We start from the raw sequence: 72,089 nt of genomic DNA, 5'->3' as shown, positions 1-72,089 counted from the left end.
CATATCTAACTGATTTTGTATCATTGAATGTATTCTGGTAGGCAATAATAACCCCAAATAAATACAAGGGTATGCCTAACGTTACTAATTGTATGTTTTATAACAACTTCACATTTATGCGATAGTAATAACAACTGGAAATTGGGTGATGCCTTTTCAGTGGAGTTCAGTGTAATATTTATTAACGACATCTCAGCACATTTTCAAATACGGTTATTTCGTTATTTAAACACATGGTCTAGAATCAGCCAGACCGAGCGGAGAAACGTCCGGCTGACTGCTTTATGCGCTTCACGGTAAACCAAATGGCCACGTTGGTAACCAATCAAATAGTTCGCGAACATTAGCAAAAAGTTCAGTGGCTGAACTTGGGGCTGCTGCTGCCACGTAGGCTATCCTTATCGAATAGTAGCGAGGGCTCTTTTACATGCACATTCGAATATACAGGTCAGGACAACACATACCACGATTCTTGGGCACTTTGGGATGGTCCCGTCCGAACTAGTGTCCCAAGACTGGTACATCAAAGACCGTGACAGGTGCTGTCCAGTCTTTGGAAAGTACTTACCTTTGTTTGACGCCCAATAGCTGATGTATATTTTTTGTGCTGAGGTAGCGTTAAACATTCATTCATTCATTCATAGACCTAAAAGATCTCTTGCTGCTAAAGGAAAAATGTAGCGGGTTTTCTGTAAGACTTGACATCCAACATGATGATTAATACATCAATGTACTCTAGCTGTATCGCTAAACAAAACGGACTTTTAAAAAACTGTTTGGGACGTGGGTAAATGTGTGGACCATAAGGCGTAAATTCCATTTGTACATAATCCATATGCGTATACGTAACGGTAATCCGTATTCGTATACGTAACGATAATCCGTATACGTAACGGTAATCCATATGTGTATACGTAACGGTAATCCGCAATGCGTATACGTAACGGTAATCCGTATGTGTACACGGATAGGTAATCCGTAACAATCACTTTCTAGGCATATAATATAGGTCGAGTAGTATTTATACATTTCCGTACGCTTCTTTGCTTTATGAAGAACTTTGTTTTGTTTTTACGACAATACTAGAGCACATTGATTTATTAATCATCGGCTATTGGATGTCAAACATTTGGCAATTTCGACATATAGTCTTAGAGAGGAAACCCGCTACATTTTATTTTACTATTAGAGGCAAGGGATGTTTTATATACATCATCCCACAGACAGGATAGCACATACCACGACCTTTGATATACCAGTCGTGGTGCACTGGATGGAGCGAGTGTTACTTATATGTATACGCACAAGTGGATTACGTACAAATGGAATTTGAGTATTACTCTTCAGACAGCCCTCTACAGTTCAAACACATTTGGCATAAATATATTGCTTTCCACAATTTCCATAGACATCGAAAGATGTCACTAACGGTGTGTGTGTGTGTGTGTGTGTGTGTGTGTGTGTGTGTGTGTGTGTGTGTGTGTGTGTATGTATAGTAATTTGCAACAAGATATCTTTTATATGCACTTTCCCACAGACAGGAAAGCACATACCACAACATTTGACCAGTTGTGGTGCACAGATTGGAATGAGAAAAAAACAATCAGTTGAATGGATCCACTGAGGTGGTTCGATCCTGCGATATACATATGTTTAGTGCTTACCTTTGTTTGATACTCAATAGGCCTCTTCGATGTCTTTATCGTTAAGCCTTCATTAATTCATAACGGAGTATTTTGTGTGCGAGTTATTTTCTATGAAAATGTAAGATAATTTGGTATGAGTATTTTCCAGGTCAGGTGTGGTTCCAGGCGGTTCTATGAAAATGTTTTCTCTAAGGTAACTGTGTGTGTATTTTCCAGGTCAGGTGTGGTTCCAGGCGGTTCTATGAAAATGTTTTCTCTAAGGTAACTGTGTGTGTATTTTCTAGGTCAGGTGTGGTTCCAGGCGGTTCTATGAAAATGTTTTCTCTAAGGTAACTGTGTGTGTATTTTCCAGGTCAGGTGTGGTTCCAGGCGGTCCAGATAGTGGAGACCATGGCCGTGCTCACCGCTAGCACCGCCATCATCCTCGTTCTCGTTGTGCTCTTCTCCAGCAAACTGGCCCGGAGCAAGTCTACCCTTGTGGCAGCCACCGTTTTGTCATTCTTAACAGGTACGTTTCGGTCACTAGGGGCATAGCAAACTGTTCGGTCGGTCGGTCGGTCGGTCTCTCTCTCTCTCTCTCTCTCTCTCTCTCTCTCTCTCTCTCTCTCTCTCTCTCTCTCTCTCTCTCTCTCTCTCTCTCTCTCTGTGTGTGCGTGCGCGCGTGTGTGTGTGGGGTGGGGGTGGGGGGGGGGGGGGGAGCATTACAATAGTCCTACTTAAAACAACATTTTTTCTTTCTTTTCTCTTTCATTATTTTCTTTTAATTTCTTTAATGTTTTATAAATGAAGAAGATATTTCATATTCAACGTATATCTTCTCAAATTTAAAAACATTGGAACTATATTCGGGGCCGTTGATCAATTAAGTAAGGCTCTGGGGCATGGGGAGGGGTATCATGGGATGCGTTACTAAACATTCAATGATTGTGGTCTCACTATACAGTTTTCTCGTATAGCCTATGTCAAATGTCAGTCACCAATATAGTGCATATTTCTATGCCGGTCTTTACCTTACGCGTTCAGTTCACTTCTAGAGAGTGGAGCATCAGAAATGACAATATATAGCCACCGGAGGGCCTATAACTGCCATCGGACCTATAGCAAGGTCAATCTAAAAAACACAACAAAAAACCCCAACCATTTAATAGCATAACATTACGTAAATTTAGAGGTAGATATATCGTGTTACAAAATGTTTCAAGACGGATGGTTATTGTTGAAGAATCACTTTGAAGTGGAGGAACACAGCCTATGTTTATTAGGGTGCGGGGAAATGCATGATTCCCCGTGAAATGTTTATGTATTGATGACATTAGCCCGAGTACTCTCCGACAGATCGATCATAACCGTCCAATTGCCAGTCTAGCTCTCGAACGGTGGAGTACTCGGGCTAGGGTGAAACCCGATTTACCCATGATGCTGCCGACGACCCTAAAATGGATCCTACTATTAGAATATTTTGTTTCTCTTTCTCTCTGCAGTGGTGTTCATCCTGATGGGAATTGTCATCTACGCTACCAAAGGCTCTGTGTTTTTCGAAGCTGTGTTCGCCACGGATTTCGCGGTGGGTTTCGCCTACATCCTCATCACCGTGGCCATGGTGGGCTGGCTGCTCGCGGCAGTCCTGCTGGCCGTGGATCTCGACCAGAAACTCGAGACAAGAAGAAAGACCTTACAGCGAGCAGACGACACTGCCGGACCAGTCACGTCCACGTCTGAACCATAACCTGCCAGTCCTTGAAGCGAACCCACCGAAACGCTTTTGGCGCCAAATTTGAAAAGTCATTAACATACGAGATGTGGGTGGGGGTTAGGGGTCAACTGCCCCACCCCCTTACACACACACGTGCTGGAATAAATCTTCGCATTCGGGCAAAAAAAAATGAAGATGTTCAGGCAAAATATCCTTGTTTTAAAACTTTTCACCATGTATTTCCATCATTCTACTCGCAATATTAGTTGCAGTTCATGTGAAAAATGTGTAGCGAGTCGTTTGGAACCGTACATAGCTGTTTGGTAGTAATACAAATATGAATAAACGTTGTTATCTAGATTCGGGCATTTTCGTTTAATTCGGGCAAAAATCAGCCAGTCCACCACACTCAACAACAACAACAACAACAAAAAAAAAAAAAAAAAAAAAAAGAAAGAAAGAAAAAAAGGACCCCATACGCCTAAGCCATGGTGCCAGACCGATTGACATGTTAAATGGCCAAACCCGCTATGTAGTCGCAATATGCTAGTTATTATCAATAGATTGCCATATGCTAGTTATTATCGGTAGATCGGAGCGAGACATATCCAATTGGTCAAGCGCTCGCATAATGCGTTAAATAAAACGTTCGAACTTCTTCCTTCCTTCCTTCCTTATTGATAGAATAAATTAATTATACTCCCCATCAATAATTAAGCAACTTAAGTTTGTTTTATTCATATGATTCGGTTTTCTCCTGTTTCAACCTGTGCTTCAAAATGCCATAGCATAGGCCTTGGTATGTGCTGTCTTTTTTTTAAAAATAGGAAATTGCATATAAAAGATCCCTTGCTGCCAAAAGAAAATAATTGTAAAGTTTCCTTTGAAGATTGCCTGTGAGAATTGCCAAATGTTTGACATCCAGTAGCCAATGATTAATTAATGTATTTTAGTGGCATCGTTAACATGTGAAATAACACACACACACACACGCACGTACGTACGTACGCACGCACTCGCGCTCATCGGTCTTGGAGAAACCACCAGATATGATGACTAGATAAAGTTCTATATTTTCGGTCACTAAGTTAAAATTACTCAAATAGCTTATTTTCGATGAACCTTCTAAAAAGCGCCAAATTATTTCATCAAAACTGCGTAAATCTTTACTGTTTCCAGGGCCGTACCCTCCGGGGGGGGGGGGGGGCAGGGGGGGGGGGCAGCTGCCCCCCCCTGAGAATCTTGTCCTTTTTTTTTTTTTATATATCTCCAGTAATAGCATAGAAATGTTTAATCTTTATAGTATGTTAAAAATTATTTATAAAATTTAGTGCCCCCCCCATGGATTTTGGTCAGGGTACGGCCCTGGTTTCGGACTTAATCCTACGGGACATTCAAAATTCCGTAGTCCCACAAATGTCCCCGCCCGCTACCGACCCTGGTCGGGCTGCCAGTGCTCTCTTGCACTGGACTAGCGCGGACGGTTCCTTCTCCCATCAACCCCAAACCATTCCCTGTCCAGGGCCCCGTTCCACGAAGCGATCTTAGCGCTAACATTACCGTAAGCGCATTTATAAGGCAACTATAGATGCTCTTAGTGTGATCTTAGGGTTAAGATCGCTTTGTGAAACGGGGCCCTGCCCCATGGCAGGTGTGCGCTACAACAGCTTGCTTTAATTAAGCCATGGGTAGGCCCGAATACATGCGAGTCATTCTGCAGTAACAGGGCAAATTGGTAAAACAAAAATGTTCAAGTAATATTTTTATTTGTGTTATCTTAGCAAACAATCATGGGCGTCATTTGGTGGGGGGACAGGGGGGACAGAATATCTGATGTCCCCCCCCCCCACAATATCGTCTGAACCATAACCTGCCAGTCCTTGAAGCGAACCCACCGAAACGCTTTTGGCGCCAAATTTGAAAAGTCATTAACATACGAGATGTGGGTGGGGGTTAGGGGTCAACTGCCCCACCCCCTTACACACACACGTGCTGGAATAAATCTTCGCATTCGGGCAAAAAAAAATGAAGATGTTCAGGCAAAATATCCTTGTTTTAAAACTTTTCACCATGTATTTCCATCATTCTACTCGCAATATTAGTTGCAGTTCATGTGAAAAATGTGTAGCGAGTCGTTTGGAACCGTACATAGCTGTTTGGTAGTAATACAAATATGAATAAACGTTGTTATCTAGATTCGGGCATTTTCGTTTAATTCGGGCAAAAATCAGCCAGTCCACCACACTCAACAACAACAACAACAACAAAAAAAAAACAACAAAAAAAGAAAGAAAGAAAAAAAGGACCCCATACGCCTAAGCCATGGTGCCAGACCGATTGACATGTTAAATGGCCAAACCCGCTATGTAGTCGCAATATGCTAGTTATTATCAATAGATTGCCATATGCTAGTTATTATCGGTAGATCGGAGCGAGACATATCCAATTGGTCAAGCGCTCGCATAATGCGTTAAATAAAACGTTCGAACTTCTTCCTTCCTTCCTTCCTTATTGATAGAATAAATTAATTATACTCCCCATCAATAATTAAGCAACTTAAGTTTGTTTTATTCATATGATTCGGTTTTCTCCTGTTTCAACCTGTGCTTCAAAATGCCATAGCATAGGCCTTGGTATGTGCTGTCTTTTTTTTAAAAATAGGAAATTGCATATAAAAGATCCCTTGCTGCCAAAAGAAAATAATTGTAAAGTTTCCTTTGAAGATTGCCTGTGAGAATTGCCAAATGTTTGACATCCAGTAGCCAATGATTAATTAATGTATTTTAGTGGCATCGTTAACATGTGAAATAACACACACACACACACACGCACGTACGTACGTACGCACGCACTCGCGCTCATCGGTCTTGGAGAAACCACCAGATATGATGACTAGATAAAGTTCTATATTTTCGGTCACTAAGTTAAAATTACTCAAATAGCTTATTTTCGATGAACCTTCTAAAAAGCGCCAAATTATTTCATCAAAACTGCGTAAATCTTTACTGTTTCCAGGGCCGTACCCTCCGGGGGGGGGGGGGGGGGCAGGGGGGGGGCAGCTGCCCCCCCTGAGAATCTTGTCCTTTTTTTTTTTTTATATATCTCCAGTAATAGCATAGAAATGTTTAATCTTTATAGTATGTTAAAAATTATTTATAAAATTTAGTGCCCCCCCCATGGATTTTGGTCAGGGTACGGCCCTGGTTTCGGACTTAATCCTACGGGACATTCAAAATTCCGTAGTCCCACAAATGTCCCCGCCCGCTACCGACCCTGGTCGGGCTGCCAGTGCTCTCTTGCACTGGACTAGCGCGGACGGTTCCTTCTCCCATCAACCCCAAACCATTCCCTGTCCAGGGCCCCGTTCCACGAAGCGATCTTAGCGCTAACATTACCGTAAGCGCATTTATAAGGCAACTATAGATGCTCTTAGTGTGATCTTAGGGTTAAGATCGCTTTGTGAAACGGGGCCCTGCCCCATGGCAGGTGTGCGCTACAACAGCTTGCTTTAATTAAGCCATGGGTAGGCCCGAATACATGCGAGTCATTCTGCAGTAACAGGGCAAATTGGTAAAACAAAAATGTTCAAGTAATATTTTTATTTGTGTTATCTTAGCAAACAATCATGGGCGTCATTTGGTGGGGGGACAGGGGGGACAGAATATCTGATGTCCCCCCCCCCCCCCCCCCACAATTTTACAATGACTCAATGGAAACTATGTGAATGTAAATTGCAGTATATATTTCAGAAAAATATTCAGTGTACATGGTGGTGCACTACTCTAAATAATGTTCTCAGACAGCCACAATGACCTTCATTTTTCGCCTAGGGCGCTCGCGATTAGTCGCACGAAATATTGTTAGAACCCAATTGTCCCCCCCCCCCCCCCCCACTTTTCCCTTGTAAATGACGCCCATGCAAACAATTCACTTTTTTTTATAAACGATTTTAATTGATAGATCAGAAACAACATAACTCGGCCATTCTCTTTATATGAACAAATTTGCTTACTACTAGTATGGACGGCACTTGCTTGAACCGTCCCTACTACTCTTACTAATTAATTGTTGTGTCATCTACGTAACGGTCATCTGCGTCATTTTTATATTGTGTGACGGAGATGACATTGACACCCAATAGTCTATGATTAATAAATCAGTGTGCTCTAATGGTGTCGTTAAACAAAACAAACTTTAACTTTTTGAGTGTGTCATAGATGAAACAATTATTGTCCGTCATATAACAAAGATACATGTATAGGCCCTGATATTAAAATGGAAGGAGGTAAGCACCTCGAACACCCTCCCGCAGTCATTTAGAAAACCCCCAGAAGAGCAATAAAACCAAACAACCCAACATTTTCCTAAAAAAACGGAGCCCTCTCCCCATAAATCAAACACAATTCAGTCAAACATGCCTGCTACCGGCCTCGGTGGCGTCGTGGTTAGGCCATCGGTCTACAGGCTGGTATGTACTGGGTTCGGATCCCAGTCGAGGCATGGGATTTTTAATCCAAATACCGACTCCAAACCCTGAATGAGTGCTCCGCATGGCTCAGTGGGTAGGTGTAAACCACTTGCACCGACCAGTGATCCATAACTGGTTTAACAAAGGCCATGGTTTGTGCTATCCTGCCTGTGGGAAGCGCAAATAAAAGATATCTTGCTGCCTGTCGTAAAAGAGTAGCCTATGTGGCGACAGCGGGATTACTCTAAAAAAACACAGTGTCAGAATGACCATATGTTTGACGTCCAATAGCCGATGATAAGATAAAAAATCAATATGCTCTAGTGGCGTCGTTAAATAAAGCAAACTTTACTTTACTTTCAAACATGCCTGCTATTCATTTTGAACAAATTAATTTTAAAATCTTTACACTAATTTGTCAACATTCCTATGATATGTATTCCCAAAAGTGCATACTTCTAACAATTTATTCACACACACACACACACACACACGCGCACACACACACACACACACTAAGGGGGTAAATAAGTCTTGAGTTGTTTGTGTCTTACATGGTAAACTGTTACATGTTTGGAAAGTCACTTTACCAAGTATCAAAGAAACTATATTTTATGAAAGGAAATACAATATTTTAGCTAAAATCTAATAGTATCAGCTGTCATTAAAATGTAAGTTCAATCCAAATTTAAGTTAAATGAATAGGTTATGCAAATATAATTCGTGTCACGTAACCGAACAATCGGTTATCTAGGTACAAATCATGTGAATCGACTTTTGGTTTTTTAAAGATTTTGCTTAGTATTAAAGGTCTAAGTTGCGGTTCACGCCAAAAACATTTATTAGGTTTTGCTTTGAAACAAAATTTATACCTTCAGCTATATGCCTATAAACAATTACAACCAAATAATTCCATTTACTAGAAGACAATGTATTTTAGGGGGGAATCTTGATTGTCACACACATTAACTAGAGACATCACTGTTTTATACGTACACAATCAACACACTAAGTTTTTTCTATAATTCTTTGCAGACAACTGACAAACGAAGATGGTGACCATGCTATATTTAGCTACAACTTATTCGGAAACCCCCCTCTTATCGTCCAATAGAAGACTTTTACAAATTAATATTATTAAATTAATTATGGAAAGATTATGCGTGGGATCGATTAATTTGTAGTTATTTATTTCTTAAATAAATGTGAAAATAAAAATAAAAATAATAATTGTAGTTTCAACCTTGACATATACGTCACGGTGAGTTATTTACGTCACAACAGCTATTTTTTCCTTACTAATTATAAACTATTGAAAAGTAATATAATTGAGAAATAGCGGTGTTCAGTAGGGAATGCACTTGTTTAACTTCACACAAGTTCCCGCACTCATAAAATTAAAAAGTATCTTGATAGAGCGATTATCTACATGGGATTGCGCTGAATATCTGGCATTGGGTAGATCGTCACAGTCCGAGAACCTGAATACTGTTCAGTTATGTCCAAGATATCAAACAAAATGTGAATATTAGTTTTACAAAGTAATGTAAATACGCTGTGATTCACATTAGCATGTTAAATAATATAGGAAACAAAATAAATTAAAGTTCAAGTAAGGCCACGTGTCGTGACGTAGATAACACTGAGACGGGACACCATGCAGATTTCAATAAATTTTAAATCGAAATCGGCCAGATAGACCACTGCTGCCAAAACGATTATGTACTTATGATAGGCTACTAATCTACCTAACTGATGAAGAAAAAGAGAGACAAAAGGTAGACAAAATTTTATTTTAATTGGACCTGAAATCTGCCAGGTACTGCAGAATGACTCGTGTATCGTTTTGCCCGTATTTGAGGATTTGCTCCAGCAGTGCCCCCCCCCCCCCCCCCCCCCCATGTCGTAAGCCTATGGTTAATACTAACTTCTCGCCAGTTCTGAAAGAAACACCTGAACATGTAATTAACTGTAATCAGTTAAGATTTAATTCCTGAAAGACACTACCCCGAGTCTGTAGCCATTTTAAAAGGTGTTCGAGAAATATATATATATTTTTAATATTATTAAAATTACAATTTACTGATATTTTCTATCTCTATGATCAATACATTTCTGGATATAGTAATATTTTGAAAAATCTTAATATCGATTTTTGTCTAAAACAATTTCTTACGTACAGATTTATTCTTCTTCCAATGACCAAACGAAATTTGAAATTTGGCCAAACGCCATTCCAAATGTATTTATAGGTATAATGTTTTATATTTAAAATTACATTCCCTGGAATATTATTATTATTAAAGCATATAGAACAGAAAATCCAATTACGTTTGGTGCATATATAACGCTGCACTCCGCATTGGTTTCACTACGCTGGCTTATCCAGGTCAAAAACAAAGCCATGATTTTGAAAGTGGAACACTTTTAACGGGCTCGTACCGATCTCGGTTTTCATTGGCTTATCACAAGTATAGAATTCCCAAACAAGAGATCACGTGAGATTTCCCAATTTTTGAACAAATTTAACTGTCTCATATCTCCAAAACATATTTATATCCATAGAGGTATGGTACAACGCCTTTCCAGGGGTCGGCGAGTGGGGGATTTGCCTTGAAATTTTTACAGTGGCCAGCTGTTGGCATACGCGTTACATGTAAAGGGGTGTTACCAATTACGTAACGCTCTAGGCGTAGAGGAAGAGGGTACTGTGTTCGATTTATGTAACATTTTTCAAGACTATATGTTATTTTTATTCATTACTTAGACCTAAAAAGGTGTTTTTTGGAAATGCGCTGTCAGCCTAGGATCGATCCCCATCGGCAGGTATATAAAAAGACCATGGTATGTGATATCCTGTCTGTGGGATGGTACATATAAACAATCCCTTTCTAAAAAAAAATGTAGCGGGTTTCCAAGGCGCGTGTGCAGGGATTTCAGCGGGGTTGGGGTTATAGACTGTGTTAAGCGAAGTTTATATGGGGCCATGCTCCCCCAAAAAATACATTTCATTTTTTTTTAAGCTTGAGCAAGTAAGGGTTTCGACCTCCAATACCCTTCCCCTGCACATGCACCCGATTCCTCTCTAAGATTATGTCAAAATTACCAAATGTTAGACATCCAACAGCAGATGGAAGGAAGGATAGGATATGTTTTATTTAACGACGCACTCAACACATTTTATTTACGGTTGTATGGGGTCGGATGATTATTAAATCAATATGCTTTATCTTTGATGTCGTTAAACACACCCCCCCCCCCCCCCAACTTTACCTTTTCCAAATGAAATAATATTTATTTGAATTTGTCGATTTTAACACGTAAAATTAAGAAGTGAAAACGTTCATTGTCTACTTTAGAATATTTTATTTTAAAAATATATACATGATTAATATGTTACTAGTATACAAACTAAACTTTGAAAGTTCTACTAACACTTTATAAAATATCAATTCTGAAATAGGAAGGTACGACTGTCGATACTACGTTGCCAAGATCAAACCGGTTTCAACTACAGCGCAAGATTTCTCTTTTAATTTTTTGAGACGAACCCTACAATTTGAAATCGGCAAACGCACGTGTTAACTGAAACTGACAACAGGCTGTCGTTTGTGCTTTGCCGAGCTATGGCGGCACAGGCGACGAATCAAGCGTATACGTTTGACGATATCCGTTCATAGCGAACACACACAACTTTTTTTAAAAGTGCATTTGAGCTTGTATTTCACATTTGTAGGTAGTACTAAACCAAATAATTTCCGGCTGGGTCAAAGTGCGAGGTGCACCCAACTTTTGATAGAGAAGTGAACACCACAAGTCCTGTGATTGGTTATAAATGTGAGTGTGTTGGTTGTAAAAAATAATAGTTTCATCTGGGTAAAAAAAAAATTGCAATTTTATTTCATCTAGTACCAATGTGTCAAGTAGCCTTGTGCTTGAAACATGTATGGGGTACCTGTAAAAAAAAGTACTCGAATTTTGTGCGAAACTAGGGTAGTCATAGACGCTACCCGTTATCTCAGAAACGAGCAGCTTGACCCCCATTTTTTTCTGATTCATTTTAAGTGTAAGGGGTGGTAGTATTTATATCCGTGGCGTTTATGTCGGTTGATACGTTGCAGGTAGGAGTTTTAGCCACATATGTTACTATTGTCGTCTATGGGATTTGATTTGGTAGTATACACCCTGTACATGATGTTATAATATGGTAACCAGATAATGTAACTTTAAAACATGTTATGGTAAGATAATGTTTTAAAAAACAGAAAAAGCAGTATGTGTGTTTATTATTAGGGGAACAAATGAAAGTCTTGTTAGGGATGACAACTCAGGGTAATCCGTTTAATGTTGCTACTTTAAGCTTACGATACATTCAACATTGGCAACATATGAACACGATCGCAAACAGCTTTGATCACTATACCTCATATATTCACAATTATTAAGTTATTCCCAAAAAAATATTTTGTAATGGTTGAATTAAGTAAAAATAAATAGTGTGTTCAATTTGTCTTCAATATTTTTATTTGTCATAAAACATTTCCATAAAATAATAACATGTAATATCACAGTAATATGCTAATGAGTAAATTAACATCCTCTACATATTCAGATTGTGAGCATAATTTCATAACATTCACAGTACATTTTTACAAAGGCGAATAAAATATATTCTGTAGAGCTGTCACACGAAGGTAATTATATATCGGATGCACCCCCCCCCCCCCCACCCCCCCGATGACCCTACTGAATATATAATTATTTTAAGGTACATGTATAGGGACTATAATTTTAACATTTCACACCCATTACTATGTGGATATTTGACACTTTCAGTGAAAATTTTAGACCCATGTGTCAAATCTTGTTAAAATAGCAACAGAAACAAAATTGTAAGTAAACAAATGTAACACCTAATCAATGTGGGATTGTCTAAAAGGTAATTTTGACTGTAATTTTAATATTTGACACTCATTAGTAATGAGTCATTACTATAATTATGTATATGGATATTTTTCATCTTCAGTGACAATTTTAGGCCAAATATTGTTAAAATCATAACTGATTTAAAATTGTAAGTAAAAAATGTGATGGCAAAAGCGAAGTGAAATGTTATCTACTTTTGTTTATTTGAAAATGTGGTCAATGTGTCCACCGTCTTGATTTCTTCCAGTGTGATTTCTTCCCATTTCTTACTTATTTTGTCTTTTAGTTCATTTAGTGCCCAGGGCACAATATTTCACAAGAACCGTTGTTCTGTTTGTGTGTCGGTTACGCAACTTTAAAATCACGAGAACTGCCAATCGATTATGTGGTGAACAATTACATTCTAAAATTAAAAGTACCATATATCAGTAATGAAAGTGAAAATCAATTTATGTTTTTAAATACATTAGAACCACCAATGTAGCACAGAACCATAGTTCAAGTGCTTTAGGATTAGGTAAGCCTCACACATTGGTTCTGAGAACTATATTCACCGAACAATCGGTTACCTAAGTAAAACTCACATGAACTGATTTCCAGTTACTTGAGATTTTAAAATATTGTCCCCGGCTGCTGCAGTGCCGTAAATAAACTTAGCTTTTGCCATCACATTTTTGTTTACTTACATACCTTTTAGCCAATTCCATATTCAGGAGGCCACCTGATATAATAAAAAATCATATGTTATTTATATTAAATATGGTACATTAGAATAATAGTGTTGTTAGGAATAACAATGGAATAACAAAAATAAATAGACATGAAAAAAAAGGTAACACATCACACACACACACACACACACACACACACACAATGGAAACACAAAATGGTTTATAAAATGGATCAACAAGGTGCATCATTATAGCTGTAGCATAAACATTTCTACACAAAATTAAAAGTAAATATACTGCAAATAAATAATTCCAAATTAAATTATCTTTATTTGACCAGTGCCTAAAAATAAATACAGGCAGTCTATGTGCATGATACTGACAAATATAACACACTCGGTGATATGGACATTAAAAATCACACCCACAACAACAACAAATTGTTATTAATTATTACATTATAAATGGCCAACAGCATGTCTTGTTTTTGCATTTGAGAATAATTTCAAGGGTATAAAACATGACCTTCATTCCATAAAAAGGTAATTATAATCCACCCATCCAACCAATGGTGAACCATTTGCCTACAAGTGATCCAGCCAGACTTGTAAAATCTGGTATTTCCCTTTGAATCTAAACTTTTCTCCTCTACATTACACACAATTTGTTTGTCAAGATGCCAGGGAAATCACATCTACGGGTATGCCATTGAAAAAATGGATGTACCAATGACCTTCCCACCCACTGTTGTGGGCTATGAACCGATGGCACTCACATGTCCTCCCGATAAGCCATCGCACCAAGCTGATTTGAGAAAGTTGGAAAACACCACACACCCTCTGGATCAGGCTATAGCCCTGGGATATGAACCCAAATTAACACGTAAATATTGATTTATTCGACGACATCACATGTCGATTGATTAATCATTGGCTATTGGATGTCAAACATTTGATAATTTTGAATCCTAGTTGTACCGAAAATCCTCTATATTTTACCCATAGCAGCAAAAATATTTTATAGGCACTTTCTCACAGACAGGACAGAACTCTACGGACTGAGGTAGATCCCGCTCCTGTGACGGCAGTACCAGACATAGACAATGAGTTTACACCTACTCTCTGGGGATTGAGCTAGATGACAGTACCAGACATAGACAGTGGGTTTACACCTATTCTCTGTGGACTGAGCTAGACGACAGTACCAGACATAGACAGTGGGAGTGGGTTTACACCTACTCTCTGCGGACTGAGCTAGACGACAGTACCAGACATAGACAGTGGGTTTACACCTACTCTCTGCGGACTGAGCTAGACGACAGTACCAGACATAGACAGTGGGTTTACACCTACTCTCTGCGGACTGAGCTAGACGACAGTACCAGACATAGACAGTGGGTTTACACCGACTCTCTACGGTGAGAATTACACAAACAGAAGATGCATAATTTTTTCCACTAGCATGCTTTTGTCATTCTTCTTTTCATCCCTTATTTGACCTTTCATTTATTCTGTTGTAAGCTGTTTATCTTCTCTTGCTGTGAGCTCACCAAATTCCACAACTGTCAAAACAATAAAAATAAAAATAATTTACACATAAAATACAGTGAAACCTGTCTAAACTGGATCATGCTGGAGACTTAATATTTATCGGGTTTAAACAGGATTCAGTGTTTAGAGGGTTGCGGTTTAGAATTTAGAACATTTGTGACCATGAAAGTTAGCTGGTTTTGACAGGATTCCAGTTTGTTCTGGGTCCAGTTTAGACAAGTTTCAGTGTACTATGATTAGATAAATGATATTAACCAAGTTAAGAAGCAAACACAGTGTAAAACGAGGCCTGTTAACAACTGGCTGTTTATTACAGGTGATACTAGTTGATCAGAAAGGAAAATAATATTTGTTCAACAACACCTCAGCACATTTTAATACAGTTTGTTTTGTATAACACCACCACTAGAGCACATTGATTAATTAATCACTGGCTATTTGGATGTCAAACATTCAGTAATTCTGACTTGTAGTCATCAGAGGAAACCTGCTACATTTTTCCTAATGCAGCAAGGGATTGTTTATATGCATGTTCCCTCAGGCAAGAAAGCACATACCACAGCCTTTGACCAGTTGTGATGCACTGGTTGGAATGAGAAAACCCCCAATCAGTTGAATGGATCCACCAAAGTGGTTCAATCCTGCGACTCGAGCACCTCAGTTGAGCACTCAACTAACTGAACTAAATCCCACCCCTCCCATTTTAAACTACTGCTATGTGGTTTCTAGCATATTAGTCCAGGTAAAATTATCTAAGCCAGATCGAGTCGGAAATGTTTGAACATTGATTGTTATGTAGAAATATATGCAGATTTAAGATCTACAACTCGTACTTGCCTAAACCTGTATGTTAACTAGATATTTACATACTTTTAATGGTACAAGTAAACATTTTGTTGATCTGCTGATATCCAAAAACAATAGTGTCCATTCCAAACCATTTATTTTACAAATGTATCCAACTAATTTTTGGTCTTTAGATATGCTTTGAAACAATGAGATGGAAGATAAATGATATCTAATGGCCCACTTATGTAGTATTCTCTATTTATTTAACAATAAAATAAAATTAAATCCCTCAAATACAATATCAACTGAGTTATACTGGCATTTGAAAAGAACCTTTTTGTTTTCTTCCTCTAAATGTCTGATCTTAGCTTGCAGCTCTGATATAATCGTCTGTGGATCTTCAGGTTCATCTACAGGTAGCCGCTCTAGTTGAATTTCACTCTCGTTCACAGATGCCTGAAACAGAAGAACAAAATAATACATGATAAAGTGACACACATTTCAGCTCAATATTTTGAGACAATTAAAAACAAATCTGGAAAACACATTTTTGTATCTCCTAAGTTTAAAGGTCATAACTGTTAAAATTGGGTAAATTGCTATGAAAGTCAAACTTGATCTTACATGATAAAGGTATACACAAAATTTCAGCTCAATATCTCGAGGCATTCCGGAAAACTATATGTAGGACTGACGGACATGCAGACAAAAAGATGAAGACTAAACCTATAGTCCCATCCAGTTGGACTGGTAGGGGACATATAACGCTGATCTTTTGGTGTGCTTTTATGGCCTAAAATATCACTTATCTTGCAGTTCAGTAGTTCAGTTTTTCCTCCTTGCACATTATTTTTATTACACGTACCTCTTCCTGAACTGCTACATGGACTGAGGCTTTACCTCCTGAGTGTGTTGAATCACCTGGTGTTATTGGTATTACTTCAGCATTCTGTAATTCCTGGAAAAACAAACAGTACCCAATGAAACATCAAACAAGGGAAAACTCCATAAAATGGATGCCAAACATGTGTAAACATACTATGCTAACCATAAATGTAACCATACAATGTTGTTTTTGTAATTGGCCCTGCAACAAGCAGAATGAGTATCATTAACCCAGCATAAGTCATATAATGTTAAAGAGTCAAACTGTATATGCAGACCACCTTAGGGACACAATGACTGTGACCTTTGCATCTCAAGTGTTCCCTATAGCCAGGTAGTTGTTATACATGGCGTCCTTTACATCAGGATAGATTGTATAACATACTAACCTCTTGTGACCAGAATATTTGCCTCATGCAGCCACATTATTTCTTGTTGCCAGGATACTAGCATTTTGTAGCCCAAGATATTGACCTTTTGTAGCCAAGATCATACTGGCAATTTTTAGTCAGGACAGATAATAGGTTTTAACATGCATTCAGAACAAGCTGTTGTGGCACACGCCTGTCATGGGCACTGGTGTCAACTTAAGCTGGCTCCTCTGTCATTCATTCATTCATTCATTTCAACGTATTTTCGTGCTTATATCCAATTAAGGTTCAAGCACGCTGTCCTGGGCACACACCTCAGCTATCTGGGCTCTCTGTCCAGGACAGTTCGTTAGTTGTTAGTTGGTTAGTGGTTAGTAAGAGAGAAGAGGGTGTAGTGACCTTACACCTACCCATTGAGCCCTTAAGAACTCGCTCTGGGTTGGAGCCGATACCGGGCTGCGAACCCTGTACCTACCAGCCTGTAGGCTTAACCACTACGCCACCAAGGCCGGTGGCTCCTCTGTTCAGGACAGGACCTTTTATAGTCAGGATACTAATTACCTCTTATAGCTGATACGATGCTAACCATTTGTTGTCAGGACACTAATCTCTTGCAGCCAGAATATTAATGTGGTAACCAAAACATTTATGAAGACACTACCCTCTTGATACACTAACCTTTGGTATAGCCAGGATACAAACTCATATTAGTCACAATACTAACCTCTTGTAGCCAGAATAACCTCTGGCAATCAAGATAGAAATCTTCTGTATCCAGGATACAAATCTACTGTAGCCAGAATAACCTCTGGTAGTCAGGATAGTAATGTTTTGTATCCAGGATACTAATCTACTGTAGCTAGAATAATAACCTCTTGTAGTCGGGATACTAATATCTTGCATCCAGGCTAGGGATTTTCGGAGCTATCTTTGAGCTACGAAATAATAAAACCATTGCAGGCTATGAAATCACTACATCACACGCCATAGTGATGTTATAGCCTACAATGGTTTTACGATTTCATAGTATTAAGACAGCTTTGAAAATATGTGCCTAGGACACTAATGTATTGTAGCCACTAACCTCTTGTAGCCAGGATGGCATGGATTCTTCTGTCTCATTCAGGTGAGCTTGTGGAGCAGACAGTGGAGGTGTGTAAGGTACTCCCGAATCAGCCATGTCGGACTGACACACAAAGTCAAACGGTTCATTTCGGATCGGCCCACTAGACGTATCGCTGCTCAGCCCACCATCCATGATGAATGCACTGTCTTCCTCTGATACCGACTCTACCACAGGCAAACTCACAACTGAAAGTAAACACAGCAAACATTGTTTGTTATTTTGCATAGCAAAGATACTTACCAGTATAACAAATTCAGTTCCCACCATAACAGTCAGTTACCAATACAACAAATTCAGTTACTAAATTGAATATAATAAATTAAGTCAGTTACCGACATAATAGGCAGTTCCCAACATAACAAAGTCAGTTACCAGTATAATAAAGTCAGTTACCATTATAAGTCAGTCAGTTCCCAATGTAACAAAGTCAGTTACCAACATACCTGTCAGTTATTGAACTACAAGTATGCCTACAGGCCATATCACATAGCACTATGCTTGCTGCTGTAGCACTACACATCCTATTGTAGCATCACTCTTGAAGTTGTAGAATAATGATTGTAGTTGTAGCTTTATCATTGTAGTTGTAACATTATGCTTGTAGTCATAGCATTATGTTTGTAATCATAGAATTGTGATTGTAGTTGTCACATTATGATTGTAGATGTAGCATGACACTTAGTTGTAGCATTATGCTTGTAGTTGTTTCATTATGCTTGTAGGTGTAGCATTATGCATGTAGTTGTAGCATTATGGTTGTAGTTGTTCAATTATGCTTGTAGGTGTATCATTATGTCTGTAGTTGTTTCATTATGCATGTAGTTGTAGCATTATGGTTGTAGTTGTTTCATTATGCATGTAGTTGTAGCATTATGGTTGTAATTGTTTCATTATGCTTGTAGTTGTTCAATTATGCTTGTAGGTGTAGCATTATGGTTGTAGTTGTTTCATTATGCATGTAGTTGTAGCATTATGGTTGTAGTTGTTTCATTATGCTTGTAGGTGTAGCATTATGGTTGTAGTTGTAGCATTATGCTTGTAAGTGTAGCATTATGGTTGTAGTTGTAGAATTATACTTGTAGGTGTAGCATTATGTCTGTAGTTGTTTCATTATGCATGTAGTTGTAGCATTATGGTTGTAGTTGTTTCATTATGCTTGTAGGTGTAGCATTATGCTTGTAGTTGTTTCATTATGCTTGTAGGTGTAGCATTATGCTTGTAGTTGTTCCATTATGCTTGTAGGTGTAGCATTATGGTTGTAGTTGTAGCATTATACTTGTAGTTATAGCATTATACTTGCAGTTACACATGTTTCATTATGCTTGTACACTTGTGTAGCATTATACTTAGTTGTTATTAGCATTATAGCTTGTAGTTCATATGCTTGTAGTGTATAGCATTATACTTGTAGTTGTAGCATTATACTTGTAGTTTACATTATGCATGTAGTTGTAGCATTATACTTGTTGTTATAGCATTATACTTGTAGTTATAGCATTATACTTGTAGTTATAGCATTATACTGTAGTTATAGCATTATACTTGCAGTTATAGCATTATACTTGCAGTTATACATGTAGCATTATACTTGTAGTTATAGCATTATACTTGCAGTTATGGCATTATACTTGCAATTATAGCATTATATTTGTTGTTATAGCATTATACTTGTAGTTATAGCATTATACTTGTTGTTATAGCATTATACTTGCAGTTATACATGTAACATTATACTTGTTGTTATAGCATTATACTTGTAGTTATAGCATTATACTTGCAGTTATAGCATTATACTTGCAGTTTTGCAGTTATACATGTAACATTATACTTGTTGTTATAGCATTATACTTGCAGTTACACATGTAGCATTATACTTGTAGTTATAGCATTATACTTGTAGTTATAGCATTATACTTGCAGTTATACATGTAACACTATACTTGTTGTTATAGCATTAGACTTGTAGTTATAGCATTATACTTGCAGTTATACATGTAGCATTATACTTGTTGTTATAGCATTATACTTGTAGTTATAGCATTATACTTGTTGTTATAGCATTATACTTGCAGTTATACATGTATTATTATACTTGTTGTTATAGCATTATACTTGTAGTTATAGCATTATACTTGCAGTTATAGCATTATACTTGCAGTTATAGCATTATACTTGCAGTTATACATGTAACATTATACTTGTTGTTATAGCATTATACTTGCAGTTATAGCATTATACTTGCAGTTATACATGTAACATTATACTTGTAGTTATAGCATTATACTTGCAGTTATAGCATTATACTTGCAGTTATAGCATTATACTTGTAGTTATAGCATTATACTTGCAGTTATACATGTAGCATTATACTTGTTGTTATAGCATTATACTTGTAGTTATAGCATTATACTTGCAGTTATAGCATTATACTTGCAGTTATAGCATTATACTTGCAGTTATACATGTAGCATTATAATTGTAGTTATAGCATTATATACTACTCAAAAGAATTTAAGGGTCAGACGATATTTTCGACATTATTTTCTGAATGTCAATTATATTAGCTAGACCATAATGTCACACATGGTATTGTTCCATTTTGACGAAAGTGGGTCTAAGCAACCCATAAATGAATTAAAATCCACTGTCATTGACACTGTCGACTAGTCCTAATGGCGAAAACATGCTTACATTTGCACGTAAATTAGGGCGAAAGTGAAAGGTCTGCTAAGTGCCCATAACTTGCTTTTTCACAAAGCGCTTCATTTGCACGCTTTGCACGTGTATTCCATGTTCCCAATGCTGAATTTCCGTATAATTGGAGCTTGCGTTCGTGTATGGTGCACACTCCAAATTCGAAAATGGTACGACTTCAACTGACTATCAAAGATCGAGGAAGGGCTATTGCTTGGCTTCAGGATGGCAATACGCAAAGAAATGTTGCTCTGAGACTTGGTGTCAGTCAGAGTGTCGTTGGCCGACTGTACCAACGGTACCAAGCAACGAATTCTGTTTGAAATCGTCCACGTTCGGGAAGACCCCGAAGCACTACAAATAGAGAGGACCGCTACATCACCAATATGGCTCTACGTCAACGCACAACCACTGCACGCCGATTACGTGACAATCTGCGGACTGCGACTGGAACTCGAGTGTCTGATCAAACCATACGCAATCGTCTGAGAGCCAATAATCTACGCTGCTGTCGCCAGGCTGTTCGACCACCACTCCTTCCACGTCACAGAACGGCCAGACGTCACTGGTGGACGCTTCATCTGCGGTGGCAACGTGTTCAGTGGGGTCGAGTGATGTTCACTGATGAGTCCAGGTTTAGTCTCCAGTTCAATGACGGTCGGGTTCGTGTCTACAGACGTCCTGGGGAGTGCTTCGCTGATGTTAACGTCAGACAACGTCACCGGTTCGGTGGTGGCAGCGTCATGGTGTGGGGCGGCATCTCTATCCACCACAGGACCCCCCTCTATGTGGTGGATGGCAATCTGAATGGAATCCGCTATCTGAATGAGATTATCCGGCCGTTGGTTCTCCCAGGCCTTCAGCAGATTGGCGGCGGGGCAGTTCTGCAGGATGACAATGCCAGACCCCACTGCGCCAGGGTGGTAACGGACTTTCTAAGACAACAAGGTATCGCCAGGATGGATTGGCCAGCATATTCGCCTGACTTGGCCCCAATAGAGCATGCCTGGGACGAATTAGGCAGGAGAGTTCGGGATAACCATGCCCCTCCGGCCAACCTTCATAATCTGGGTCAACTTCTTATGGCAGAGTGGCAGGCCATTCCCCAAGAGTTCTTCAGACGTCTGATCAACAGCATGAGGCAACGATGTGTCGAGTGTATTCACACCAGGGGTGGATTCACACACTATTAAACGAATGTTCTAATGTGTAAAATCCATGTTTGACAACCTTCAACTTTGACAGCATGTCATGTGACTTTCTTGTATACAGTGACGTTTATTTGTGTTTTTTTGTAAATATGGAACAATAAATAAAAAATTTGGTGTAGTTTACATCATCAATCTAATACACTCTGAAACTTATTTGGTTATAAATTTTTGACCCTTAAATTCTTTTGAGTAGTATACTTGTAGTTATAGCATTATACTTGCAGTTATGGCATTATACTTGCAGTTATAGCATTATATTTGTTGTTATAGCATTATACTTGTAGTTATAGCATTATACTTGTTGTTATAGCATTATACTTGCAGTTATACATGTAACATTATACTTGTTGTTATAGCATTATACTTGTAGTTATAGCATTATACTTGCAGTTATAGCATTATACTTGCAGTTATACATGTAACATTATACTTGTTGTTATAGCATTATACTTGTAGTTATAGCATTATACTTGCAGTTATAGCATTATACTTGCAGTTATACATGTAACATTATACTTGTTGTTATAGCATTATACTTGTAGTTATAGCATTATACTTGCAGTTACACATGTAGCATTATACTTGTAGTTATAGCATTATACTTGCAGTTATAGCATTATACTTGCAGTTATACATGTAACATTATACTTGTTGTTATAGCATTAGACTTGTAGTTATAGCATTATACTTGCAGTTATACATGTAGCATTATACTTGTTGTTATAGCATTATACTTGTAGTTATAGCATTATATTTGTTGTTATAGCATTATACTTGCAGTTATACATGTAACATTATACTTGTTGTTATAGCATTATACTTGTTATAGCGTTATACTTGTTGTTATAGCATTATACTTGTAGTTATAGCATTATACTTGTTGTTATAGCATTATACTTGTAGTTATAGCATTATACTTGTAGTTATAGCATTATACTTGTAGTTATAGCATTATACTTGTTGTTATAGCATTATACTTGTTGTTATAGCATTATACTTGTAGTTATAGCGTTATACTTGTTGTTATAGCATTATACTTGTAGTTATAGCATTATACTTGTTGTTATAGCATTATACTTGTAGTTATACATGTAACATTATACTTGTTGTTATAGCATTATACTTGCAGTTATACATGTAGCATTATACTTGTTTTTATAGCATTATACTTGCAGTTATAGCGTTATACTTGTTGTTATAGCATTATACTTGTAGTTATAGCATTATACTTGTTGTTATAGCATTATACTTGTAGTTATAGCATTATACTTGCAGTTATACATGTACATGTAGCATTATACTTGTTGTTATAGCATTATACTTGTAATTATAGCATTATACTTGTAGTTATAGCATTATACTTGCAGTTATAGCATTATACTTGTAGTTATAGCATTATACTTGTAGTTATAGCATTATGCCTGTAGATGTAGTTGTAACATTATGCTCACAGCTAGGTCACAGTGTTATACTGACAGCTGTAGCATGTGATAAATAATGTGTGTGTTCATGAAGTCATGCAGCATCAATTTGAAGTTCAACTATTTAGTATACTAACATCACACATACTGTCAATTAGATATATTTTTCTAAAAACAATACACATTTATATACATGTAGGCCTACTGCCTGTTTGCCAATCCACTTAACTTATTGAATAAATACCATTTAAAACCCCAACAAACAACACACTTCAAGTAGTAACCAGTTGTAATGATCATTATTAAAAGTGGTATTAATTAATATTAATATTATTGGGTTTATGATATAGTAATCAAAAACATTTCAAATTATGTCAATAGTGGGCAATTAAAACAAAAATGCACTCATCCACCCAACTCCAATCTCTGTATACATGTATGTCTATGTTTGAAACTGTACGTCCTAACCTGAGCGAACCACATTAATTTTTATGTAATTTTATTAATAAGTTTACTTATATTATCCACTTTTCATCTGTGAAGCTGCAATAAAAGCTCATGTATGTACATACAATATACTGTAATACATGTATACTGCTCAAAACAATTCAGGCAACACAATGATGGAATGAATGAAGGAATGAATGTTTAACAACACCCCAGCACAAAAATACATCAGCTATTGGGTGTCAAACTACGGTAACACAATGATGGTGACATAATGTGTATATTAATATGAATATTTTAATAATACTTACAGGGTTTATTTTTAACATTTTAATTGAAGCTCATGTCTTTGGCTTTTGTGAATTTTAGCATTAACTGCTTTACAAGATATTGAGATATTTCAGTTTTATTTAAAAACATATTATTAAGCTAATTTTAAAAACTGACTGGTTTTTGCCCGAATTAAACGAAAATGCCAGAATCTGGATAATAATTAACATTTATTCATATTATCATTACTACAAAACAGCTAAATAGGGTTACAAACAAATCACTGCATATTTTTACATGGAAGGAAATGTTATATTTAACGACGCACACAACACATTTTATTTACGGTTAAGGACCACACAGATATTGAGGGAAGAAACCTGCTGTCGCCACTTCATGGGCTATTCTTTTCGATTAGCAGCAAGGGATCTTTTATATGCACCATCCCATAGACAGGAGAACACATACCATGGCCTTTGATGTACCAGTCGTGGTGCATTGGCTGGAGCAAGAAATAGTCCAATGGGCCCACCGACGGGGATCGATCCCAAACCAACCAATCATCAAGTGAGCGCTTTACTACTGGGTTACGTCTCACCCCTATTTTTACAAATTTGCGGTATTGCTCCAGCAACAGGCGGGTAGTTGCCACTCCCCCTGCTCACACACGTATATGTAACCCAGATAGAGTGTAACCATAAATTACAAGCATGGTAACCTATATTGGTTATGATACATTTATCAAGTTTATAATTCCCATTTTCATTCTTTCACAAAGTAGTGATACTTTGTTATTCATTCATATCACTGTTCTTGTACCGATAAATCTGTGACTAATTTATATCTGAACATTACAAAATTAATAACAATTTAGGTTGTGGAACTCTTGTTTAGACAAATTGTTTTTGAAAAACGAAGTACTGTTCTTGACTTTCTTGACATGTGGTAACCTGGACTTATTTCGATGCTTGTACTATACATGTACTTGATATACTTGAATTTATTTAAAATAATATATCTATTTGGGTTTACAAAACATTGTGGAGGAGGGAAAGGGTGTTTGTCAATTGCTACATGTATGTATCGGTATTATTTTCAGAACAGTTGTTACATTTTTAGTATGGTACCAAATTAAATAATTGGAAATACAAACACAACATCCAATAATATTTATCAAATTACATCATGACAGTGAAAGCAGGATGTGGAGGTGTGTGTGTGTGTGTGTGTGTGTGTGTGTGTGTGTGTGTATGGTGGTCAGGTATTAAGTGTTATGTCATTTTATAGGCAGGTGTGTATAAAAATATCCAAATTCTGCATTATATAATTATTGTTGAAAAGTTCCCACATACTGACTGTCAACATCGGGAATGAATTCTGCTGTTTTACCTGAATCTGACAAATTATAACCTCACTGTCAACATGGCGAATAGAATCTGACAAATTATAACCTCACTGTCAACATGGGGAATGGAATCTGACAAATTATAACCTCACTGTCAACATGGGAATAGAATCTGACAAATTATAACCTCACTGTCAACATGGGGAATGGAATCTGACAAATTATAATCTCACTGTCAACATGGGAATGGAATCTGACAAATTATAACCTCACTGTCAACATGGGGAATGGAATCTGACAAATTATAACCTCACTGTCAACATGGGGAATGGAATCTGACAAATTATAACCTCACTGTCAACATGGGAAATGGAATCTGACAAATTATAACCTCAATGTCAACATGGGGAATGGAATCTGACAAATTATAATCTCACTGTCAACATGGGGAATGGAATCTGACAAATTATAACCTCACTGTCAACATGGGGAATGGAATCTGACAAATTATAACCTCACTGTCAACATGGGAAATGGAATCTGACAAATTATAACCTCAATGTCAACATGGGAATAGAATCTGACAAATTATAACCTCACTGTCAACATGGGGAATGGAATCTGACAAATTATAACCTCACTGTCATGGTCATCATGATAGATGTAATCTGATGTTGATTCCACTTTTTGTTTAACACATATAAAGGATATCTTAATTTTTCAAAAAAAATAAATTAATAGACCTTGTAAAGAGACATTTCCCCCAGAAACACTTGAAGACAGGATAATTTAATTTCCATGGCTACTGTACATTTAGCCACTTCTGACATCCCCCCCCACCCCCAACCCCAATGACAGTGTGGTTGTCTTGATCATCACAACTTTTTTAGCTATTTGCTTAACCAAACAATCGGTTACCTACATGTAGGTGAAAATGACATGAACCGAATTCCGGTTACCTAACATTTACAAATATTGTCCCCTGAAATAAAACGTGTAGTCTTCAGATAAAACCTGCAACACTTTTCCATTAGCAGCAAGGGATCTTTTGTGTACACTTTCCCATATAAGACAGCACATACCATGGCCTTTAGTACACCAGTCATAGGGCACGGGTTAGGAAGGGGAAGAACCCCAGTCAGAGAATGGGTCCACTGACGTTGTTCAATCCTATGACGAAAGCACTTCGAGAAAACATTCACACTGAGTTATAGATCCAGGTCCAACGGACGAATGAATGAAAGAACGATGGAAAGAAAGAATGAATGAATTAATATTTAACATCACCCAAGAATGAATAACATCTTTGGTACTATGTGAATAAAAAAATTGCATAATGTCGGTGGTACATGTACATATTTTATGGGTGACATTAACAATCCCAATAGTTATTGTTAAAATGTGCTCCCTAAATTCTTTTGACTAACTGACACAGCTTAAGCCAGACCATACAAAGCAGTACAGCCAATCAGTGCTGGAAATACAAAAAACATTCAGTCCTGAAATGAAGTCTGTTTCACAGCCAATCACAACTGCAGATAAGGAAAAATGTAGTGAGGTCAATTACATTAATGAATGTAAAATACTTTATTTTCATGGTTTTGTTTTGCATTTAAATAAAATTCACGAAAATAAAGTTTGGCGAAAATTGGATGCAAAATTTAGTTTTATAGTCTCGTTCAACCAGACTTCCTTGATTTTTGCTGTATGAAGCTAATAGTAATAATTTGACACTTATAAATTTAAATCAGGAAAGCGATATTTAATTACATATATGATAATAAACAATATTAACACTAAAAGGTTTTGGATGATTTCTTTCATAAGTGCTGGTGATCATGTCATCAGATAAAAGCAACACAGTATGTTAAAAATGTAGAAATGAAAAAATCTGTCCTGGGCTTGTACAGTAATACTAAACTCATAACACATGTTTTATCTTTTAACTAAAGGTTTTGCTTGTTGGCCATGACAAATCATACTGATCATGTATTTTGACGGCAATAAATATTGTTTAACTTAAACTTAAGCTAGCATTGCGCCTTCAAATTTCATTTTGTTTTTGGGTTGTTGTTTTTTTAATACCAGATTCAAGATTACGAAAATGTGCACGCATATAGCACCTTGTGTAACGTAAGCTTATGATATTAAATTGTAAATAATAAACGTCTTCATAAAGTACACAATCATCAATTTTTTTATTAATTGGGGGAATGGGGAATTCGTGAAAATAAATGATCACAAAACTGACTCATTTTAATTAAATTGTGAAAATTTAATCCCACAGAAAAAAAGTAATTTACAGTATTAAAATTACAACATGGGTTAATTTATACCTCTCTGTGAGTTAGGTGTGAAAGAATATATTAAACCAGAACACCAAGTGATTATTCATGCTGGCAGTTACAGGTAAGTACAGGTAAATAGATTAACTCATTTGCATATATAGAGGAAATTAGATGCATTTACAAACAGCCCTGCAGCCAAACCATGCATATAAAACAGCTGTGTGTATTTCAAGTGTTAAACTTACCTGGCACACAGGCTCTCCCTATAGGAAACATAAGATTCATTATCATGGTCAGTTAGTATATTATATTAATACGCATTGTGCAACCAAAGCATGATTTCCAGTTCACCAAAATATTACTAAAAAACAAGATGCCTGAAAATTGCCTCAATGTTTTTTTCCCTTATCCATGCATTTCTATTTTCTATTAATAACAAAGACAATTATTACCTTATAGCCATTCTACCTGTATGCAATTTCAAGCCCAGTATTTTTTTAAAAAAGAGGACAAAAAACATAAAAAGATAAATTAAAGCTGAAGAAAATGAAGTGTCAAAACTATTTTCATGAAACAATGTAACTGAGAGATTTGTATTTTATTAGTTTCAAATTTTTCTGTAATTAACAATAATTGGACTATGTATAGTACAAACATATCGAGTAATAAAACTACATTTATATCTATGGACTAAGTTAGTTTAAAAAAATACAATTAAAAGCAGTGACAATGGAAAGGTTGGCGTGACAAAAGCATAACAAGGTAAAATCTTGTTTTAAAATCTTGAACGAGTAAAGAGAGAATTGTATGCATCTACCAGTAAGAGAGTAAAGCTGGTTAAGAAATCTGTACCAGAGTACGAGAAAATACTTACATTTTGGAGATGACACCCTTGTCTTCAGTGTTTTCTGATTTAAAATCTTTTCTGCAAAATAATACACATTTTATCAAACCAGCATAAATCCATATTTTATTTCTTGAAAGAAAATCGAAAATATTTTAATACTTAACAGTGATGACCCACACCATTTCCTTTTTTGCTTTAATATATCATTTTTGACAAGGGGAAAACCCTCAATGTGTCCATGTGGGGTGGGGAGATACGGATAGATCCTATAATGCTCAGATTGAGTGGCCCACTATTTTTCTGTATCCCACTCCAACAAAGAAATACTGAAGTTATTAAAAGAAGCAAAATAATATCATAGGTATCTCACTTGAACAAAGTAATACTGTAGATACTTCACTCTAATACAGTAATACTATACATGTAAGTATCTCACACCAACAAACAATACAATAAAGTAATACCATATTTATCACTCCAAGAGTCTAATACCATAACAAAGTGATACTGTGGATACCACACTCCAATGAAGTAATACTGTAGGTATCTCACTCCAAAAAAGTCAATAATAGTTATTAAACACACAGACACAAAGTAATATTATAGATATGTCCCTCCAAGAGAAAGAAATATTGAAGATATCTCACACAACAAAATAATACCACACGTATCTAACTCCAAGAGACAAAGTAATATATAGATATCTCACTCCAAAAATGTAATACCGAAGATATCTCACATAACAAAAGAATACCACATGTATCTCACTCCAGAAGACAAAGTAATACTATAGGTATCTTACTCCAACAAAGTAATACCAAAGATATTTCACACCTACACAGACTGAAGAATTTCATAGATAAGACTGACCAGCAATGAGAAGAGTGTTCCAGTGTCTACACGAGATGGACGCCACGAGATGCAGAGATCCGAAGATAGCCCTGGGACGAGCAGTACACTGGCCGTTCGGTCCCTTACCCTGCTCAAACACAGCACCCAGTCGCCCACTCTCACCATTTCCAAATGAATAGATCTGGTTCTCTAAAAAAGTGTACGATATTAAACACTATTAATATCAACAGAAAACAGTTCTAAAATAGATGATAGGTAACAGACAATAAATATAACCATTAAATTAAATAAGCTCCCAACTAATACCTCCCTCCCTCCATCTCATCCATATCTGCCAAAGTTAAAACTCACTAACATTAATTACATACACATAAAGTGAATAATAATAAAAAAAAATAATTCATGTTCATGGTTAAATTACAAGCACAAAAAAAATCTTGAAAATTACCCCAAAACTATGCCATTTTACAGAATACTTGCTAGTTACCAGTGGTAGACACAACAGTAAATCCATCACCACACGCCACCTTTTCGACCCTCTGACCATGCCATTTTACAGAATACTAAGTGCTCATTACCAGTGGTGGATATGACAGTAAATCCGTCACCACACGCCACCTTCTCGACCCTCTGACCGGTCAGAACCCCGCCCACGCGACTCGCAGCCTCGTGTCTTCGGAAGTCACCCTGACCCAGCTGGCCGTGCTTGTTTGACCCAAACGTGAACAAGTAACCATACACTGAAACAAGAGCACTTTGATACAATCTTAGAATGAAAATACAATATAACATAAATAAATATTTATTTTGATATTGCTTTTTTAAAAGATATTTTTCGTTACCACAGAAATACTCTAAAAAGTTTAAGTGTGTAAATGGCTTTTAATTTAGCTTTATAAACATTAGAAATGATATTTAAGCTCTTTCATTTTGTAATGTATGAATATTAATATACGTTTCTGCATCCAGTTGTAAAAAGAAAAAAAAGAAGATTTCTTCCATTTCTAGTAGGCTTGCTACATATTAACAATAACTCCAAAGTACCTGCAGATTTCTTCCATAAATTATGTGTTATTGTATATATAAACACTATTATTACCAACAGAAAACATTTATCTCAGAGGAGACAGATACTCGGTCCAGAAATCCCATTAGATCAATCATGGATTTGCCTCCAACCTGGGCCTACTATACTGTTAGGATATAAAAAGTTAAAGTTTTTTTTGTTTAACAATACCACTAGAGCACACTGATTACTATAAATCAGGAAATGTTAATGCGCATAAAGTTTTAACTAATTTAGCAAGGCGATACAAGATGCTAAATTTAATGATACGTACATACAATACATTGTTTCTAAAAACTTGTGCAATTGTTTTGTTGGTGATTAACTTAATACACAATAATGGTTACATGCTATTGCTTAAACCAAAAAAATAACAATAACTGTAGTTACTTGGCATGCACATTTCTGCAATATTCTATTCAATTTGAGTTGTCTGTATAAACTGTATAATATCAGAATTGATTAAAAGTATAATATTCTTTAATTCAGCTGATTCAACAATTTAAGCTTTTTTTAACTTCTGTGTTTGATATGCAGACCTCGCTAAAGTTTTATGTCGTCAATATGTCACTTATTTAGATTTGGCTAAATTTTAAGAATGCTAATATTTTATGATTTACAGTAATTAGTTTTTTTATCCTCCACCCTCCAACCTAAGGCTTTTTAATTAACATGTAATCTGAATGCTAACATTCCATGCATAACTCCATCTGAACACATTGAGAATTATGTAATTGTTGAAGAGCACCCCCATTAACCCAGGGGAGGGGCAAAGTAATATAGAGTCTTCTCCAGTAGGATAAAAAGGACTGTCTTTTCTCTAAAGTAAAAGAGAACTCTTTTTTTTATTTAATGAGGGGGTGAGGGACTGATCCCCTGAACTCTTCTAGTTAAGGCCATGTATGTTTGTGTTGTTTAATAAAAAGAAACGAAATCGATGTCTTAAACATTTTAAAAGAAAAACCCCAACCGTATAATGACTTTAACCACTGTAAAAATATTTCAACATACAATCAACAACCGCAGCGTGTGTTTTCCCTGCAGCCACTGACACAATGTTGTACTGACTTAGTGGTTTGACCGTGGTGAACGTGTATTTACATGGGATGTCGTATGTCTGAAACAAAAACAGCAGCAGTGTTACACAAAATCAACTAAGTCTGCCAAAATATACTGAATCAAATTAAAAACTTCACAACCGTTTCATCTTGGCTAATTAGCAAATATGACAGAAGAACGTGTTAAATAAGGGGTATTTTTGTATTGTATGATGTCCAAAGAAAGAATAGGAATAAATGTTGAGTCAAAAATCTGTTCGATGCGCCCACAGCATTTGTCAAAACCACAAACAGTCAAAATTATAATTCACAAGCAGAGTACTGAATGAGGAAAATGCTTGTAATGGGATCTTCGTTCAATCTAGCAGAGTACTGAATGAGGAAAATGCTTGTAATGGGATCCTCGTTCAATCTAGCAGAGTACTGAATGAGGAAAATGCTTGTAACAGGATCCGTGTTCAATCTGGCAGAGTACTGAGTGAAGAAAAATGCTTGTAATGGGATCCTCGTTCAATCTAGCAGAGTACCGAATGAGGAAAATGCTTGTAACAGGATCCTCGTTCAATCTGGCAGCGTACATGTACAAGAGAATACTATTAGCAGTCAAGTCCATGAATTAAAAAACCCACTTTTATATATCACAGCAGGAAAAAACAACAAAAACTCAACAAAGACTGAAAAAAAAAAAAAAAATGTCCTAACCTGAGCCTTTCTCTTTCTAAGTCCAGATGTTTTAGAATTGAAGCCCAGTTTGTTGTGTTCATTGCTGCCACATGCCAGCAGGCGGCCATTAGCCGAGACTAGAAATGATCCATCAGATGCTGCACATACATGTTTCACTTCATGCTTGCCAGGAATTGCTACCTGTCAACAAGCAGAAAAGAAAAGGAATACATCATTACAGAAGAATACATCACTTCAGCACATTTCAAACAATGGCTGGTTGATTAAAAAAAAATATGGTTATAAATTACACTTAGTCCAAGGAAAGAAAACATAGGCCTACTACTACCAAAACACAGACTACTTCTTTCAAACTGTAGCAATGGATCTTTTATTTACAGTTTCCCATGAACAGGACAGCTAGTACATACTATGACCTTTGATGTACCAGTTGTGGGGCACTAATTGGGTGGGAGAAAAAACTGAATCCATTGTGGGTGATGGATCCTGTGACCCATCGCACCTCAATCGGGTGTCCAACCATTGAGCTGCAAAGATTAAACACTTCTCAATACACAGTCCAACTGTTTTTCCTGTCCACAACAAGGAATCTACAAAAAGTGACCTGTTTTATACTCAGATGAAAAATACATTCGTATAGTGGGGTGTATGAAAAAAAAAAACCTCCTGTATAGTGAGGTGTTCATACATTAGCAGCCAGTAGGTGCTCTTTGTAAAAGGATTGTATACTTGTGTGATGTCACTATTTTCAATCATTTATTTTTTTATTTAAATAGTCAAACCCACTCTAGCAGTCACCTGTGTTAATAGAGAACATTTTTATTCTCCCAAACCATCTAATACAGTATAATAAATTGACCTGTATTAAGCAGCAACATGTCTAAAAAGGCCATTTTATGATACTCCGTTTGGGGGTGACTGCTTAACACAGTTTGACTATAAAAAATTAAACTACAGACAAAGTATATTGAATTATAAAAGACAAAAAGTAAAAATTTATAAAACTAATTAAAAATATAATGATTCAAATATTACAAATATGAAACAAAAGAATAAATTTATTAATTACAATGTTCTAAATTTATAAAGAAGAATTTTTACCTTTTGAGGAAAATTAAAACTCTCCTCTGAATTAAGACCTAGTCTTCCTGAAAGTAAAAGATAAATCATAAAAGCAATCATGAATGCATAAATATATAATATGGATAAATAATTACTGGCCACATGGCCACAAATGTGCGTAAGTTAATCCGACTTTACATATTTTTTGCCTAATTTTAATCCACATTAACTGATCTAAAAAATAAAAATTAGAAAAACACTATTCACATATGAACATTATTTTATGTATTTATACAAATTATAAACGACAATATGTGAATAAAAATTATAAATTTGTCACCCCTTAACTTGGTTTATATGTCAAAAATGAATCCAATAGTCAAAAGGTTAATAAAAAGGAACAGCAGGGTCAACCATTGGTTTTTAACACAGAAGCAATTTGTATATTACGAACATACAGTCTTTGAACCATCAGGAATATCAAGCTGATCTGAAGAACTCTCTCCTAAAATGGTGCTGCGTGACTATTCACACAGTTTTTGAATAGTGCTATATAAAATCCAGAATTAAGAATAAATTCCCGAACAGGTTCATCCATGTACATGATACAACATACCGAACTCTCCACAGCCCCAGGTATACACGTGTCCACGTTTTGTTAAAGCGACGACATGAGCGTCTCCACAAGACACTTCTCGTACAGGAATATCCGCGAAGAAGTTCACCGGTATGGGAGACAACTTTTCCTCCTGACCCTCATTCCTACAGCCGAGACACCCGTAATAGTTTGAACCAAACGCAAATACGGCTCCCTCATCTGAAACACGAGTCTCTCATTTGAAAGTCAATAATTAAATTTCTGTTGTTACTATGAAACACAATTTTTATTTGTACCTCAATAAATGTCATGATGCAATAAAAAATGGGGTATAATGGAAGTATTTTTCATCATCTGTATTGTAAGTATTTTCGTAACTTTTGAGGTGGTTAGGAACAGTAAATATAATAATAAAACATATAAATAATACATTATTGAACACATGTTCAGTGTTGTTCAGTTTTAAATCACTGTTAGTTTTTCATTGTTAGTTTTTACAATTTTCTACAAAGAACTTCTTCCCTAAATTCACAATTGCATGTCAAAGGATGGCCAGTTGCTTCTTTTATATGATAGTTTCCATGAGCCAATAGTTTTTTGTTTAATTCTGTTACATTTCAATTAATTTAAATATTTCTTAAGGTTGACCACCTCATGTCAAAGAGAGTGACAATGACGTGTAAAAAAAACCCCAAATAAATAAATAAGTAAAATAAATTTAAAAACAAACCTAAAACAAATTTTTTATAACAATTAAAAACTTTCACAAATGTATATTCATTTATTACCAATTTAATTAAATATATCTGAAACTCTTAGTACATTATAAATTAAATTCCATTTATTTATAGTAATTTAATTCTGTACATACACCATAAATCTCCAAGACAGTTTATCAGGCAAAACTCAACAATCATTGTTCTAGAATTATAAGATTTACAGTCTGTGATGATAAAAGAAACAGCACAATTCCAAATTAACAATTCATTATATATAATTATCCTAGATGTCTATGAAGACTACAGGATAAAATGATAAACGATGGCCAACCTGTGACACACAAAGTAAAGTCTTCCCCACAGGAGACCTGCTCCACAGAGTTCTCTAGTAAAGCATCAACTCTCTTGGGAGCCTTGTATGACGCCACATCACCGTGACCAAGCTGTCCAACAATAGCAGTGTCTCCGTGAACATTCTGTGCAAATATACCAATATATATATATATATATATTATCATTATCAACATCATTAATACCCAGCTGTTCAAGTGTCTCCGTGAACATTCTGTGCAAATATACCAATATATATATATATATATTATCATTATCAACATCATTAATACCCAGCTGTTCAAGTGTCTCCGTGAACATTCTGTGCAAATATACCAATATATATATATATATATTATCATTATCAACATCATTAATACCCAGCTGTTCAACAATAGCAGTGTCTAAAGAACATTCTGTGTAAATATACCAATATATATATATATATATTATCATTATCAACATCATTAATACCCAGCTGTTCAACAATAGCAGTGTCTCCATGAACATTCTGTGCAAATATACCAATATATATATATATATATTATCATTATCAACATCATTAATACCCAGCTGTTCAACAATAGCAGTGTCTAAAGAACATTCTGTAAATATACCAATATATATATATATATATATATATATATATATATTATCATTATCAACATCATTAATACCCAGCTGTTCAAGTGTCTCCGTGAACATTCTGTGCAAATATACCAATATATATATATATATATTATCATTATCAACATCATTAATACCCAGCTGTTCAAGTGTCTCCGTGAACATTCTGTGCAAATATACCAATATATATATATATATATATATTATCATTATCAACATCATTAATAGCCAGCTGTTCAACAATAGCAGTGTCTAAAGAACATTCTGTAAATATATATGAACCACTCAGGTGTGCAGGAGAGGGGGTTGGGAGTTGAAACCCCACCTGCTCCAAGAATTATTTTTTCAAATATATTTTCTGGGGGAGCATGACCCGACCACTCCTAAAAACAATGTTCATCATAGTTTTAAGACTCCCCCTGCAAAATGTCCTGCACATGCACCTGACACCAGCCCTCGAAATAAGCCGTAATCAGCACAACTGATTAGTAGGTTACATGGTATTCTAGATTCAGTCCTATTCTCGGTTCAATAGAAAGCAAAATACATGTAGACTGTCGATCAGAATGGGTCATACTAAACACCAGACGAATGGATCATTCTAAAGGATCACACTTAACATTGAAGTTTACAGTCAGTAAATTTCTGTGTGTTTGGATGTTTAGTAAGACCCATTCAATTCCCAAGGATTTTTAGCACCATAAGAAATAAAACAAACACATTATTAGAGACATGTTATTTCATATGCATTGTGAACAAAAACATGATTGCAAATGAAGTATTGGTTATGGAAAAATACTTATTTTGAGCGCTGTTAACCTTCTGACTACTGCAGGGAAGATATCTCGTCCGACTTCACACCAGTCGACATATTGTACACTGTATACAGTGCATTCCCCAATTACTATTTCCGACACGACACTCACCGAAAAGACTTGTATAACAGGAAACAGAAGACAACTCAGCTTCCTGTATCTTTAGGTTTTTGTTTTTGTTTTGAAAATAACTTCATATTTTGAGTTGAAAAAGTGATTTTTGGCAAGTATTTTCGCTTGACAACAATGGCGGCACATTGTGGTAATTTTCAGCTGATTGTCACAGCTAATTTGATAATATTTATTATCGTTTTATCAACAACAAAAATCACCAAATATTGGGATATGAATCATAGTTCGTTTAAAAAAAAAAAATTCTGGTCAAAAAACCAGTTATTGGGAATAATGGACATAAATACTGGACAGCTGGCCACAAATGCCAGTAAGTAAATGCGATTGAATATACTGATCTAAAATATCATAAAAATTATAAAAACCCTCGAAAATAATACTTACTGATTCAAATATGAACTTTACTTTATGTATTTATAAATTATTTAAGTGAATATATGTTAGTAAAAATTATAAACTTTTACCCACTCAACGTGGCTTTTGTGAAAAAATTAATCCAGTAGTCTAAAGGTTAAATTATCAAAGTATAACCTGACACCCAGTTAAGTCAAACGACTTACCGCCCATGTGAAGAGCTCCTTCTCAAATGTGATGGCAGCAAAATGGGAATGACCAGCAGCAACCTGTTAGCCAAGTATGAAAAAGAAAATGTTGGTGATGATAGCTCAACAAAGATTTAGAGTTCTAAGTGTTTCAAAATTAGTTTCATCTCTCAAGTATGACTTGATGCCTTAACACAGACTTAGAAAAATATACATAATGATGGAAATATTAATTTTAACTTTTAAAACATGAAGGTTATATAGTGCATCATATTTTTCTTAGATCTTAAATACAATCTGTCTATTGAAATAGGAGAAGGCTATATGACAGTGGGGTTCCTCTCTCACTATTATCACAATAACATTGTATGGCCCAAGCATTGACTCAGTCTGTTATGACTTTTGTTCATAATAAATCGCTACCTGCGCCTTGTTGACTATATTATATTATATACTATATTATATTATATCCTTGTAGTTTTTATACAGGTCTCAACAGTAAAAAACATAAACTTAATCTATACCAAAAATTATTATTATTGATGTGGACAAAATAAATACATCCATGGATCGGTATTAACAGACAAGTTTGGATGCATGTAACCTCCTATATTACCTGAATCGGACTCTTTTCTCGTGTAAACATTTCCAGCTTCTGTGGTGTTCTTTTACCCCCACCCCACTGATACACCTACAACAGAAAATGAAAATAAAACTGATGAAACACACGAACAAATAACACTGTGATGTTTTGGTAATCATAAACAATCTGACAGTTTTGGGTTAGCCCAGTGTTAACTTCTGTTAGGTGCTGACAAAAATATAAATGAAAAATATGTAGTGTGGGTATTAAGATATAAATAGAAAAAAAAAAAAAAAAATGTTTTAAATTAGTAACAAGTATTCTGAGACAACAGCTAAATCAATACATATCCCCTACCTGGATGTTACCTAGTTCAAGGGACATAACTGTGAAAAACATGGATACATTTAATTTTTGACAGAAATAAAGAAATGGTTTATTTAACGCTGCACTCAACACATTTTATTGATGGTTATATGATGTCAGACATATGGTTAAAGACCACACAGATATTGAGAGAGGAAACCAGCTGTCGCCATTTCATGGGCTACTCTTTTTGATTAGCAGCAAGGGATCTTTTATATGCACCATCCCAGACAGGGTAGTACATACCACAGCCTTTGACATACCAGTCGTGGTGCACTGGCTGGAATGAAAAATAGCCCAATTGACAATTTTTGACAGTCATGGCCTTGTGAATAAATTCCCATGAAAGTCAAACAATCTGTAACTGTACATGATAAACTATACACAAAATTTGAGATCAAATCTCGAGGCATTGCAAAAAAAAGTCTGGAAAAATTATGTATGACAGACGGATGGTGACAAAACCTATAATAGTTTTGTTCAGTTTTAATAAGTGTAGACACAGAAGAGGAAAAACATCTGCACTATGGAAATGTATATCCCAATGACTGCAACTGCTGTCATTGTCATTAAGTTTGAACCCTGCGCGGGTGCGATCGCGCTCGTACAGCTCACGTAATTTCAATCTGACGAGTGTAAAAAAACAGAGCACGTTACTCTCAACAAACGGCGCACGTAAAATAGATGGGTATATTTATTTCTACTGTTTACAAAAATCAAGTTTTCATAGCACACTAAGCTGATAGGAAGGTCCTTTTATTAAAACAATAAAAATTGAAAACATGGCAGTGGCTTCCATGCAGTCATTAAACTGGTATTTCTCTTCGTTGAACAAATCGGGAAAAACTGGTTTAATAGTTTTGTAGACATACCAGTCAAAATCCAATCGGAGCCTATTTTATTTATTTTTGAAAGTGATTTTTTACTCGCCTTAGCATATTGAGGTGTACGATTTTCCACTCGCCTATAATTTTAAAAAACCAAGGACTGAAGTGGTGTTAGTGGGAAAATGTGTTTCAATGGGAGCAGTGGTTTGCACCCCTCTGACTGAATCAGTGGGCACAAAGAGGCTTGATTATGCCTCTCAAGAACGAAAGTCTGCAAATGTGTGATGTAATCAACATTCATTCTAGTGTAGTTGTATTAAAAAGAAACACACTTGGTAAAATAGGTGTTCAAAGGAGAACAGTTTTCGACTGTATTATATTGTATGTTATACATATAATGTGATACAACCGAAAACTTGTATATACAATGAAATACAATTTGAAAACTATTATATATATATATATATATATATGTATGTATGTATGTATGTATAACAGTTTTCGTTGTATCACATTGTATGTATTATGTACCTCACACATCTTGGACTCCACGACTGGCACCGAGTCACAAACAGAAATGGCCGACTGCCGTGCTCGGCGTGCATGAGAGTTCAGTCTCCAGACTCGCTCTTCAAGTTCTCTGTCAAATTAAAACATAGTTCTACAATGAGGTCATCCAAACACAAATTGTCAAATGTGAGTGGATGCTCAATTTGACAAATATAAAATAAATATTTCATATTTCCTGTGAGTGGCACAAATTTCACCATACCGTAATTTATAAACTACATGAGTACAATTAACACACGACACTAAGTAAAAACAGCAACATATTTGAATTTTTAAAAAGTGGATTATATATTTTGACAGACTCACTTTCAATTTGTAAAAAAAAAATGTATTCTATATTTTGACCTACTTACTTTCAATTTGTAAAAACGGGACAATATTTCAAAATCCTAGGTAACTAATTGTTTAATGCAATGAATTATATTTCCATAACCCAAGGTTTAAATGTACCTAACCCTAACACAACTGTACTACACTGATGTTACAAATGTATTTAAACAAACTGATTTTACAACAAAGTAGCGTTTTTTTCAATCTGCATATTGATGTGTTTCACATCAAATGTTCAAAAATCAGTCTAGAATAAATTAATTTTCAGAATGTATGAAGTTCTGGATATCCTGAAGATTACAATTTTTAATTTCATAATTTATTGGTTTGATGGTTCTGATCAATTTAAAGTTATGAACAAAAATTAGCCCTGTAGTACCGGTACATTCTATATTTTGACGAACTCACTTTGAATTTGTAAAACAGTATATCTGACTCTTAATTTGTCCGTGTAAAAAAAGTGGATTCTATATTTTGACGAACTCACTTTGAATTGGAAAAAAGAGGATTCTATATTTTGATGAACCTACTTTGAATTTGTAAAAAGTGGATTCTATATTTTAACCAACTCACTTTGAATTTGTAAAAAATGGATTCTATATTTTGACAAACACCTCTTTGACTTTGTAAAAAGTGGATTCTACATTTTAACCAACTCACTTTGAATTTGTAAAAAGTGGATTCTATATTTTGACGAACTCACTTGGAATTTGTAAAAAGTGGATTCTTTAACACATCTTCTGCCGTGGGTCTTTCAGGTGGATTCTACATTAAAATATAATAACCACATGAAACATCAGATAATATACATCCATACATGTGTAATTTGTCAGGTGCAAGCTCCATACTTAAGCTAATTAGTGTCAGAGATTTGAAACATTTACAACTATTAGTTATTTTTTTAAATACATGGTTTGTCAATTTTAGCTGCTTTTTAATTAAAAATTAAAATGTTGAGACACATCGAGTCATTCAACAATTATGTAACTAAAATTCTGTTATTTTTCCACCTACCATTCCCCCCATAATTGATACTAAATTCACTTTTCAGTGTAAAGTTATTTTTTTCCTTCATACAATAAAAATTAATTAATGAAAGACCCCAAGCAGCACATACTTTCTTCAACATGTCGTTGAGCAGAGAGCTGATAGCTGTAGAGTACTGACTTGAATCAATTCCTTTGTGATCTGTCAACACAATGTCGTATGCCAGCTTTAGTGGATTCTGAAAAAAACATCCAAGAATAACATTTATCTGTATTTAAGAAAAGACCGCAATTATTTTTTGGTTCATTGAAGTATGAACCGAAAAAACAATGTGCACACTTTTGTTCGATTCATAATTGCATGAACCAAACTCAAATCTTATAATTAAATTTATATGCATACTTAACTGAATTTATTTTGTTTAGCTTTAAATATGCCTGTAGTATCGTTTGTGTAAACTTCATTGATACTTTTGCAAACGTTTATTTACTATTATTTGAATCAGGTGATTTTTTTTTATAAGCGACACCATTTTATCTAGCTGCTGTGCATTTTTACGGATCATTTTGTTATATTGGAAGGAATTGTCCTATTCGTGTTTAGTTTATATTTTTTGAAAGTGAATGAAGGGAACGTGTCTAACATTTATGCTGTCGGTGGAACTGTTTAATCTTCGCCAACAGCTGTAGAACATCACTTAAAAAGTAAGTTACAGGTGTGATGTTTCCTTCATGATTCTCTGACCACCAACCGAGTCTCATGTCATGATTAGTGAAGAGGATTGTTGTTTTTTTAATCAAAGAAAGAAAGAAAGAAATGTTTTATTGAATGACGCACTCAACACATTTTATTTACGGTTATATGGCGTCAGACATATGGTTAAGGACCACACAGATTTTGAGAGGAAACCCGCTGTTGCCACTACATGGGCTACTCTTCTGATTAGCAGACAGGGATCTTTTATTTGCGCTTCCCACAGGCAGGATAGCCCAAACCATAGCCTTTATTGAACCAGTTATGGATCACTGGTCAGTGCAAGTGGTTTACACCTACCCATTGAGCCTTGCGGAGCACTCACTCAGGGTTTGGAGTCGGTATCTGGATTAAAAATCCCATGCCTCGACTGGGATCCGAACCCAGTACCTACCAGCCTGTAGACCGATGACCTACCACGACGCCGGTTTTTGTTTTTTGTTTTTTTAATCAATGTGTATAGATCTACATGTCTACTCTGCTATAACATTTTCCATCAATTTATCGTATACATTTTTAAAGTTGCTTTTATAGCTTTCACATGTATTTTTTTCAAAATATCTAAATATGGTTGCCTGAATAATCCGGCTTGTTGCATAAAAGTAGTGAGAGTCAGTGGGGTGGGGGGTGGGGTGGGGGGGGGGGTGAGGTAGTAGTAGGCATGGCTTAAATTTGTTCAGTTCATCAAGATATGAACGAAAAAAGGTACGCACCTCTGTGGACCAATCAGATTACCGTAAAGTGTATAGACGCAAAGAAAATTTAATTGTTATAATTTATACCATTTTGTTAGTTATGAATTTATTAATGATCTGTCATATGCCAACTTTAGCAGATTCTAAAAATCAGGCACAATCTGTATCTGTATTGATACACTTGTTATAGTTATAATAGTTAAAGCAGAAATCTTAAGAATATTATATATTTTTATATTTAATTTTTATTTTTAATTCTGAAAAAACCCAAGCATATTTATACACTTATAATAGGTGATAATACTTTAAAAAAGGTTTGTTTGTTTTGTTTAACAACTCCATTAGAGAAAATTAATCATCGGCTATTGGATGTCAAACATTTTAATACAGTCTTAGAGAGGAAACCCGCTACATTTTTCCATTAGTAGCAAGGGATTATTTATATGCACCATCCCAAAGACAGGATAGCACATACTGTAACCGTTGATATACTAGTTGTGGTGCACTGGCTGAAATGAGAAATAGCCCAATGGATAATAATACTTAAAGCGGCAATCTTAAGAATATATATATTTTTTTTTTTTTTTTTTTTTTTTTTAAAGATTTTTAAAACCAAGCAAACTGTTTATCCATATTAATTTTATAATAATAAAATCTTTATTTATAGAAAGTAGCTCAGTTAGTTTTAATGTGATCTATCTTGTAAAACCATCCCATTATAGTAGTGGCTGAAATATATCCCCCCCCCCCCACCCCCCCAAAAAAAAAATGGGCTGGGAAAAACGCTGATTTGCTGTAATTTTGTCAGTTACTTAATTGATTTTAGAATGAATGTAATATATATATATATATATATATATAAACCCAATATTATGTTTGACATACTGATCCTTGGAAAGTTCTTGTGAGTGTCAGCAGCTCGTAGAGAACACAGCCAAGAGCCCAGATGTCACACATGAAGTCATACCTGAATTAAAAATGAAAGAAGAAACTATAAAGAAAATATACTGCTCGTTAGTAACTACATATGAATCATTATCTGTATTTAAGTCTGTTTAAGAAGTAGTTAAATGTGAAACGTGGAAGGCACTTTCAGTATTACTTGTTTTTTTCTTGTCCCCAGACCATTAGACAGTGCCAGGGTTGGGGAGTCTTACTTTTTTATTACTTTATGCCTGGTTGCAGGTCTGTTACAATATTTCCTCCATGCATACTTGGTTCAACAAGCATTCTGAGAGGGCTGCTATTAAAGCAATATACATGATCCCCTACTGGGCCCAACAAATATTTTGTATCTCCTAGTTCAATGGTCAAAACTCTGTGCAAAATTGGCAAATTGCCATGCAAGTCACATTTCGTCTGTAACAGTACATGATAAAGCTATACACAAAATTTTAGCTCAGTATCTTAAGGCACTGTGAAACAAAAAGTCGGGAAAACTAATTTTCGTATCTCCACAACTCCATGAAAAATGGGTAAATGGTCATGAAAGTCAAGCTTGATCTGTAACAGTACACGATAAAGCTACATGTATACACAAACTTCCAGATGAAATATCTTGAGGCACTGTGAAAAAAATCTGAAAAACTAAATGTGGGACAGACAGACAGACAAACGGACAGAAGGATGTAAATGAAACCTATGGTCAGACCAGTACAGGACTAATAACATTATATTTTATGGCTGATGGGTATACAATAAAACTGACTCCCGTGTGTCTAATTCTGGTATAAGCTTTAGTTTTTCTGACAGGCCATCTAAAAAAAATTGAAATATTGTCCCCTGCATAAATGTTCTTAAGATAATAATATGTATAACAGCCTTCTATGTTAACTTTTTCATCTAGGAGCCAGATGGCACTTACTTCAATTTTTTATATAGATAGTCTGAAAAATGTTTTAGTCACCAAATTCTTTTTTTTAGCACATGCAACCAAATCAGTGACAATGACGAGAGCTATATATTATAAGACAGATTGCAATTTACAATTTTAATCAGGTCTCTCATACTTGTAAAGTTATACAGTTCAAGTATTTTAAAATCTGTTCCTAACTTTCCAAATATAAAATATATGAATAACTGTAGCACGCTTTGGTGTCGGCCCCTTTGATTTTACCCGTGGTGTATACCATAGTTAGACCACGGGCGTGTCTGACCTAAATTTTAGCGATTGCTGAATGGCTGAAGAAAGTTACGCCTACAGGTCACATATAGTTCAGCAGGAAGTAAATCAGAACATTGTTTTAAAAAGTAACACTTTTACTAACATTACTAATAAAGCTACAATATAAATCTGTAATGGGGGCATGGTACAAGCTAGTTACATCATCCTTTTCCGAGAGATTTGTCTAAATAGACCATGGTTATTGCAGCCGTTGAGTGTCGGGTGTAATAGATCTCGGGCTACGCCCTCGATCATTACACCTGTCACTCAATGGCCGCAAAAACTGTGGTCTAACTAGAAAAATATCTTGGAAAAGGATGATGTAACTATAACTTATTACACTATAATACTTACAAAATAATCAACAAACTGTACAACAATGTGAACTTACGTTTCTCCTTTCATGAGTTCTGGAGACATGTAATAAGGTGTTCCGACTATCTAGAAAAATAAATAAACATGATATATGACAATGTCAGAGAAATACAGCCACTGAAAGAAAAGAAAGAAATGTTTTATTTAACGACGCACTCAACACATTTTATTTATGGTTATATGGCATCAGACATATGGTAAAGGACCACACAGATTTTGAGAGGAAACCTGCTGTCGCCACATAGGCTACTCTTTTATGACAGGCAACAAGGGATCTTTCATTTGCGCTTCCCACAGGCAGGATAGCACAAACCATGGCCTTTGTTGAACCAGTTATGGATCATTGGTCAGTGCAAGTGGTTTACACCTACCCACTGAGCCTTGCGGAGCACTCACTCAGGGTTTGGAGTCGGTATCTGGATTAAAAATCCCATGCCTCGACTGATCCGAACCCAGTACCTACCAGCCTGTAGACTGATGGCCCAACCACGACGCCACCGAGGTTACAGCCACTGAATACATACATCTACATGAACCGGTCTGTACAAGCCATGCAATAAGAACACACTGGGGTTACTTCATTATTAATTATGATTAGGTGAGGGAAATGCGAAAAGCCACATATTTGTCAAAGTGAGGTCAAGCATATTTTGGCACGTGTTTTGGCATCTCACTGTTCATTAATACTTATGTTCATGCTTATATCCAATTAAGGTTCAAGCACACTGTCCTGGACATACATCTCAGCTATCTGGACTGTCTGTCCAGGACAGTGGGTTAGTGGAAAGAGAAGCCTTACACCTACCCATTTAGTTGTTAACCTTGCTCTGGGTGGGAGACGGTACCGGAATGCAAACACAATACCTACCAACCTTAAGTCTGATCGCTTAACCGCAAGACCATGCACAAACACATTAGAGGAAACTCCCTGCTGTCACATAGGCTACCTCTAACAATAAAGGCAATCGTTTTATATGCACTTGTCCATAAATACCGGTACTGGCTGACAGGCACGGCACAGCAGAGCAGGGAGGGCTCTAGCGCTCAAATAATTGTGAATAAAAAATATTATTGGTAGTAAATCTTAAAGCAGAGATGAATTTAACTTGTAAAATGCAGGAAATTACATTTCAGGACATCTAATTTTCAAACTTTTATGGGAGAGCATACCCCGAACCCCCTAGAAACTTTGCTTTGCACCCTCTATCTCAGTCAGCTGTCCCCCCCCCCCTCCAATGTCTATTTACTTCCGCTGTGCCTGCTGGCTGCGATGGAGTAAAATTTAAGTTCCTTGAGGGTGATTGGTCTTGTGACCCATTGCAGCTCAAACAAGCAGACTATCACTGAGCTATATTCTGCAGGGAACTTTTTGTTCAGTATCGTGTCGTGATTCACTATGCATGTTTCAGAGATTGCTACACCATTCAAAAACATGAAACAGTAGTTGCTAATCAATTTTTCATTGACTAGAGAAACATCGCTAATCAAGATTTTGAAAACAAAAATGTACTCTGTTCTGCCCTATGAAGGCTATGAGTCAGAATTATCAAATGTCTCACGACCAGTAGCTGGTATGTTATTTATAAATGTGCCCTTGTCATGTCATTAAACATCATGGGTCTTAAGACCCCCCCCCCCCCCCCCCCCCCCCCCCCCCCCCCCCCCCCCCCCCCCCCCACGAAATCCAATTCACCATAAAATATTTAAATGAACAGGCTGTCACAAAAATTACATACAGACTGAGCCTGGGCACCAGTTTCCAGGATTTTGGAAATTCCGAAGTCTCCTAGTTTAAGCAGGTCCATTTTAGTAAGAAAGATATTCAGCGTCTTGATGTCCCTGTATAAATAACACATAAAACATAAAATTAAAAACCTATGTTTCAAAGCTATGATAGCAAACTTTTGCTGAACTGGTTCAATTGAAAAATTCCCTCCCTTTCTTTTATAGTCATCCATGCAGAAATGAAGTAAAATGTATATAATAGCAGAATGAAGTAGGTAATTATATATTGTTATATACATTTTTGTAGGCTTAACCGTATTAAAAGACCCATGCAGTAAAACTACATACAAGCAAATTAATGTGAAATTAATGCGAGTAAGATATTAATGCGAAAAATGTATCTGATGCAATAATTACATGTAGTTGCATCTATTAGAATAAAAGTGCTATTTTATGTCATTAGAAAGTAATTGTGTAATAAACAAGATAAAACAAACAAAAGGAATGTACTAGTATTCTGGGCAAGCGAAAAAAGCCCAGTCAATTGGTTGTTGTTGATACTAAGTATAGATATACTATGTACATCTTATCATTGCTGTGGTGCTCTGCATAAAAGGTGCAGAAAATTATTATCGACTATCACAAATGGCTAGCTTCTACTGGTTTAACTGTCAAAACTAATGCCAACAAATACTGTTATAATTGATGTGAGATAAAACTAAAGTAAATTTTGTGAAAATAACTCATTATTTTTGTTTTGCAGTGTGATCTTTAAAAATTGCATTTGCCAGATGCATTAATAAAAAATATGGTACGCATTTTAGTTTGTACCTGTCTCAACACAATAATACCAAGATGCATTAGTTTAATAATTTACAGTATTCACCTGTGAATAATTCCATACTGGTGTATGTGTGCCAAAGCTGATGCAAGCTGGAATAGGTACCACAAGACAACCTGTGAACAGAAAATCAGAATGTATTAGGAAGGAAGGAAATGTTTTATTTAACGACACACTCAACACATTTTATTTATAGTGATATGGCATCGGATATATGGTTAAGAACCACACACAGAGCATATATTAGGAATTCACAAGGTGTACCATAAAGACAACACAATAAGAAACTAATAATCAAAATAGAAAATAGTGTTATTCAGCGCTTAATGGTTTGAAAATTGTTGGAAAGCAATAAACTGCAGCTCTCCTGAAAGTATGTACACGTACAACAGGAATTGCTCTCAATCAGGGCCAAATTGAAAGTAATTTAATTGGAGTAAAATAAATTAGCAATATATCAATGTTACTGTGTGGTGAAGCAAACAATTTTTTGCACAAGTGGAAATCATTTTGAGTGAGCAATTTCTCACATCAAACCATAACTGGGACTAATTATTTATATTTAAGTGCATGCTACATGTACTAAATGCAACAGTTAAGTCAGACTTAATACCAAATTCTTATAATATGGTATATAAGAACATTCACTTTTAGTGTGTAATAAAATGTATTATACATTTGTATTTTAAAAATAAAATTGTCTCAAATATTGTGCAGATAATGTGGTGTCCTGAGAAAATATAAATAAATGTATTACAACTCACAGAATAATAAATTGTCTCCCCTCCCATTAGAAATCATATTAATATATTACTAACCACTCCAGTTGCTGGTATTAGAAAACAATTCAAGAAACTTTCCCGTAGTACTCTTCCATTATGGCTGCATGTATCCTGTTCCTACATGTAATTTTAACACAAACTATATTTCCATTCTAAAACAATGAAGAATTAAAGAAAAACTTACATCTTCAGAAAAGAACTTTGTCTGGTGAGAAATTTTGGTATACAGAGTTCCACCTGGAAAAAAAATGTATAACATACAAATTACATAAAATCAGAATTGATGTTTTCTCAAAAGATAGATATATTGCAACACATATGTCAGTTTATTTAAGGACTGTCTGTAATTTCTTTTACGTTCATCACATTATTAACAAACAAACAAACAAAATCATTAGCAAATTATATGAATCAGCAAAACCCTTCACACATAAGATTGTAGATGATTTTGTTGGTTCCTACCCTGAGGAATGTGAACGAAATAAGACAATTTTTATAATTAAATTTTATAATCTCAGGGCAGCATGCATGGTGCTGATTAAGGCAAGATTGTGCTAGACTATTGAGGTATGGTGCCGCACTGTGCTAGACTATTGAGGTATGGTGCCGCACAGTATTAGACTATTGAGGTATGGTGCCGCACAGTGTTAGACTATTGAGGTATGGTGCTGCACTGTGCTAGACTATTGAGGTATGGTGCCGCACAGTATTAGACTATTGAGGTATGGTGCCGCACAGTATTAGACTATTGAGGTATGGTGCCGCACAGTGTTAGACTATTGAGGTATGGTGCCACACCGCACTAGACTATAGTATTGAGGTATGGTGCCGCACCATGCTAGACTATTGAGGTATTGTGCCACACCGTGCTAGACTATTGAGGTATGATGCCGCACAGTGCTAGACTATTGAGGTATGGTGCCGCACAGTGTTAGACTATTGAGGTATGGTGCCGCACAGTATTAGACTATTGAGGTATGGTGCCGCACAGTGTTAGACTATTGAGGTATGGTGCCGCACAGTGTTAGACTATTGAGGTATGGTGCCGCAAAGTGTTAGACTATTGATGTATGGTGCCACACCGCACTAGACTATAGTATTGAGGTATGGTGCCGCACCATGCTAGACTGTTGAGGTATGGTGCAGCACCGTGCTAAACTATTGAGGTATGGAGCAACACCATGCTAGACTATTGAGGTATGGAGCAACACCATGCTAGACTATTGAGGTATGGTGCCACACCATGCTAGACTATTGAGGTATGGAGCAACACCATGCTAGAATATTGAGGTATGGTGCCGTACCATGCTAGACTATTGAGGTATGGAGCAACACCATGCTAGACTATTGAGGTATGGTGCCACACCATGCTAGACTATTGAGGTATGGAGCAACACCATGCTAGAATATTGAGGTATGGTGCTGCATCCTGCTAGACTGTTGAGGTATGGTGCCGTACCATGCTAGACTGTTGAGGTATGGTGCCGTACCATGCTAGACTATTGAGGTATGGAGCAACACCATGCTAGAATATTGAGGTATGGTGCTGCATCCTGCTAGACTGTTGAGGTATGGTGCCGTACCATGCTAGACTGTTGAGGTATGGTGCCGTACCATGCTAGACTGTTGAGGTATGGTGCCGTACCATGCTAGACTGTTGAGGTATGATGCCGTACCATGCTAGACTGTTGAGGTATGGTGCCGTACCATTCTAGACTGTTGAGGTATGGTGCCGTACCATTCTAGACTGTTGAGGTATGGTGCCGTACCATGCTAGACTGTTGAGGTATGGTGCTGTACCATGCTAGACTATTGAGGTATGGTGCTGTACCATGCTAGACTATTGAGGTATGGTGCCGTACCATGCTAGACTGTTGAGGTATGGAGCAACACCATGCTAGACTATTGAGGTATGGAGCAACACCATGCTAGACTATTGAGGTATGGAGCAACACCATGCTAGAATATTGAGGTATGGTGCTGTACCATGCTAGACTGTTGAGGTATGGTGCCGTACCATGCTAGACTGTTGAGGTATGGTGCCACACCATGCTAGACTGTTGAGGTATGGTGCCGTACCATGCTAGACTGTTGAGGTATGGTGCCGTATCATGCTAGACTGTTGAGGTATGGTGCCGTACCATGCTAGACTGTTGAGGTATGGTGCCGTACCATGCTAGACTGTTGAGGTATGGTGCCGTACCATGCTAGACTGTTGAGGTATGGTGCCACACCATGCTAGACTGTTGAGGTATGGTGCCACACCATGCTAGACTGTTGAGGTATGGTGCCACACCATGCTAGACTGTTGAGGTATGGTGCCACACCATGCTAGACTGTTGAGGTATGGTGCCGTACCATGCTAGACTGTTGAGGTATGGTGCCGTACCATGCTAGACTATTGAGGTATGGTGCCACACCATGCTAGACTGTTGAGGTATGGTGCCACACCATGCTAGACTGTTGAGGTATGGTGCCGTACCATGCTAGACTGTTGAGGTATGGTGCCGTACCATGCTAGACTGTTGAGGTATGGTGCCGTACCATGCTAGACTGTTGAGGTATGGTGCCGTACCATGCTAGACTGTTGAGGTATGGTGCCGTACCATGCTAGACTGTTGAGGTATGGTGCCACACCATGCTAGACTGTTGAGGTATGGTGCTGTACCATGCTAGACTGTTGAGGTATGGTGCTGTACCATGCTAGACTGTTGAGGTATGGTGCCGTACCATGCTAGACTGTTGAGGTATGGTGCCACACCATGCTAGACTGTTGAGGTATGGTGCTGTACCATGCTAGACTGTTGAGGTATGGTGCTGTACCATGCTAGACTGTTGAGGTATGGTGCCGTACCATGCTAGACTGTTGAGGTATGGTGCCACACCATGCTAGACTGTTGAGGTATGGTGCCGTACCATGCTAGACTGTTGAGGTATGGTGCCGTACCATGCTAGACTGTTGAGGTATGGTGTCACACCATGCTAGACTGTTGAGGTATGGTGCCGTACCATTCTAGACTGTTGAGGTATGGTGCCGTACCATGCTAGACTGTTGAGGTATGGTGCCGTACCATGCTAGACTATTGAGGTATGGTGCCGTACCATGCTAGACTATTGAGGTATGGTGCCGTACCATGCTAGACTGTTGAGGTATGGTGCCGTACCATGCTAGACTATTGAGGTATGGAGCAACACCATGCTAGACTATTGAGGTATGGAGCAACACCATGCTAGACTATTGAGGTATGGAGCAACACCATGCTAAAATATTGAGGTATGGTGCCGTACCATGCTAGACTGTTGAGGTATGGTGCCGTACCATGCTAGACTATTGAGGTATGGTGCCACACCATGCTAGACTGTTGAGGTATGGTGCCGTACCATGCTAGACTGTTGAGGTATGGTGCCACACCATGCTAGACTGTTGAGGTATGGTGCCACACCATGCTAGACTGTTGAGGTATGGTGCCACACCATGCTAGACTGTTGAGGTATGGTGCCACACCATGCTAGACTGTTGAGGTATGGTGCCACACCATGCTAGACTGTTGAGGTATGGTGCCACACCATGCTAGACTGTTGAGGTATGGTGCCACACCATGCTAGACTGTTGATGTATGGTGCCACACCATGCTAGACTGTTGAGGTATGGTGCCACACCATGCTAGACTGTTGAGGTATGGTGCCACACCATGCTAGACTGTTGAGGTATGGTGCCACACCATGCTAGACTGTTGAGGTATGGTGCCGTACCATGCTAGACTGTTGAGGTATGGTGCCGTACCATGCTAGACTGTTGAGGTATGGTGCCGTACCATGCTAGACTGTTGAGGTATGGTGCCGTACCATGCTAGACTGTTGAGGTATGGTGCCGTACCATGCTAGACTGTTGAGGTATGGTGCCGTACCATGCTAGACTGTTGAGGTATGGTGCCACACCATGCTAGACTGTTGAGGTATGGTGCCGTACCATGCTAGACTGTTGAGGTATGGTGCCACACCATGCTAGACTGTTGAGGTATGGTGCCGTACCATGCTAGACTGTTGAGGTATGGTGCCGTACCATGCTAGACTGTTGAGGTATGGTGCCGTACCATGCTAGACTGTTGAGGTATGGTGCCACACCATGCTAGACTATTGAGGTATGGTGCCGTACCATGCTAGACTATTGAGGTATGGTGCCGTACCATGCTAGACTGTTGAGGTATGGTGCCGTACCATGCTAGACTATTGAGGTATGGTGCCGTACCATGCTAGACTGTTGACGTATGGTGCCGTACCATGCTAGACTGTTGAGGTATGGTGCCGTACCATGCTAGACTATTGAGGTATGTTGCCGTACCATGCTACACTATTGAGGTATGGTGCCGTACCATGCTAGACTATTGAGGTATGGTGCCACACCGTGCTAGACTATTGAGGTATGGTGCCGCACAGTGCTAAAACAAGCTAGGGAAAACACTACATGTATTACAAGTACAATAACTTTGGTGCTGATGATCACCAAGTGTGATTCTGACAGATGAGAAATTGGGGGGGGGGGGGGGGGGGGGGGGGGGGAAGGGAAGTGCTTTTGGCAATTTTCTTCTCTGCTTTATACAAACAAATTAATTTTAATATAAAATGTACTATTTAAAATATTACAAACATGAACCCCTTTTAACTAATTTTAGGACATCATAGGGCGCAAACTTAAGAATAGACAAAATGCTGACCGACAGCAATTTTGAGCCCGACTATAACAATTTTAAACCATTAACTTTGACAACAAATGTAAAAATCCAGAAACAATCCCTTCAACTGGCAACAGTAATATTAATCCATCTGCAAAACTTTGCCATCAGTCAATCCTCTGACTGACGGCAATTCATATCGCAACTACGACAATTGCCATCCGTGCCATCGTTATGTTCAAGCCATGCATCATTTACATCGTCATTGTGGGTTAACCAAAAATGAGATTTTGTGTAACTCATAAATGGTTTATGCCAATTTTCAATTCTCCGAAGCCTGTATAATGCAGCTTTACAATTTACATGTACATGTAATTACCATTTGCATACTCCATCTCAATGAAGAGTGTATCTTCCTCAATGAAGTGGTTGTAGTAAGACACAACATTTGCGTGATTCAGAAAGGAGAGTACGTCAATTTCATTCTGAGAATCACGCCTCTGCCGCTCACTTAGTCTGGCCAGGTTGATTTCCTTCCATACAACCAAACTATTGTCCTAAAAATTCAAATGAGAAAAAAATATTATGTGTATCATGTTACATATAAAACTGATATGCATATTATATACATGTATGTACAAAATTTTGTTTTGAAATATAAAGAACTGGTGTGAAAATGGGTTATGCAAAATTAGATTCCAGTAACACAATTCCCTTTCATTATAATGTCTAGCTACCAGACCCTTATCATGTGAGAGAAAAAAAAGTTACGCAAAAATTAGATTTGCATAAGGTCTCACTACACAGATCACTTCCGGATGAGAGTTGATTGATCACGGTCCACTATAGTTCCTAATTGTGACACATGTTATGGTTCACATATTCACTTCTAGGAAATGGTGAAGAATTAAAACAATATGTATATTTAATGGTAAGACTTCTGGCTGTATTTTGCCCATGTTATTTTGTAATATTGTGCATCGACCTTTTGGGACATGGGCATATAGCGTAGGAGACAGCTCGAGTGAATCGGTTAATGAACCACCTGTTCGGACCGGTATTACAGCCAGATGCGGTCATATAGCGAAAAATTGAGACGGAAATGTTCTCAATTTTGGAATGAAAATAAATACTTATATAATATATGTTCGCAATGGTGTATGTTGTTAGTGCCAATGAGAACCTGTTCTATTTGCAATCTTCATTTGAAGTTGGGCAATTTAACATGAGTTTCAATGGCAGATGACATCTGCGTAGTGAGACCATAATGTAAAACATGAAATTACTGTTTATCCCCCAAAATATACGTTTAGCAAGCCAAAATGAGAATGTACTAGTGTAGCATCCTTATAAAAGGTAATTACATCAATGTGGATTTTAGCCAAGCGTATGGGGCCCTATTTGGGTAAATATTGCAAACATGTCGATTTTATTTACTTTTATTATTTTATTTTTTAGGGTGTGTGTGTGTAAAAATGTATATATATGCTAGTGTTCTGACATGCAATATATAAATTGATCTGAGTGTCTAACATTGAGTTTCTCATTGTAAAAGGTCAAAATTCAAGGTCACACAGTCAATATCCAAATTCACCCTAATTTCTGTGATTTTGTGCATAATTAATTTTTTTGACTGTACAGTCATAGTGACAAACAGTTTTGATGGTATTGTGAATATATAACATAGTATTCTACTATAAAAGTAGAATTTGTATCTGCCATTAATAATGTGTGGATCTTCATGCTGAAATATACAGAAAAAAAGAGAGGATTTCAACACTTCACTATGCAATAATTGTTGCCCATAGCAACTATTGGTGAAAACAAATATTTTTAATGAACTAACTAGATAATTAGCTTCTTTGTATGTTGCTTATATCAGAACTACCAAAAAGGTCATGGTGCACTAGAATGTAGTGACTGTTTGTTTCATGGTCATCTATTGTGTGGATGACCAAGGAGTAACAATGTGATTATGAAGTTTTATTGGATGGTATGGTGCATCTATCTTTTGGTGTATTGTTTAGCGTTCATAAGTTACACTGGTCTAGTATGGCTTTTCATGGTGTAAATTACCCAAATTATTAAATTGACTTCAAACCAAGTTTGACAAAATCTGTTAATAAACTTTAAGGTCTCACTCCACAGATCACTTCTGGGTGAGAGTTCATTGATCACGGTCCACTATAGTTCCTAATTGTGACACAAGTTATGGCTTACATATTCACTTCTAGGAAATGGTGAAGAATTAAAACAATATGTATGTTTAATGGTAAGCCTTCTGGCTGTATTTTGCCCATGCTATTTTGTAATATTGTGCATTAACCTTTTGGGACATGGGCATATAGTGTAAGAGACAGCTTGAGTGAATCGGTTAATGAACCACCTGTTCGGACGGTATTACAGCCAGATGCGGTCATATAGGAAACAACTGAGACGGAAATGTTCTCAATTTTGGAGTGAAAATAAATGCTTATATAATGTATGTTCGCAATGGTGTATGTTGTTAGTGCCAATGAGAACCCTTTCTATTTGCAATCTTCATTTGAAGTTGGGCAATTTAACATGGGTTTCAATGGCAGATGACATCTGTGTTGGTTATAATCGCTAACTGTTGTCTGGGATAACTAAAACATGGTATTTTTACCAGAGTAGACAGAATTTTCCAACTCTAATATAACAATGATCAGCACCCTTTACTTGACGATACCCATAACTCATAAGCATGATAAGGAAGGGTTAGTTTTTAATGGGAGGATCGATAAAAACATGGAATGTTTTATTAGTAGGTGTACAAATAAATATTTTAAACAAATATCTATCAAAAGTAACCTCTGTCTTTCGGTAGAGGACGGCTTCGCCAAATGCACCTCTCCCAAGCACACGAACAAACACATATGAAGTTTCGTGCAAGCCATCCAATTCTGTCACGTCAGCCGCCATTAGTAAACAACTCGGCGGCAACAAGGGAGATAATCTGAATGATAGGTCTCATATAACAAATATTTTACTTTGAGAATATAAACGGAATAGAAAAGGAATGGAAAGGCATATTTGTTTAATGCCATCTCGTTTCATTATAAACTAAGGCTATTTTTTGGTGTATTTTAGTTGTCACTAATGCAATAAAATAGACCTGGGTATAGTTTCGAGGTTTATGAACTTTATCTTTTGAAGGCAAAATTGTAGTGTTTATTATCACAAACATCTAAATCGAGATTATGGACATTTACGGCCAACATGTTTCTTCGTAGAAGGCATGCAGTATGTCACTAAAGAAAGAAAGAAAACACCCCCCCCACCCCCCAGAAAAACAAAGACATCCAGTACTAGTCTATGTTATGAATCGTATGCGGAGGGGCATCTTGTGCCCCCTTGTGACAACAACCCCCACAATCATCTAGTGCAGACTTAAAGCCACTGACCCTAGTTTTGAAACACTACAGCGATTTTTTCACCACTAGTGCAGTTTTTGTTTTATCACTGAAATCAGACATTACTTGTATTGTATTGTTTAGATTATCCATTGCCGTACATCCGAAGTGTTTCTGGTCATCCTGATGTTTCTATCACGAAATGTAGTCTTTAAATATTAAAAAAGCACACACCGCACGTACCTCTGGGAAGTAACGGTTATGGAGACGAACTGTAGTCTATTTATGAGGGCATTTCCCCGTCTCTGTATCACAGACTCCTGTTTTAACTATTGTAACGTTATAAAAATGTATTACATGTGTAACCTATAGATTATCCAAACATAATGTCCTGGCTAGAGATTTTCGAAGCTATATTAGTGCTACGCCATCGTAAAACCGTCGTAAGCTATGACGTCACAACGACGCATGCTAAACCCTACGAGTGTTTTGTGATGTCGTAGCGCTATGACAATTTTGAAAATATGGGCCCAGGTCTGCGGCAGATACACCAGGGGCGTAGGCTGGGTGGGGGTGGGGGTGGGGTGGGGGGGGGGGGGGGGCGATTCGGCGTTTCTGGTCCAGATCACGCTACGCCCATGTGTAACACAGTATAGCTAGCACTTAATCCATTCGAAGCGAAACACAAACTGTAACGGGATACATTGCATAAGAAGGATCTGCCGGGAACAGATTAAAGTTAAAGTTTGTTTTGTTTAACGACACCACTAGAGCACATTGATTCATTAATCATCGGCTATTTAATGCCAAACATAATTCTGACACGTAGTCATCAGAGGAAACCCACATTTTCCCATTAGCAGCAATGGATCTTTTATATTCACTTTTCCCACAGACAGAAAAGCACATACCACAGCCTTTGACCAGTTGTGGTGCACTGGTTGGAACGAGAAAAAAACAATCAGTTGAATGGATTCACGGAAGTGGTTCAATCCTGCGATGCAAGCACCTCAAGCGACCACTCAACCGACCGAGCTAAATCCCGCCCCTGAACAAATTAAAATGTCCAACGTTTGCTTTAGTTTTAAGTACATGTTGGAGTGCTTTTGTGGAAACCATTTTTTGTGGATGATTGATCAAAGATTTCCTTTGAGCAAGAAAAAACAACCCCCCCCCCCCACACACACACACCCACTCCACAAAACAAACATAAAAACTAAATCCCAAGAAAGAAAGAGAAAACCCCCAACATAACAATAAAAGATACACACCCCAAACAACCCTCAACCCCCCAACAAAACAACCAAAAATCCCCCAACAAGAAACAAACAGAAAACAACCCTCTACCTCCCCCCAATCCCCCCCCAAACAAACAACAAGCCAACCAATCAACAAAAAACCCCAATAAAACACCCAACCCAAACCCACCTAATCCCTCAAAACACCAAACAAAGAAACCTATCATATGAGTTAAACATTACAAAATACTTTAATAGTTTGTTATTGAAAACACAACAAACGAAACACAATTTATATACAAACGATACACGTTTTATTTATAAGCACCGCATCTTCAAAACAGAACAAAACAAAATGCAAATTTAGCAATCCGTTATTTAAGCACATATCAACAAAAGCAATCACCTACGCACTGATTTATTCAAACAACCAACAATTTTAAACGGCTACCTTTGTAAGAATTCATCTATCATCCTCATGTTAAACAATCCACTATATAGCACTAAATGTGATATAACCTTTGACTTGCCAGGTGGATACATTTTTGTTTGAAAGAGGTATTCTAATTTGAAAACATAATTTCAACCCATAAAACAAACTTAAAAATCAAACCAAACCAAAACAAAATAAAAGCGTTTTAGGTGGGTGCGGACGCACAACGTCTTCTCCGGGTTCACCCATATTTCTACTCTTAAAGCCATTGCCAACTAATGTCTATCCAATTGTGCATACACTGAAATAAACTACAGTATCCAACCCATGAACACAACCTGGGAACGGCACCGGATATTGCTACCATCGTAGAGGTAAATAAGGCTGGCACAACTAGAGGAAATTTTTTACAAACAAGTTGTTCCCTGTTAAATAATGTCTTACTTTTTGGGAGCCACTTACCATTATTACATTTTTCGCATACCATTTGAAATAAATAGGTGTACGGCGAATTGAGGCGGTGTACGGCAATCTACTTTACCAGATAGTTTTACAATCTCGAACGACGTTTAAATTGTTTTCTTATAATTCAATGCATGGCGTATTAGTTTGCTAAAAGTCTTAAATATAGGCCTATAATCGCTTAATTATCAATTATAACATTATGTATTACCAAGATATGTAGCAAGATGTGTCGCAAACGCACCAGCAATATTCGGAGGCCGTCCTAGACAGTGCCTAACACTGCAGAAAAGTGAATATCCTAAAAACAAGTTCCGCATTCTCGCAGCGCAGTGTTAAAACTTTCACAAGAGGTTCATTATTCTTTAAATATACATGATTTTTTTGTTGCTAGAATTCATATTTTAACAAGAACATTAAACATTATTTTTCTTATAACACAAAAAAACAAACAAAACAAGGACAGTCATCTAAAAAATTAATCTGAGCTTTCTGGCCTGTAAATAAACTGGCGTGTCCATCATTGATGTTTGGAAGGGTGTGTGTGTGTGTGTGTGTGTGTGTGTGTGTGTCTGTGTATGTGTGTGTGTGTGTGGGGGGGGGGGGGGTCGATCCAACGACTCTTGCTCATTCCTTCAACCAGGTGATAGCTGTCACAGTTCGGTGCATGACAATGGTACATGATCCTCGGCTATACATCCTTCCTATCAAAAGTTTGTTTTGTTTAACGACACCACTACAGCACCCTTCCTATTATACCACATGCTCTGTACACAAATCTCATCATATCCATTTTTTTTCCAACATTGTACATAACACCTAAAACACCTTCCTCAAAAAAACAACAACCCCGCGACACACACACACAGAGAGAGAGAGAGAGAGAGAGAGAGAGAGAGAGAGAGAGAGAGAGAGAGAGAGAGAGAGAGAGAGAGAGAGAGAGAGAGAGTCAGATAGAAAGAGTTACAAGACCCCTTCTGCATTTTGTGTTCATAAGCTTATTATTACATCATAACATCGTGTACACCCGTCAGCCAAAGAAGCCTGTTTTGGGTGGATGGGGTGGTGGTGCAAACCAGTAATTAGCCCTCCAGAAATAGCACAGAAGCACCGACACTATAAGTATTGTCAAAATGGCCAAATATGGGAATGATGATTTCTGTTCAGCAATTCTTGTCGGAAACTGTTCGATATATCTGGCGTATTCAGCTGAAACAAGAAGAGTAGTAATATAATATATAATAAATTAAATTGATATAACCATAATCATTTAAGAGGCATAGCGTGGTCTGGATGGGGGATATGTATGTGTGTGTGTGTGTGTGTGTGTGTGTGTGTGTGTGGTGTTGAATATGAACCTAGCAGACCCTTTTTCAACATTTCCCCTGGATACCTATATGGATAGCCTAATATTGTACTATAAAACCCCCCATTATTTTAGCCTCAGCCTACGCCCCTTGGAATATACTAATATTAAATATTTAATTACCCCCAAACCCCCACACCAAAACAACCCCCCAACCCCCCCAATAATAACCTTAACTCCACCCCGCAACCCCCCAAAAATCCCAACCCAAAAAAACAACACCCAACCCCCAAAATAAAACACGACCACCCCCCAAAAAAAGAATTAAAAAAATAAATAAATCAAAAACAAACTAAATCATTAATAAATAAATACTAAAAGCTGACAACTGTTAAAACAGCTGGAAAAGGAAATCTTACCAAATAATCCAGATCTTGTCTGCCATATATTGTTTAATTTCTCTTCGATATCATTGCCGTCTCGTACCTTTACATAACTACCATTGCACAATGATAAGTTTTTACTCTTGAACAGCTCGGCATCAAACTCCCGCACCATAACAGTAATCTCCGAAATCATTCCATATGACTCAAGTTTCTGAAAAACATAAAGTCTTCTGTTTCCATTGGTAACACAGAGGATTCCTCCAAAAGGATAGTACATTGTTTCCACGGGCGGAAGATCTTGCGGACGTACGCGTCCATAGACTATATCTTCAAATGTTTTCTCCAGTGGCGTCCCATCTCCAAATGTGTTTGAAATCGAGCCGTGGCAGTATTTCAGTTCAGACGGACGAACCCGTTTTGGTCCTGTGTACCCGGGTTCTAGATACATGTTTAAACACACAGTACGCTTCACGAATCTGTAAATAAAGACATATATAATATTACATACAACAGATATTACTTATGCTATGCTACGCTATAACATATAACGATATGATATACTAAAACACGAGATATATATTTCACGTATATAATGTATATTGTTCTACATAATTATAATATTAATAATTACAATTATTGTTAGTATTAATATTTTAATATTTGTTAAATTTTATATTCATTGTTATTATTTGCGATGTTTTAAAATTTTAACGAAACTAATTCTAACAAAACCAATATTATTGTATTTAATATTATTAGTATTAATATTTTAGTATTTGTTAAATTTTATATGTACTGACGTTGTTATGTTGGAAACCTTTGTCAAAAAGATAAAAAACAACAATGTTATTGTAATGTTAGTATTCATATTTGTCAAATTTTATATTCATTGTCATTATTTGTTATGCTGATAAAATATTTTGATAAAAATCTTAATGTAATGTAAAAGACGTTTTTTTTTTTCACAAATAAAATGAATGAATGAATGAATGAATGTTTAACGACACCCCAGCACGAAAAATACATCGGCTATTGGGTGTCAAACTATGGTAATGCAAATAAATAAAGTGATGATCAACATCAATATAAGAATTCAAGATTTAAATAAAAACAGTGTAAAGCAAAAATACAAATATCACAGATAGATACTGACTTTTACTCAAAATTTCAATTTTGTGCTGTATTGGCCATTCTCAAAGAGAATGTTACACCCCTGCACCACGGTGAGGTTACAGCACATGCAGGGGTTTTTGAGAAATAAATGATTGCTATCGTTATATTTGATATAATGCTCTCTAATGGTATGGCATTCACGCCACGCCAAGTTTGTTTTGTTTAACGACACCACTAGAGCACATTGATTTATTAATCATCGGCTATTGGAGTCAAACATTTTATTAAAATAAAATAAATTAATAATAATAATAATAATAATAAAAGAAAAACAATAAAAGATATTCCCAAATCAAACTGCATTTTCTTAAGGGCCTTACATAGCCTCATACCGTATAACAAGTGGAGGGAAGTGTGTGTGTGTGTGTGTGTGTGTGTAAGGGGGTGGGGGGGGGGGGAGTAAGACAATAATCATTTATTATTAAAAGGTATTTTCCAGCTACATAAAAAGGTGCTTTGAAATAACAAACAAACAACCATTCATGAAGTAACTTGCTCCCACGCTGGATCCATTCAACGGATTGAGTTTTTCTCGTTCCAACCAGTGCACAGCAACTGGTAAAAGGCCGTGGTATGTGCTTTTCCGTCTGTGGGAAAGTGCATATTAAAGACCCCTTGGAATGTAGCGGGTTTCCTCTGATAATCCGACGCCATATAACCATAAATAAAATGTGATGAGTGCGTCGTTAAATAAGACATTTCCTTCCTTCTTCCTCTGATAACTACGTGTCAGAATTACCATGTTTGACATCCAATAGGCGATGATTAATTAATAAATGTGCTCTAGTGGTGTCGTTAAAAACAAACGTTAACTTTGCTCCCACTATGCGTGGCTTATGCAAAAATCATCTATCACCCTCGAAATATCAGGCGCAAACTCGTTCCGCACTCTTATAGTAGTAGCCCGAGTACTCTGACGGCAAGAGAGCTAAACGGACATTTGGACGGTTGGTAGCCTTCTTAGATTGGTCTCTGGCGGTAAGAGGGCTAGACGGACATTTGGACGGTTGGTAGCCTTCTTAGATTGGTCTCTGGCGGTAACAGGGCTAGACGGACATTTGGAGGGTTGGTAGCCTTCTTAGATTGGTCTCTGGCGGCAAGAGAGCTAAACGGACATTTGGACGGTTGGTAGCCTTCTTAGATTGGTCTCTGGCGGTAAGAGGGCTAGACGGACATTTGGAGGGTTGGTAGCCCTCTTAGATTGGTCTCTGGCGATAAGAGGGCTAGACCGTAGACGGACATTTGGACGGTTGGTAGCCCTCTTAGATTGATCTCTGGCGGTAAGAGGGCTAGACCGTAGACGGACATTTGGACGGTTGGTAGCCCTTTTAGATTGATCTCTGGCGATAAGAGGGCTAGACCGTAGACGGACATTTGGACGGTTGGTAGCCCTCTTAGATTCGTCTCTGGCGGTAAGAGGTCTAGACGGACATGTGGACGGTTGGTAGCCCTCTTAGATTGGTCTCTGGCGGTAAGAGGGCTAGACGGACATCTGGACGGTTGGTAGCCCTCTTAGATTGGTCTCTGGCGGTAAGATGGCTAGACGGACATTTGGACGGTTGGTAGCCCTCTTAGATTGGCATCTGGCGGTAAAAGGGCTACCAACCGTCCAAATGTCTGTCCAGCTCTCTTGCCCTCAGAGTACGTGGGCTATTATGTTAGGAAAGTGTCACTCCATACGCTACATTTGCTATATAGACGATTAAATCAATGCAACAAATTGTTTTCATTTTCATAAAGGGAAACGAACTACGGGATTCATAATAGATTAAAAAACCAAAACAAAACAGTTCTGTAATCACTGTTAATGAAATTAAATTTTGATATCTCTAAAATATTAAATTATTACTCACCTTTTCGTTTTTAATTTAGCTTATTGTGACGTCATTTTTATTATGACGTCAAACACAATATGCATGTAGCAGGGGCGTAGGCTGGGGGATTCGGGGGGGGGGGGGGGGGGGTCCGGACGACCCCCCCCCCGCTGAAGCAAATGGTCCGCTTTGAGTACTAAAACATATAGGTTTATAAATATGGAATTTCGGGTGGTGCAAAAACAAAATAGAAAAAGGTCCACTTGGTTCATATTCGAACCCCAACCCAGGTCCAGATCACGATACGCCCCATATCAAGATATGCATGTAGTAACTGGTTAATAACGCAAAACCTGTCAAATTCTACGTACACGAACTGCATGTCTGTATATAAACATTTCAATTACATATCATGTTTAATATTTCGATTTGCTCACTTCTATTTTGTACGGCTAATAACGTATACACAGTGACACCGCATTGATGTTTATAATCATAAGCTAAGGAGACATGGGAGGGCGCGGGTGGGGGTATGTGTAACTGTCATCACCCAAGTTCTGGAGCAAATACTCAAATTCGGTTAAAAACGATAGAGGTTATTCGGACAAACTGAGCTAACCGGAAATCGTTTACCCACACTATTATTTGTAATTCACGCAAAATGCGTAGTGTACCTAAGACTCGAACATACATACAGTTGAATGTCCCTGGACCAGTGGATCTCAGACACCAGAACACGTTGCACTCTCCTCCAAAACATAAGGCAACACATCTGGCCAGAAGAAAAGAGCATGAAAGAAAAGCTATGCGGCAGCCCTGGTGAGCTCCAACTGACGATCCAGTTCATTGATGCAGCACATCTCAGGATTAGTGAGCATATGAAACCGAACGGGCAACGGGCAACTATATTTACGTGCCCCTATCCACAAGGGTTCAGGCACGCCCACCCCGGATTCAGCCTCTGACATCGCCAGTTGTCGATTCCGGGGCGGGGGGGGGGGGGGGGGGGGGGGGGGGGGGATGGATAAAAAGAGTGCATGGGATAATTTTAAATAATGTGGTATGACCACTTAAAAAATTAAATAAATAAATAAAACAGTTACAAATAGGGATCTATCATATTTATATATTATTACTCACATATTAATGATAGCACCATAATTAAAGAGCCTTATAACATTCTATTATTTTAATATATAATTAGTAGGTGCAATTAATTACAATTTCGATCGGGCAGTTCCAAATAGATATATACTATAATTAATTAATTACTAATAATATTTATATATATATATATATATATTTTTATTTTATTAAATTAGGCCCTGGAGGATAAAGGATTCGTAAAGCGGGGAGCACAGCGCCACCGGCAATCCGGCGATCAAACAGGTGGGAGGCCCACTCCGGTAAGTCCGGATTTCCGGGGGGGGGGGGGGGGGGGCGTTCCGGGGGGGGGGAGGCCTCCTAACAGGCTTCCCTATCGGCCAAAACCGCCAACGCCCTACCGCACCCAAATATGCACCCTACCACGGCGTCCCCCCATCCCGCCCCCCCCCCCCAGGTTATCCATGTAACACAGGTGGGCCCTTCTTTTGTTAAGATGATATGAATGATATGACTGATGATATATGATAACAAGCCCGCGAGCCGCCGTCTGGAGTGGTGGTGAAACGTATAAGCGTCATTGATGTTGTTGATTGGCTGGTGGGTTGGTTCAATTACTATGGTGAGGTGTCCTCGCCGCTCTCCCCAAGCATTCGTGAGCACCACACCCAATCGGGTGCGTCACCTAAACGGATGACAAATGTCATTGTTATATAATCCTCGGTGTCACCCAAGTGACCACTAGTCGTCAAGTGGGTGGCTCCGAGTACCGGTCAGGTTTTTTTGTTTGTATATATACAAATTGACCGATCAAATTAATACCGTTTAAAACCTGTTTGATTTAAAAGAAAACGGGTACATATATATTAAAATAGTACTGCATTAAAATTGCTAAGAGGAAAGTTTCAACAACTAATAACCACATTTATTATAACAATTAATTAAAAGTATATTAATATACCATAAATATTTAAAAACTCAAACATTCGCACCCAGCCGTACATTCCGCCTGAGGCGGGCGGCACAGACACTGCCAGGCGTATGCGCCGCCAAGCCCCGGCGAAACAAAACCAATCATTCACGCAACCACTCTCACACTAGGTTAAATTAATAATTATTGGCTGGCTAAAGCACAGACCAATAAGAGAAGTTTATAGAGGGAACGGGCTCTAATTGGTCAGAGCCCGCTCCCTCGCAGCCAATCGCCCCGACACCCAATTGCTGTTCATTTAAGTAAAGATTACAGTAAAAGATAGATGTGCTAGCAGAGGCCAGCGAAAAAAAGAGAAGAAAGTGGAGAGTAGAATTCCATAAAAATAAGATGGATGACAAAGCCGCACAAGAAAAGAAATCCAAGGTACCCCACGGCAAGGCCCGGCTCTCCGGATATCACCGATTGGCACCTCGGGAACACTCGTGAGCGGCAGTAGTTACTTAAGACAGAAGAAGGAAAACACAGTGTGTGTTAGAAATGAGCCGGATCGATATGCGACACTCAGCTTGAAATGGTGCGTTGCGATTGGCTGAATCTCAATCCCTAGCCGGAGCTGGTTGAGATAAAAAAAAGAGAAGCCAGTGTTAAGAAACAGCAGGCAAAATAAGAGGCTGCGATTGGCTGGATTTCGATTCCTTCTCTGGAAAAAAAAGAAAGAGAGGAATGTGGATGTTACAACTATCCAGTCAATCGCCAACAAGTGAATGAGGAAACAATGTGCGTAGGCTGTTCGGTGTTTCTAAAATGGATTAAGAAGAAAACAAGTTGATCAACATGATTAATTAAAAGAATTAATTTGAGAAACCGAACGGGAAGAAGAAGATTAGTTTGCAGCCTTATATTCCCAGATTCGGGCATTTTAGTTTAATTTCCGATGGCTTAGCTACTATATAATTACAAACTCCCCGCCGTTATACGATTTAGGCCTACTCTACTTGATTGGACAACGTAATTAAAAATCTGAATGTTTTTCATCGATAAATCTACAAAAAAAAAAAATACTAGGTAGGAATATGTTGAGCTTCGGAAATCCCTCATTTAGTTCGAGGTGCACTCAAATATTTACGGAGTAAAAACAGCTGTGGGTGTGATTGGTAGTAATATGTGACATTGATATTTGTGCAAATACTGTTATCCATTGACAATAAATAGATACGCTTTTATCAGGGCTCGAAACTCGCCAAAAAATATGGTGGCCCCAAAAATAATAATGGGTATTGGCAAATTAAGATAAGCGAACCATGAACCACGAGCAAGATTTTAATTTGGAATAAATATATACAATACAAATATTAATAGTGGCTCATATGTTATAGCTCTAAACAAGATCGCCCAAATAATATTATTTGGGCGACTAACGCCATTATTTTTTAATATTTAAGTCGCTCAAACGGGACATTGGTCACATTTGGCGACCTGGCCACAGGCCGTTTCGAGCGCTGTTTTATTTGTTATACAGTTGTTATGCAGTATATACCAAAGGTTAAAACTAATGTGGGGTACTCCCAAAAATGGAACTGCAATTTTCAGCAAAAATGACGGTTGCTAATAAATACATTAATTAAATCTGTTAAATGGTATGTAACCCCCAGTTTCTTGCAGGTAGATTAGATGTGAAGTGCCACACTTTATTGCTGTACCTCCTGGGTGTGTTGATAACTACTTATATCAGTTTTATTAGTAAACGTTAACATTATCGGCAATAGGAATTGATTTGGTCTATTACAACCAATAGTGCAAGGCAACCTCCTTGGCAACGGTAACGACTGCGTGACGCACTTCAATGAATTCTTACTTTCAGTTTCTCCAAAATACCATCAAGGCTACGTTCAGCCAAATGTTTAGACCTACAACTATTTTGACAGGTCATTCAGTTTAATATGTAGCGCTAAAACAGGCACGGCAGAAGCAAGTATACATTGGGGGGGGGGGGGGGGGGGGGGGCTGACAGATCGATGGCGCAAAGCAGTTTCTAAGGCGTTCGGAAGTATGCTCACTCGCAAACTTGTAATAATTAGATGTCCTAAAATGCAATTTCCTGCATTCTACAGTTAAAATTCATCTTTGCCTAAAGATTTACTACCGTACCAATAATATATCAGATCCGTAGAAACAACTTTGGGAGGGGGGGGGGGGGGGGGCACTGACGGATTGGGTAGGCCTACAAACTATATCAGATTTTGTTTACAATGGCAAACATTAATGTGAAAAAAAGGCTCACGAGTGCCCCCTCCCCCCACTTCCTACGGGCCTACATATATATATATATATATACATATACATATATACATATACATACATACATACATACATACATACATACATACATACATACATACATACATACATACACATACATACATACATACATACACACATACATACATATATATATATATTACTACCAATAATATTGTTAATTCAGAATTATTGGGCTAGAGCCCCACAAACCCCCCTGCTCCGCTATGCCTGTAAAACTACAAGTGCTAGCGACAAGCGGCAGACTGAACCGACCCCAGTTCGCCGAATGGCAATAATAGCAACTGACGTAATAAATGCGAGTTATTTATATATATATATATATATATATATATATATATATATATATATATATATATATATATATATATACTTCAGAGAATAGGACACAAAGAAATATTTTTTTTTTTACTTTCACAATTGCACGTCACGCGACACAAGTGAATTGAACTGCTTGGTATATACAGTGAACAACAAAATAAACGCCAATATTAATGTATTATACTAATTAAGTTATTTAAAATTATTGAGTTTGAATCCCATTAATTTTTGTGTCTATTAAAATTGTCAATGTCATGTGAATATTTTCGGACCATTTTGACAGACTATTTAACGAATTAATTTTTATCAAGACTATATCTATTTTTAATATTCGCATTTTTTTTTTTTTGTTATTCAGTATACATTGATTAGCCCAACTGTAACAAAGTAGTCTAAAACGTACCCGTGCATGTAAAACAAAGATGGATATGTACCCATCAAAGCTGAGATTTGCACAAGACAGCGTATGTGGGTATTTTAGAAATGGATCATCGTTACAAGACACGATTGAAGACTTACTCGAGTCTGACTGTCCGGAACATTTCTTTCCACCAATGTCTGTTATGAAGCACCAGGGCAAGTATTTTGTGGTGGAAGGAAACCGACGTTTGCTGCTTTTGAAGATACTGGAGTCGCACGGTTTAGTGGGGAAGGTTCCAGTAAAACTGTCACCATTCAATAGTTTCAAGTTCACCACAGTAAACGAAGGAAGATCTGTCGAAGTGAGAGGGTGCCCTGATCTGGAAGAGGAGCTAGAGTCCATTATTGAAGGAGGTAGGCGGAAGCAGGGGGTCCTAGAGGAAATCCTTAAATTCGGGCAAAAACAAAAGAAAATTTTAGGAAATATGAGCTGACCTGAACACTTTTCATCATGTATTTTCATAGTTCTACCCACAGTAATCCATGTAAAAATGTGTGGCGATTCGTTTTCAATCCTATATTGGCATTGCTGTTTGGCAGTAATGCTAACATGAACCGGCATCGGTGGCGTCGTGGTTAGGCCATCGGTCTACAGGCTGGTAGGTAATGAGTTCGGATCCCAGTCGAGGCATGGGATTTTTAATCCAGATACCGACTCCAAACCCTGAGTGAGTGCATCGACCAATGATCCATAACTGGTTCAACAAAGGCTATGGTTTGTGCTATCCTGCCTGTGGGAAGCGCAAATAAAATATCCCTTGCTGCTAATCGGAAAGTATAAAAGGCCAAATTTTGCATTACGTAATTGTTGAACTTCAGTTAGGTGCAGTTCTTGTTGAGAGAATAGCACCTCTCCTTGCGCGGATTCAAGGAGTGGGTGCTGGGGGCGCGCATCACTAAGTGCCCCAAACGTACCGGTTTTTCTTTCAATGTAGAAATATAAAGAATTTATTTATTTTAATTTAGGAAGATGTAATCGCTATAGACATACAGGTTAGCACATACCACGACCTTTGATATACCAGTCGTGATGCACTGGTTGGAGCGAGAAATAACCCAATGGGCCCACCGAGGGGAATCGATCCCAGACCTACCGCGCATCAAGTGAGCGCTTTACCACTGGGCTACGTCCCGCCCCGGAAAGTGGGGCAGGTTGGATGCTATGCCTAGTAGAATAGGAAGGGACATAATGTAGCGCAGTGGTAAACCGCTTGGCCGAGGTGCGATAGGCAATAGCAGGTATAAATCTAGTGTTCGATAATCAGACATCAGGTTTGCTACAATCAAAACCGATCTACATGCATGCTTAATCAATGTCCTCTAGTGGTGTCGTTAAACAAGAAGGAAGGAAATGTTTTATTTAATGACTCACTCAACACATTTTATTTACGGTTATATGACGTCGGACATATGGTTAGGGACCACACATACATTGAAGGAGGAAACCACTTGTCGATTAGCAACAAGGAATCTTTTATATGCACCATCCCATACAGGGTAGCACATACCACGGCCTTTGATGTACCAGTCGTAGTGCACTGGTTGGAGCGAGAAATAGCCCAATGGGCCCACTGACGGGAATCGATCCCAAACCGACCGCGCATCAAGCGAGCACTTTACCACTGGGCTACGTCACGCCCCTCTGTCGTTAAACAAAAGAAATTTTAACTCGACAAGAATAACTTAATACTTACTCTAATAAATATTCATAAAGAGTAATGGTACACTAATATAGTAAAATATAGTAACATTGTTTTCAATAAATAATCGACTGAATATCAGTTTACTAATATAGTACAAATTGTTTTCATTTTATAGAGCGATGTCAATACACCAAATACAAATTTTCAGTACAAACAGTTTTCTTTTCATTATTTTCAGAACATTCACAATACGGGATGAGTGGTGATGAGACCGATTTCGGGTTTGATGCACTCGCTCTGTCTGACGAGGGTAGAGATTCACAGGAAAGTGATCACAATGAAGATAATGAGGTTGATGAAAACTCTGACCAAAATGAGGATGACTATTATGATAATGACCAAGATGAAGCAGACGATGAAGATAATGAGGAAGATGAAAACTCTGACCAAAATGAGGATGACTATTACGAGGAGGTTGGCCAAGATGAAGCAGACGATGAAGATAATGAGGAAGACGAAAACTCTGACCAAAATGAGGATGACTATTACGAAGAGGTTGGCCAAGATGAAGCAGACGATGAAGATAATGAGGAAGATGAAAACTCTGACCAAAATGAGGATGACTATTACGAGGAGGTTGGCCAAGATGAAACAGACGATGAAGATAATGAGGAAGATGAAAACTCTGACCAAAATGAGGATGACTATTACGAGGAGGTTGGCCAAGATGAAGCAGACGATGAAGATAATGAGGAAGATGAAAACTCTGACCAAAATGAGGATGACTATTACGAGGAGGTTGGCCAAGATGAAGCAGACGATGAAGATAATGAGGAAGATGAAAACTCTGACCAAAATGAGGATGACTATTACGAGGAGGTTGGCCAAGATGAAGGAGACGATGAAGATAATGAGGAAGATGAAAACTCTGACCAAAATGAGGATGACTATTACGAGGAGGTTGGCCAAGATTAAGCAGACGATGAAGATAATGGGGAAGATGAAAACTCTGACCAAAATGAGGATGACTATTACGAGGAGGTTGGCCAAGATGAAGCAGACGATGAAGATAATGAGGAAGATGAAAACTGACCAACACGAGGATTACTATTATCATAATGACCAAGATGAAGCAGACGATGAAGATAATGAGGAAGATGAAAACTGTGACCAAAATGAGCATGCCTATTATGACGACGACGATGACTACAATATATATTATGATGAAGATAAAAACTGTGACAAAAATGAGGATGTATATTATAACGACGACCTCTTTCATGACCAAAATGAGGATGCCTTTGATGAGTACAGTAACGATGTCTTTGATGAGTACAATGACCACAGCGAGGATAATTCTGACAGCTGCCACATAATGTGATGGAATCCTTTCGATTCCATCCAGAACTTTCATAACAATTGTTTTACGTGATATTGACTTTTATTATAAATTTTAAAGCTGCAGTCCCTGGAATTTTAAAAATTATTATTTAAGCATTTAGAATATATGATCCAATTCTGTTTGGTACATAAAAGGTCTACCACATCGCTATAGTTTCGCAATATTCGCTTATCTACATTATTTAGGTCAATTACAAACGCAAAGACCAGCTTGTTTTTCTTCATTTAGCGGGACGCCAGTAGAACTGGGACTTTACGTGATTTGCGCAGGCGCTGAGCTTCTCACGTGATTTTGAACAAATTTAACTGTATTGATTGAGGGGTCATCTCATACCTCCAAAATATATTTATATCCATAGAGGTATGGTACAATACCTTTTCAGGGGTCGGTGGTGGATTAGCCTTGAAATTTTGACAATGGCCAGCGGTTGGCATACGCGTTACATTTAAGGGGGTGTTAATAATTACGTAACGCTCTTGGGGTAGAGGAAGAGGGCGGTGTGTTCGATTTATGTAACATTTATCAAGACTATATGTTATTTTTATTCATTACTTAAACCTAGAAGGTTTTTTTTATTTTTTTTTGGAAATGCGTGGTCGGTCTAGAATCGATCCCCATCGGCGGGCTCGTTCCAGCCAGTGCGCCATGACTGGTATATAAAATGCCATGGTATGTGATATCCTGTCTGTGGAATGGTACATATAAACGATCCCTTGTTAAAAAAAAAGGGCGCGTGTACAGGGATTTCTGCGTAGTTGGTGTTATAGACTGTGTTGAGCGAAGTTTATATGGGGCCATGCTTCCCCAAAAAATATATTTCAAAAAATTTTCCTCTCTAAGATGATATGTCAACATTAGCAACTTTTTGAGATCCAATAGCAGATGATTATTAAATCAATATGCTCTAACACTGATGTCGTTAAACAAAACAAACTAACATTACCTTTTCCAAACGA

General features: G+C 37.4%; 4 protein-coding genes across 6 annotated transcripts in view; 2 read left to right on the top strand and 2 right to left on the bottom strand.

The window, feature by feature from the left end:
- The window catches only part of LOC121370245, a 4,239-nt gene extending 542 nt beyond the window's left edge, over positions 1–3,697 (top strand). Inside the window, exons 2-3 of the mRNA XM_041495368.1 lie at positions 1,999–2,154; positions 3,128–3,697. Coding sequence (XP_041351302.1) covers positions 1,999–2,154; positions 3,128–3,372 — 401 coding nt within the window. The 3' untranslated portion in view covers positions 3,373–3,697. The remainder of the gene's footprint in view (positions 1–1,998; positions 2,155–3,127) is intronic.
- An 8,616-nt stretch (positions 3,698–12,313) lies between these two features.
- Positions 12,314–55,752, bottom strand: LOC121372657 (serine/threonine-protein kinase Nek9-like). Of its 3 annotated transcripts, XR_005957962.1 has the most exons (26): positions 55,637–55,752; positions 53,184–53,361; positions 48,316–48,368; positions 47,395–47,465; positions 46,520–46,622; positions 44,800–44,849; positions 43,130–43,211; positions 40,927–41,034; positions 40,513–40,574; positions 39,441–39,549; positions 37,750–37,824; positions 37,152–37,214; positions 35,019–35,163; positions 33,987–34,187; positions 33,410–33,456; positions 32,327–32,488; positions 31,578–31,683; positions 30,079–30,240; positions 29,519–29,689; positions 28,676–28,726; positions 28,047–28,064; positions 18,084–18,310; positions 16,609–16,701; positions 16,077–16,199; positions 14,810–14,965; positions 12,314–14,752 (listed from the first exon to the last, which is right to left on the bottom strand). XR_005957962.1 is itself a non-coding variant. In XM_041499101.1 (25 exons), the coding sequence occupies exons 1-25, from the start codon at positions 55,745–55,747 to the stop codon at positions 14,906–14,908; spliced, it is 2,631 nt and encodes an 876-aa protein (XP_041355035.1). In that variant the 5' UTR covers positions 55,748–55,752; the 3' UTR covers positions 12,314–14,905. The 3 variants fall into 3 exon arrangements, 2 of the variants coding, with proteins under 2 accessions (XP_041355035.1, XP_041355037.1); XM_041499101.1 differs by having other exon boundaries at positions 12,314–14,965; XM_041499103.1 differs by lacking the exon at positions 28,047–28,064 and having other exon boundaries at positions 12,314–14,965.
- Positions 55,753–57,707: 1,955 nt separating this feature from the next.
- Positions 57,708–63,070, bottom strand: LOC121371949. Its single transcript, XM_041498179.1, has 3 exons — positions 63,030–63,070; positions 60,037–60,479; positions 57,708–59,520 (listed from the first exon to the last, which is right to left on the bottom strand). The coding sequence occupies exons 2-3, from the start codon at positions 60,449–60,451 to the stop codon at positions 59,342–59,344; spliced, it is 594 nt and encodes a 197-aa protein (XP_041354113.1). The 5' UTR covers positions 60,452–60,479; positions 63,030–63,070; the 3' UTR covers positions 57,708–59,341.
- A 5,020-nt stretch (positions 63,071–68,090) lies between these two features.
- LOC121372374 (protein PFC0760c-like) lies at positions 68,091–70,706 on the top strand. The gene is made up of 2 exons (XM_041498677.1): positions 68,091–68,442; positions 69,970–70,706. The coding sequence occupies exons 1-2, from the start codon at positions 68,091–68,093 to the stop codon at positions 70,704–70,706; spliced, it is 1,089 nt and encodes a 362-aa protein (XP_041354611.1).
- Positions 70,707–72,089: the final 1,383 nt, after the last annotated feature.

Source organism: Gigantopelta aegis, chromosome 4 (genome assembly GCF_016097555.1).
Source record: "Gigantopelta aegis isolate Gae_Host chromosome 4, Gae_host_genome, whole genome shotgun sequence".
Classification (NCBI taxonomy): Eukaryota; Metazoa; Mollusca; class Gastropoda; order Neomphalida; family Peltospiridae; genus Gigantopelta; species Gigantopelta aegis.
The sequence above is the reverse complement of the archived record's forward strand: the minus strand, read 5'-3'. Positions and strand labels throughout refer to the sequence as shown.

Bases quoted from the DNA above. Each gene is read 5' to 3' on its own strand.
- LOC121372657 (XM_041499101.1), bottom strand. From the start codon at position 55,747: ATGGCGGCTGACGTGACAGAATTGGATGGCTTGCACGAAACTTCATAT. The intron at 43,212-44,799 runs GTAAGTTCACAT...TTTTTAATTCAG, and splicing joins GAACTCATGAAAGGAGAAAC to GTATGACTTCATGTGTGACA. The intron at 16,200-16,608 runs GTACGTGTAATA...CTTCTGTTTCAG, and splicing joins ATGTAGCAGTTCAGGAAGAG to GCATCTGTGAACGAGAGTGA.
- LOC121371949 (XM_041498179.1), bottom strand. From the start codon at position 60,451: ATGTATCTAGAACCCGGGTACACAGGACCAAAACGGGTTCGTCCGTCT. The intron at 59,521-60,036 runs GTAAGATTTCCT...TTCTTGTTTCAG, and splicing joins GACAAGATCTGGATTATTTG to CTGAATACGCCAGATATATC.
- LOC121372374 (XM_041498677.1), top strand. From the start codon at position 68,091: ATGGATATGTACCCATCAAAGCTGAGATTTGCACAAGACAGCGTATGT. The intron at 68,443-69,969 runs GTAGGCGGAAGC...CATTATTTTCAG, and splicing joins AGAGTCCATTATTGAAGGAG to AACATTCACAATACGGGATG.